Source organism: Amblyomma mixtum, chromosome 3 (assembly GCF_055824585.1).
Source record: "Amblyomma mixtum isolate Tamu chromosome 3, ASM5582458v1, whole genome shotgun sequence".
NCBI classification, from domain to species: domain Eukaryota; kingdom Metazoa; phylum Arthropoda; class Arachnida; order Ixodida; family Ixodidae; genus Amblyomma; species Amblyomma mixtum.
Genome location: NC_143014.1, coordinates 118,364,166 through 118,422,309, shown reverse-complemented (window position 1 = coordinate 118,422,309; position 58,144 = coordinate 118,364,166). Strand labels below are relative to the sequence as shown.

Here is a 58,144-nt window from a genome sequence, read left to right as displayed (position 1 = left end):
GTCGACGAATACGTGACCACCTTCCCACGGCTAGACCTGGTTCTTAGCGCTGCGGAAGCGAGGGTATCATATTGTTTGTGTTGGCATCGGCGGTGTTGTCCCTGAAACCAACTCCGCAGCTGGGGTTGACTCACTATCGAAAAGGTGAAACAGCTTATTTGCTGCGCTCAAATTTCGCATTAGGAAGTAACGTAATCGTCGGTAATTTTTTATTTAAAACAAACAAACAAGCAAAGAGCAAGCAAGCAAACAAATAAACAAATAAAATAACCAAGAAAGTCGGTAGAGTCTGGACTTCAATATTGGGATGACAGGATTGGGCGCTTTGTGTGTGGTTAGAAGCCTACTACAACCATCCAAGAATCCAAGACAAGTAAGGCTAATTGTACTCGACCAGAAGAAAGTGATTGTAAAAGTATATTGTTCCTCGAGCGTAAGAACAAAAGCAGTGGATAAAGAATGCTAGCTCGCAGAACCCGAATATGGCCAAAAAATTGAGGGCGGCGCTTTGTTGACCTAAAGTGCGGTGAGGCGAAAGCCTTAAGCGCGGCGTTGCTGCTTGTGTCACTGATGTGTTGTTAAGATGTTATGCTTCGCTTCTAAGAGTGAAACGCGACAGCGTCTTGCAGCGCTGCCAGGGAGTCCAGAGAACGCCATCGCCAGTTCGGTTCTACGCCTTGCTCGTCGGTAAATTGGTTTTTGAGGAAAGGAAATGTATTTGTCTCGCATACCTCGGTGGACATCTGAACCTCGGCGTAACGGTAAGGGAGGAATATGGGAGTGAACGAAGACACCGTATTCACTAGACGCGCCTTTGTTCATTCCAAACCATCGGCCTCTTACCGAGGTACTGCTCAGGCTTTTGCCGGCAGTAATGACCACCGTATCGTTCTGGCCCGACTTCCAACCGGTAAGCTGGTGACCGACTCCGTTTTCCTGCATGCAGACCTTGCCGGGCGCCCGTACAGGGCACAGGATTTCAGAGTCTCGCTGCGAAACGTCGTGGACCTCAAAGAAATGAGCTCTATCGGACAATTCCAGATGTCTCACGTCTGGATGGTTACTTGCAAATCGGCGCAATCAAAAGAAAAGCTCGTGTTGTGCGGCGGCCTCTTGGTGAAGAGCCGCCGCTGTGTTGTTGTTGACCCGGAACCGAAGGAGGTGAAGCTGAAGCTGTTGTGGCTTCCCGAGCGCTTGGAAGATTGCTTCATCCGTGAGGTACTCCAGGCGTACGGGAAGGTGACATCTATCTCGGCGGAAAATTGGAAAGTTCAGACATGGAGCAGATGAGAACTCTAAGCCGTGATGTCGTCCTATCTCTTGCTGATGGAGTCGGGGTTAGTGACGTTCCACATCAGCTGACTGTGTGCGGCATTCAGAGCCTTGTTCTGATTTTGGGCAGGCCACCTCTATGTCTACGTTGAAACCGCGTTGGAAACATTCGTCGGCACTGTCGTACACCGCGGTGTGACGACTGCCGGCGTTTCGGCCACACAACGGAGGAGTGCGTCGGGACGTATGCCGACAAGCGGCGGCATCGCGTGCGGCCCCCTGACGACGCTCTACGCGGGCACATCATGGACGCTACAGAAATACTTGACGCGACTGGGGGCTTGCCAGTCGCCGCTGTAGCTGAGCCTTCGAGTGTCAGTGCGCCGGTTGTTCCCCAAAGTGCTGCCGCGGAGTGTAAAGAACCGGCGGATGTCCATGGAGTGCTGCCTCTGTGTGAGGCGCCGAGTTCTGCTGCTGGTGGAGAACTAGTCGCCGTCCTTGAAGCCCATACGGATACCACGGCGGACACTTCGCCTCCTCCGGTCATTGCTGGCCAGCGGCTTCCGGATCAGGGCCTTCTTCCAGCGGATGATGAACCTGGTTCCGCAGACGAGCCGCTTCAGAAGCTCCGTGCATCCTGCGCTTCCGAAACGAGTGACGATGAGGACCCGGTGCGCAGCACGCATCGCCGTCGGCGTCGAGCGTCGAGGCACAAGGGGAAGTGCCGACGTTCGCGGTCCAGGAGACCTGGCGGTGGTTCTAAGGCGGCTACGCCGTCTACCGACAGGCACATGAAACTGTAGGCACAATTTGTTACAGTCATTATGGCTACTTCCGCACGGTTAGTATTCGCAACACTGAATGTACGTGGCCTTAGGTCTCGCCAGAGGCAGGTGCAACTCCACCGACTCTTCTGCAGTAGGCACCTTGGTGTTATCGCCGTCCAGGAGACGAAAATTGAAAGTGAGGAAGATACCGAGGTGGCCCTGCAGCCCTTTTTATCAGAGTATAATGTCCTCGTGACGCTTGCTGTGGGCTTGTCGGCGGGTTGCTCTTTGTTTCTGCGCAAGGCACTTCCCTGTTCGGGCTTGACCTATAATGTCAATAATGAGGGCAGGTTGATATGCTGCGATTTTCTGCTCTATGGAAAGCCATGACGACTAGTTAATGTCTATGCATTTAATACTGTACCACAGCGCATTAGTCTTTCTGAAGGCATAGCCAGCTTACTGGACTGTGACCGGTACGTTTTGCTAATGGGTGACTTTAATTGTGTGTGCGACTCAGTCGATCGTGCCGGTCCTGATACACCCAGGGATAGGAGCAGTGAATTTTTGTCGCTTGTTACGGAAGATGCAGGGCTCATTGATACCGGAAGTTCATGTCCTGGTTCCCGCTTATTCACACGCATTCAGGGCCATTCTCACGCTCGCCTAGATCGAAATTATGCATCTTTCAAATTTGTCTCCCGAGGATTGTTCTGTGACACTGTACCAGTTTCATTCTTTGATCACTGTATGGTGGTTGCTCGCCTCGGAGGTGGAGATTGTTCAAAATTTAGGCCGAAATGGGCGCTTTGGAAGCTAGACATCTCAGTAACTAATGATGAAGAATTTGTCATTCCTGTCCGCTCGCAACTGGAATCCTGTTTCTCGAGCAAGATGTCGTTGTTCGCCGCTTGGGAAATGTTTAAGCAGGACGGACGTGCGTGCTACAGCTATAGAAATTGGTTCCGTGAGGTCGTTTTACAGGAAACATCAGGAGCAGACACGCAGGAAAAATTTGTACAACCTGCATGAAATATAATGCGAAACACCTGGCTTATATACGGATTATTTTTCGCAGCGCAAGGGACAAAGGATGAGACAAGTTCACAGACACGGCGCTGTGAACGCCGTGTCTGTGAACTTGTCTCGTTCTTTGTCCCTTGCGCTGCGAAAAATAATGTCGCACCAACTTGTCCAAGCTTCTACAGCACCTTTATATACGGATGAATTTGCTAGTGTCAAAACTGAGTTACAAAGATTTGATGCAGAACGCTACAGGGGTGCCCGTGTTGGATCTCCTACCGAGCGTGATCTGCAATGCGAGCACCCGACACGACAGGCTTTGCTTGATGAGCGCCGTCATGCGACTGCGAAGTTTATTTCGGGGATGATGTCCAATGGCAAACTAGTGTCCAGTACAGTGGTGAGCAGCCTTGTCTAGAGCGCTTGAGCAGTGCGCACTTGGTAACAAAAACCGAAATTAGAGAGCAGCCCCTCATTACAGGGCAAAGTTTTCGTGCCTGCTTTGTTTACGAGGCTATCTGGCGCTACTTCTGTGCAAGCGTTGCAGCTGGACCCTAGAGGCTGCCACAAAATCTGGATTTGTTTGCAAGGAAGTGCACCGCCCGAGCGCTCTAGACAAGGCTGCTCACCACTGTACATATGAGGTGATGACCGCATTTGTGGATTATTACACAGGCTTGTTTAGTGCTTCACCTGATGCGCATAATTCGGAAATTTTGGCGCATTTCAGCACATTAGTGAGCCCTTTATCAGAAAACGATTGTTCTGTTATTAGCGGCTCTTTCACGCAGGAAGAGGTGGAACATGCAATTGATCAGTTACCTGTCTCAAAAACCCCTGGTCCTGACGGAATTTGAGGCGAATTTTACAAGGCTTTTAAATCTATTCTCACTCCTGTCCTGCTGCGGGTCTTCACGGTGGGCTCGATATAGGAGCCCTTCCTCAGTCTTTTACAAAAAGCCACACAGTGCTTATTCCGAAAACTACTCATGAAGGAAAACTGCGCTTCGTAGAAGGTTATAGGCCCATTACAATGGCAAATGTGGATTACAAAATTTTTGCTTAAGTCTTGTCAAATCGCCTGCAATTAGCAAGGTCGTTACTCATTGGATCTTACCAGACGTGCGGTTTGAGAGGCCGCTCCATTTAAAATAATGTTCACACTGCGCGTACAATTCTTGAATATTCCTCCAGCTGTCATGAGCAGCTTGCTCTGCTTCAGATCGACCTTGCGAAAGCATTTGACCGCGTTCGCCATATTTCTGTTTTCACTTTTAAGGGGGTGCAACTTTGCTACAGCAACTGTTCAACACAATTAATCATTAATGGCCAGCTCTCGAATCCTGTGCCAATCCGCCCTTCCGTGAAGCAAGGGTGTCTGATGTCTACTCTGCTTTTTGCTCTTTACCTGGAACCGCTTTGTTTGAGTGTTTCGCGTAACAGTAACATCCATGGGTTCCCTGCTTTGGGTAATGAAGTCATATTGCTAGCATACGCTGATGATCTTGCATTTTCTGCATTAACAAGCCCAACATTGATGATGTGTTGTCCACGATAGATCGATTTGGCATCGTTACTGGTGCTCAAATGAAATGCTGCAGAAGTTCTGGCCTATGGTTTGGTTCATGGGGCAGAACTCCGCCCCTGTACGCTGGAATAGAATGGTCTTGTGTGCCTCCTAAATATCTTGGTGTTCCACTTCATGCCTACAAATCTAGTGCCCATTACTGGAGAGAGCGAGTTCCGGCTGTTGAGCGTTATGCTCAGACGTTTGTACCGCATGGCCTCTCAATTTTTGGTCGAACCCAGGCTTGCAACACGTACTCCAGGTCCTTCACTGCGCCAGACATTACATACAGCGTTTCCATCGTATATTTGCGATGTTTATTTGGTCCTCCAAATTTGAGCCCATGCGGCGTGATAACCTTTTCAGGCCTGTTTGTGCAGGAAGACTTGGCCTAGAGCACCTGTATGTGAGACAGTTGGTTGCCCGTTTCTTCTTTTTTTGTGATTGTTCCCATCCTATTATTAGAGCATTTTTGCAGGTTAACTTGATGACTCTACTTCCGAACTTAGTCGTTTTTTCCAATTTTACTGAACACCCCCGTTTACTAGGCTTTATGCAGGAAGTTTATGCCTCCGTCCATTTTTTGACAGTTCGGTTTTCAAATGAGTACTTATATTCTGTTTCGCGCAAAAATCTGTACAGGGATTTGATGTAGACGCTCCTCCCGCCCCCACTGTATCGTTCTGTCTACTTTGGGCTCATGGGTCATGATGTTTTAAAGCGAGTGCGTAAAATGCCAATTTCTTCTTGCACCAAAACATTGTTCTACAAATTACTCAACGAAACTCTACCTGTAAACACGTGGCTCGATAGGAAAAAAACATTTTTGTGTTTTCTCTAAACTGTCGCTTGTGCAATGTGCCTAAAACAATTGAACATTGTTTTATAGACTGCAAAGACGCGATTTTGTTTTGGTATGTTTGCAGAGGACGCTACAGAAAGATTTTCTCCTAAATTCCTACAGTGTGCGATACCTTGTTGTTTCCCAACTTGTCTCTAAACCCTATGATATGATTCTTCTGATTGGACTTCATAGCCTTTGGAAAACGCGCATGCAAGACCGCAACGTTGAACCTGTTGTTTCCCCCAGAATTCATTTCAGCCCAATGTTGCTGCAGGTAACGGACATGTACAAAGAATTTGACCTTTTACCGGGTTGGTTTCCTCTCCTGATGCGCTGTATATCTTTACCGGACATTTAGTTGTAATATGTTTACTATCATGTCTGTGCCTAGTAGCGCCTACCTAGGTGCTCTGTAAATAGTTTGTGTGTGTGTGTGTGTGTGTGTGTGTGTGTGTGTGTGTGTGTGTGTGTGTGTGTGTGTGTGTGTGTGTGCACACACACTTATGTATATATATCCTTTTTGTACAAAAACATGTAAATAAATACCATGAAAGAAAGAAAAAAAAATTCCAAACCATCGAGCTGTGCTCGTCTCGCACTCCGGAGACCCTGGTTCGATTCCCCAAAGCGACCAATTTCCTACTTGGTTTTATTTATTTATTTTACTTAGAGCATCACTATACCATTCCTTTAATTGGTTGCATGGTTACTAGCCAAAGTACAATTGGCCCCGTTTGGAATTCGCGCACTGTGACGTGACGACCATTTCGACCAATTGAAAAGCGTGGCATTTTTGTCGACAACTCCTGCTTAAACGAAGAGGCATTCAAGGCTTCCGCCTTAAAAGCTTCGTCGGCAGAAAGCGTCAGTGTGCCACGATTTTCTCGGGCGTAACTGGCCCAGTGTCGGCGGCAACGGGACATCAGCTGTTGCCACGTTGGGGCTTCGGGCTCGTTTCAGCTCCAAGCAGAATCGGCATTCACGGATACACCATTTATTTTTGATCTGTGTGCTGTGCCATGTTAGTGCACGTTAATGCACCTCAGGTGGTCGAAATTTCCGGAGCCCTGCACTACAGCGTCCCTCATAGCCTGAGTTACTTCGGGACGTTAAACCCCAATAAAGCAATAAACCAACCATTTATTTTTAATGAACAGTGCTGCTTGTTGCCGTGCGACTTTCGTGGAATAACTAATATCAAATGCTGCTTTAGAATAGTTCCTTTGCGCTTTTTATCTAGTACTTATGCGGTAATTCACCGAGAGAAATGTTTTCAATGTGACCTTTTAAAGAAGCTCGTTGAGTCCTCGTATTGGTGACGCGGGTGCTAAGCAGAGCTGTGTTTTCGTCTGCTATCTGCTTCAAGGCTGCGGACGCTCGCCTCCAGTTTCCTTCGAGTCTGCATGTGGCGGCTGGGCCTTATCTGCTTTTTTTTTCCTGTCTGGAGAAGGCTGCTGGTCATGCTGTAGGTCAAAACAGTAAGCGAACTATGAACCATGCGGGATGGCGGAAATCATAAAAAGCACATGCTAGCTTTCTAATATAGCAGCAGTCCGCGGGGTCGTCACTCCACAATACAGCCTCCAACGAATCAAATGTTATAATGCGAGCGCATGGCGTTTCAGAAAATTACGCACCGCGTTGAAGAATTCATATTTCGGGACATTCTCAAGAAAGCTCGAGTCGAACATGCACTCTCGGAAGTTTTATTTCTTATCTTCTTTTCAGTGTTAATCCCGCCGTTAGGCATCACACTGCGTCTAATAACCTTAAGTCCGCACGACTGGATCAACCTGGTTGAATGGGCTTGGATGAGAAGTGTATAAACGCTCAACTCTTGATTTAAGACACGGCGCTTCCTTCATTTGTAACGATGTGAACGTTGACCTACCCGGACGGAAAGGCAGCAAACGCTTTTTTTTTGCAAATCTCCGTGATAAGGATAAAACATGTGTACTGATAAAAAATTGGCGATGACTTAGCTCGGTTATGCCAGGATATACGTAGCGAAAGCTAATGCATAGCTTGATTAGCCTTGGTTAATCTTGTCAGGCTTGCGATGCAGCTGGCGAAGCGAGCGGAGGCGAGCGCAACGACGAGGCAAGCGGTGTGACGTCATGCCAGATGGCGCGGCGGTTGCTAGGCAACGGTTCAAGGTCGGTCTCTGTGTCTCCTCGGAGCACCGCCACAGCGAGATTGCAAGTTCGTGGTGTAGCTTTCGCTACAAGAATGTATTGTGCGGTTGTGTCCATCACTATCATAGTATGCAGAAGTGAGCGGAACGGATTTGCTCAGGCGAATTATGATTCTTGGCGTGTCTTGGAAAGTTCTGCTTTGGACCAGTGCTCTTCTTTTGGGATGTTCTGCAAGAACGCCTGGTAACTAACGAAGCCATTGCAGATTTTTAGCTTCCCATGGCTACTGATCCAGCCCATGGGCTTTGTCCCGTGCAGCCGTGTACGCCAAGTTATGCCACACCTCTTTTTGGAAAATGCTGCTGTTCACGGAGAGATGTAAGCAATAGTTTTTACTTTAGGAGCACGTCGGTAGTAAAAGTCTAACACCAACGCACAGGCAAGCCATAGCCGCAGACACAAAATGTCGCCCTCCTATATAATAATTAACCTGAGCGTCGTAAGAGGTCGTTACTAGCATTGTGGTTGTAGTCTACGGCTGGAAATATAATGTAACGGCAGCGGCAATACGCTCTCGCTGAGGCAAAATCTTTATATCGTCTTTTCACCACCGACTATGTCACTTTTAAGTAGTATCCTCCCTTACTAGGGTCTAGCAATAAGAACAAAGAAGGGAGAGTTTTAAGCATTAAATGTCTTGAACGGCGGCATCCACGATTTTTTTTTGTCCCTGCTGCGCAAAATCTGTAGTCACATTTTGCACTAATACACGACCGAACCTAGACAGAAATAATGTCATTAAAAAGAATTAAACATCAGAAATCGATTGCAGTTGGTTTTATACTAACGGGGTGAAATGGAGCCATATGCAAACATTTTATGTACTACGTTGCAACAGCGCACGCTACAGCGGTGGCAGCTAACTGCCAGCAGCCTTAATGCAATAAATTTTCAGTAATTCGTACTCGAAGGAAATCGAAAATTTGTTTGCATTTTGTGGAGTTGAAGTTAAGGGAGTCTTTTTATTGAACTTGACGCTGGTAGGACGAAAGCCTCTGCCTGAATAAACCGAAAGTTGGAGTTCGAAAGTTCGAGGGGGTTAGAATAACTGAGGATCTATTGTAACATGGGCTAGTGTGTTATGCTGGCGCAATCTCATCCGCTGTGTGGTGCGGCGCCATGTATTATTCACGCAGTTTCAGCGAAGCCCGCCAGTAATTTTTAAAGAGCAGCTTATTGAGATGTAAGGACGGCTTTTGCTTCATATAATTTCAAGTGATGGTGGCCGTCAGAAAAACGGATGTCATGTAACTAGTAAGCTGGGTAAGTAAACTTTAATAGTTAACTTCTAAACATTGCAGTTCGGCGTCTACTTGAAGTTAGATATTGTAGCTGGCTATCAGTAACAGCCAGAAGCTGCTAACAGTAATAGCCATATCAATTTTCACAGTTTCGAAAAGGCGATTAACCTCGGTGCTGAGGCGCAACAGATTCTGGCCATTCCGCGCGTCATTCGAAAAGCGCGCAGCTGTGGAGCGCACACTGGCGTACGCTCCATCACGGAGCACGAATACAACGCGGAGCAGGATCACGTGACCTTCCCTGTACATCCTGAGCCGGGTGGCTTGAGCGGCGGCCCAGGAAGGACAGAGCACGAAAGAACGAATAGACGAAAGAAGGATGAATGCTTTGCCGGCGGCTGCCTGTTATTTTATGACAGCCAACGATACGACAGCCGTTAGCGAATCACGAATCTTATCCCCGTGGGGCTGCAGCCAGGGAAACGGCACCCTGCTCTGAAGCTCTGCGCATTGACAGCAGCACCATAACACAACCAACCCACCTCCCAGAGGAATCCGAAACACGACGTCATCTTCCCTGTCGTATTTCGACGCAGGTGCGCCCGCGCTCTAGCGAAGCCACACGTGGCGCGAGTCTCTGTAGCTGGCGGATGCTGTGCGAACCAAGATAACGAACTGCATGAATCAGGCGTGCGTCGCTCGTCCCATAGCATGTTGCCTCAGGAGTCATTAGAAAGGTTTCCAGAGTACCTCATTCCCATTCCACGTGCCGTCAGGAATGGAAGGTACTTACATGGCTGCCGCAGCCTAACACTCCCCGAACATCGGGACAAACTTTTGTAGATAATTTTTTAGCAGCGGCGTCATTCCAATGCTTTTGTGGTATCTGTTCGAACGTGCAGAAATCCTAAATTAAGTTTTTTTTTCGTTTATTCTGAGTGTTAGTATTTTCGAAGTTGGCTTTGCCAGCTACCTGAAGGTTTCAAGTTATCACTTACAATAACGACGCTGCGAAGGCAAATAACACAGGCCACATAAAGGTGGCTGTAGTGCTGGGAACGTTAGGCACGAGCAGTCTTTCCAAATCCGATGGCACGGAGAGGAAGAATGCGCTAGTGTAAAAAAAGCTTTCCGGTGACTCTAGTTGTCTCGTTTTGGTCGTGAGCTAAGCTGCTATCTGCCGCAGTTTTGAGAAGAGAATGCTTTCAAATGGAGTGTCACGCCGCGAAAGCAGAACAGGGTATAGGGGGGCATATTTGATTCTGCACCATTGCTTTCAGAGGCATGCTTGCAATGACGTACGGAAACTGAGATATAGCGTTGTTTACGATGATGCAGTTGTCCTTTTTTGCAACTTTTAATTTCAAGTGAAGTTTCTGGCTAACGCAGCTGTTGTGGTGTGTAAAGTATTGTTCTCAAAACTGTAGTGCTGTGTAGCGTATATGTCTACACCCGCACTTAGTTTTTAGATCTGTAATCACCTCCTAGCTGATCACGACGCTTAAGTAATGATCTCTGCTTCAACCACATGCATGGAAAAACTGAGTCATGAGCATCACCTAAAGCCATTAGGCCTTCGAATGATCTTTCTGACAGCATAATCTCTTTTTCTGATCCTGAAGAGTTTAAAAAGCACCTCTGTAGTCTTGCTCCAGAAACAAAAAAAAAATCACCTTCAGGATGAAGAAGAAATCCGAGGCCGATGGTCTCATGATGCGGTTGCCAAGAAGATGGATAATTCGTTGTCCGTTCCCCAATAAAGCCTGACCACTTCACTCAGTCTGGCTCGATGCTAGCGCGAGTGAAGGCCCGCGCATGCCGTACGGCCTTTTTCTTATTCAAAGCTCCTCCGGGCCCCCTCGCAACAGTCAAACATGGTCCAGGAGAAAACCGATTTATTCAAACTTTTTCAGCTTTCCAGAGCTTCCTCATCTCTAGCTTGCGCGCTCCTACCACTGGATTTACCCTTCAGTTTGACCAATGTTCGTGTGGATAGACAATTTAGGTTGTAAATGATGGGAATACGGAGTGGGACGGGGATAGTTCACAAAAAGCATAATGCAAGTAAAGCTAAAGAGGAGGTTAACTCAGGACTTGTTTACTACAGAGACACCGAAAAGATGAGGCAAAAATGTAGCTTGTCTGCCACATCGGGTAGCTCCAATAAAACTGTTCCCTCGGTGCCCAATGGGTTATGCGCTCTTTCTTTTTCTACTTCCTTGAAGCTTCGCACGCAAGGTACGTAAAACCACGAGATTCAGAAGTGCTGCCTTGGTGCTGGGATAGAGTGTTTTCGAAGACGTGGCGCCCGGCGTCAGTGCTTTCAGAAAAGTGATGAGGACAGCGACTGTCGATAACATAAGGGGCCCACAAGCCGCGCAGGGACACTCGTGTGCGCTCTGCGAGCCGAGAGTCGTTCCTTGAAGCCAGCCTGCTACTCGCTCCTTCTCCCGTGCGAGAGCCTGCGACACCAGCCATGAGCCCCCTGGGCGTAACCTTCCTTCTGGGACTGCTGGGGCTTTCCGCCGCCCAGTTCAGGTAAAACGGCCGCCCCTTCTCGACTTGAAACAGCAGCAGGAGATGTATGCAAATACACGAAGGCGGGTTCACTCTTTACTGTATAAAAGAGCCGATTCACATCGTTCGTGCCCTCAGTCATGCATACAACATCCGCCAAGCATCAGCACTTTCTGTACCAGGGGGAAAATGGGCACTTTGCGTGGGTTCTCTTTTATTAGTTTAGGATGACAAATTGATGTTAGTTGCATTACCATGCAGCACGTCAAAATGAAGCGAAATAAATTTACTATTTCACTGTATGCATTGCAAGTAGACATAATAAACAGGAGAAATGTGAAATTTTATTTGTTTAATGCAATGTTTGGTTTAAATTAAGGTAAATATTTATGACATTACGCTTATAAAACGTGAAAAAAATTGTTTCAGAAATTACAAAATATACGTCGTGTTGCTTGTTTTACTGCGAGCGCCTGGAAGTTGCAAAGCTTTGACTGAAAAATGCCTTGAGCGAAAAAAAATTGCTCGCTGTCTCAAAGAAAGTAGCTATTTTTTGAAGGCGTTACAAGAGCTACTTGTTCTCAAAATGACTGGATTAGAAAATGCAGAAAAGTACAAGAAAATCTAGAAACATTGATATTTTTCTCAATAGACATTAAAAGAGAAATGCCTAATTTTTGGACAGATAGTTCTTCTGGAAGCTGAATATTTTACACGCAGGTCTCTTGCTGTCTGAGTCATATTCTTTTAAGTACTTAATTTCTCAGTCATTCTTCGTCCGGCGTCTCCCTCCACTTCCCTACAAGTGGAGAGGTGTACATCACTAGAGGCCTTAGGGCACTGAAGGTGGCAGAAATAAATTCGGACCCTTCCACTGCGGCGTGCCTCACAGCGCAGAAAGCTGCCTTCTCCAGTAAATTTTCGTTAACTATTTATGGAACGGTTTCTATGTTAGCTAGACACGCTTCTACGCTGCCCATATTGAGGAAACACAGGAATAGGTTTCACATGGGAATTCGTACGAGATGAGAAAATTTGCTGCATCTAGAACGCAAGGGAAGTGGGAGGGGTGGAAGAGGACCAAAGCATGGAGAAGAGAAAGGGAAGAGAGCCCAATATCTTCTTGGTTGGCCAGCTCGATGGAGCCGTCGGCAACATACGGCCAATCCACACACGGTCAATAGCGTGGTTGGGTTCAGCATACATGTGCTTGGGTCTGTGCTGCTGCAAGGTGGGTACACCCGCAACCTGCAGCCAAAAAAGAGGCGAACAAAAAAAAATGGCAGATAAGCATCAGCCGAGCAAAGAATAAGAAATCTGAGTGCTTCGAAAACAAGACAAAGGAACACCTCCGAAAAGGTAGCCTTTTCGTGCTCTTGGTAGTCTTAGTAGGCCGTGGTTCAAGTCACGCTGCCTTGAACTCGGGAGCGCTGTCATTGCATTGCAGACTTTCTTCAACGCGGGAGAAGAGTGTGGTAGCAGCGTAATAACGCCAATGTCGGGCTAATGACGTGCTTAGGATAGCGCATATCTCCACATATTGCTTGAAAAATAAAATGGATCACTCATTGCGGGCGCATTGAAATGCACCTTTGGCTTCAGAGCGATCATTGACAAAGAGAAGCTTGTTTTAATGCGACCAACTACATCCGCCATAGTCAGAAATGCAGTGTGCTTATCAATTCATAAAACTTAGCATAAGGTCGAAGACATGTGTGTACTGTCCTAGCACACGATACTCGGGAAACTTAGCTCATGAGCACGCGCAAAACTATCGATTTAAAAAGAAAGCAGAAATGTGAGGCCCCCAAGCTTAGTTCGCAATTGTTTTGTGCGCTTGTGACATGCTATCAGTCCTTGGGCCTACTGATTTTTGACTCACGGACCCTCGTTATCTAGACGGCAAATTCACTTAGTGAAACAAAAGTGTACTTTACTGAGTAAAATAAATATGGCTCAAGCGGTTCCCAACAAAAGTAGCAGGCTTCATGTGCGCGCCAGCAACAGAAGAGACGAGTTGTTGGTTTCGCGCTCACAAAAAGTGGATATCCTTTGTTGCGGAAACTGTCTCATTCTGGTGACTAGGGCGGCTCAAACAGAGGGAAAACACCACACATCGAGATATCTTACTAATGCCTGATACCATGGAAGCAAACCTACCCCAGAAAGCTTCCAGCAATTAGTTTTGTGTGCACACCGTCGCTATCGATGAAATACGAGGCGACTCGGAGCGTGGTAGCAGCCAGCACCACTCAGCTGTCGCAGCGCTTTTTCGTTATCAGGCGCAAAGAGGAGGAAGATGAGTGCTCTCTTGCGATAGCATACTTTTGTGCCAAAAAAACAAAGTAGGCGCGAAATGTGTCTGAGTTCAGCTGCAAGTGGACACCGCTGTTTTGGCTCTTACGGGTATCGCTAGTAACCGTCTCCTTATCTACTGAACGCACTCTGTCGCGGTGACTAGGAATGGGGAGAGGTGCTCTGAGTGAAATGTGGTTGCAATGAAGTCAATCCAAGCGCCTTGTCAGCGCCCAAACCTTCATTTAACGACATGCATTGTAATGTGAAACGACCATGTGACACATGGTCGCGCTTAAGTAACATTTATGGTTTATGAGGGTTTAACGTCCCAAAGCGACCCAGGCTATGAGGGACGCCGTAGAGAAGGGCTCCGGGAATTTCGACCACCTGTGGTTCTTTAACGTGTATGGACATCGCACAACACACGGGCCTCTAGAATTTCTCCTCCAAAGAAATTTGACCACCACGGCCGAGATCGAACCCGCGTCATTCGGGTCAGCAGCCGAGCGCCATAACCACTGAGCAACCGCGGCGGCCTTAAATAAGTAAGCAAAAAGGTGGAGCCGTTTTGCCAATAGTGGGAAGTGTTATTGAGAAAAATGCATTCACTCCTTGCACAGATTTACATTGTCATTTTGTTAAGTTTATAGATGATAGATTCAAGATGGTTATAGCATTATATTAATTTATTTATAGATTATAGATAAACCTCACGTCGGTGCGGTCTGTGCAAGTGAATTGTACAGCAAGGCGGGCATGATGTGCGTGATGTGGATCATAATTAGGCGATTAATTAGCTGAAACTCACTAATCAGCCTTTTATTTTTCAATTTAGGAGGAAAGGTTACATAGGGAAGTTGAAGGCCGTCAACATCGAAAATGAGTCCTATTTTTAAATTTTCTTGATCATTAATGAGGTTAAATATATTGAAAGTAAAAATTGCGCATTTCAAAGCTCGCTGCGTTGGCTTTCCCGAGTTGCATATTTATAAAATCGCGTCGCGCGTGTTTCTTATACATGCAATACGGATGCCATTTGTGTATTCGATGCTCTAGAAGAAGTTAATATTTTGGCGAACCTACCATGCGCAGCGACGCGCTTTTATATATATGAATTGCGGGAAAGCTAACTCAACGAGTTTTCAGATGCGTATTTTTGACCAGCAATACTTTGATTTGAGAAAGCGTACTGGTACTAAAAGACGAAGAAAAAAGACACAACAACACAGGAATGGCGCCAACTTCCAACTGAGTTTATTCACGAAAAAAACCACTTAATAACCACATGGCATGCGAAAAGATAAAATCAAACCAGATACAGGGGGTGATTTAACAAAGACACACGTACCAAAAGGACCAAAGCAATGATTATAAAGCTACAACAACACTGGACTGGCGCCAACTTCCAACTGAGTTTATTCACGGAAAAAACCACTTAATAACCACACGGCATGCGAAAAGATAAAGGCAAACCAGATACAAGGGGTGATTTAACAAATACACACGTGCCAAAAGGACCAAAGCAATGATTATTAACAAAGACGCACGTGCCAAAAGGACCAAGGCAATGATTATTAACAAAGACACACGTGCCAAAAGAACCAAGGCAATGATTATTAAGACAGACGTGCCAAAAGGACCAAAGCAATGATTATAATCATTGCTTTGGTCCTTTTGGCACGTGTGTCTTTGTTAAATCACCTCTTGTATCTGGTACGCTTTTTGCGTAAACATGTCATGTATTTTTGACGTTCGATGTTTCGAACCACATTGCGATTAGGAAAATGCAAAAAAAGGCTCGACATGGATGATGACACCCTTCAATTTCGCAATATAACCTTGCCCCCTAAAATCAAAAGTAAAAATTTTGTTAGGTGATCTTCGTAAAGTTATCGACTAATAACTGATTAACATCAGGTACAGGCGCGGCCATAAGTAAACGGAGCACGCTATTTCGTTCGAAGTGCAATCACGCTTTCTCCATTGCTAATGAAGAAGCGTTGTTTGTCTACAAGAAAGGCCACCAACCACCTCTACCAGCATGCGCGTGCCACTCCTGGAAATTTCGATTACGTGACGCGTGAAAAATATTCGAAGACAATTGCGTGCTCCGTTTAATTTTGTCCGCGCGTGTACATAATGTCCATCTTGTTGCACAATTCACCTGCACCGAACGCACAAATGTATCTCTGAAAGTTTTTAAATTAACAGCCTGCAAACGTTAAAAAAGATCAATCTTCAGGTATATAAAGCTCCAATTGCAAAGCGACATTTTGCGCGAACAAATCATAGAACCAGTCCCTGACCAATTTCGGCTCTGTAACCAGGAATATCTGTTGGAAACTAAAAGACGAAGCACGGTGTCGTATTATTCTACCTTGTTACGCATGGGTGTGGTCTAAACATTTGAATGTTCTCTGTAGTTATAGTCACTGATAAATTTTAAGTGAGAATTTTCTTCCCTTAGCAGCGCGGTGGGCAAAAATGCGTAATATGGTGAAGAATAGCTTCTATGCGCCGCGTTGGTTCAGTGGTTACAGCGCTCGGCTGCTGACCCGAGAGACGCGGATTCGATCCTGGCCGCGGCGGCCGAATTTCGATAAAGGCGAAATTCTAGAGGCCCGTGTACTGTGCGATGTCAGTGCACGTTAAAGCGCCCAGGTGGTCGAAATTTTTGGAGCCCTTCACTACGGCGTCCCTCATAGCCTGAGTCGCTTTGGGGGGTTAAACCCTAATAAACCAAACCAATAAACCAAAGAATAGCTTCTGCAAGAAAAGAATTAGGCGTGTGTCCTTGAAATTGTTGAGGTTTTCTTTAAACGTAAAATGTTTTATCATTAAATGAAAACACGCAGTAAGGAAGCTGTATCACATCGCGGCAATTCCGTCCGCTTCGCAAATTCTACAACGAAAGCATTGAAAACTAGGACATATACCAGCTCTTGCTTATCAATGATCCGGGGTCGAAGGAATCCAGCCTTCCCACTGGAAAAGCCCTACATCGAAGAATCACATGGGAACTTATTTACGTTCGTTTCTGAAGGCTCTTTTGTTCGCGAGGCACAACTGGCGCTGCTCATCAAGCTACATAAATATGTCACGCATCATTTACAAAGGAAATACGGGACTACCGAAAGTGGCCTGTCCTCGGTACTTCTGCGAAATTCATAGAGGAATCGCGTGCTCAGGTTACCCGTTCACAAAAATTTAGTGGGAGGGAGCAAATGCATAAAAGAGCAAGTCGGGCCATTTCGTGTTTTTTTCAACGAGTTGAGACAAGCGTAAAAAATCAAAGGGCATGGAGAACAGAGGGCCTCACTCCAGCGTTGTGTAGAGTGATTGTTGTTCTAGTCTTAGGTCGTTTCGCGCTGTTTCTGACTCGGTCGTTGCAAGAACACTCGACTCCAATGTTCTTCTCTGTTCTTTGTCTTTATCGAAGCAGTGTCAAGTGAATGACATCAAATTGTATTTTTTATTTTGCATAAGGTTGGTGTCAGTCCCACTGCTTTATTATTAGTAAAGAAAAAAACGAACAAACGATGAAACGCTGACTGGAGAAGGGAAGTTAATTAGGCTTTAGGCCGGCTGTGCTAGCGGCTACCCCCCTAACGTGAGGTAATGTGGACCTCTGATGCCTCATTTGAGACCATGTGCGAAGCTTGAGACTTGCGTGTGAAAGATGAACAGTTGAATGCAGTTGAGAGCTGAATGCAGATGACCAGTATTTCGACGCGACTATAAGGGAGCAGTTCGAGACAGCTATGTTCAGGTTAGGAAGCCTAACGAGGACAAGTGTGTCAGAAGAAAAGACTGTCTCCTCTTTTTTTCTCTTCTACCTTCTGCTTTAGCATCTCTCTGTGGAGAAACCGGACGGACGTGGATCCAAGACAACGTTCACCGGTTGATGCAGCTTCGGTTCTTCCGGAAGAACTGGAAAACGAAAACAACGTGAGGACTCCACCCGGGAAATTATTTTGATGGGTGCAGAAAGAAAAGTGACTTGAAGAACGAAGTACATGGGTCGAGCAAATCAATGCAGCAATTTGAGTAAATAAGAGCTTTTGCACGACATTTTACAGCCTATTTCGGAAAATGAACGTGCACATTCTCACACTCTACCGGTGCAAATACTTCGCTTTGTTCTCGGGCAGCACACTACTGAGAAGGTAGGTCAATGACTACGTTCTAGATTTCCGGTTCAGCAATTACTAATTGAGATAAGTTCAGGATTTCCTAGGCTTTCGCTAGTCTGCTGCAGAATCAAAGTTGTTTTGTTCTTGTTTGTAACTGCCTCTATTGCCGTTTTCTGCAAACAAAATGTTGGTTCAAGTTTTCATGTGGTTCAACAGACTACTAATCGATAATTAAAGTTCTGCAAAAAAAGGCCATGTTTCGAGTCCAAACAGTAGGACTAAGAGTAACCGAACTGCACTATTGAGTTAGAATAAGGTCGAATTTTTTCACCGCGTGTAATTAACGCCAATAGTGAACATAGTTTTCTAAGATAAAGACCACCCCAGCAAAGCGCACCATGTGGACGCACTGTGCTGCATTATCGCAAAAGATAAAAGTTTGTTCTAAGTGACTTTTCATTCTTGAGTAGATAAAAATGCCTCTTATTTATAAGGCTAAGTTCATTTAGCTTAACCAAGTTGGTAATTGAGACGAAGACCCGTAATCTTTACCAAAAGTGTAAATTTTGAGTTGGTCCGGTAAAGAACAAACTTAAAGACCCCTTATTTCTCGCTATTTCGGCGCCAGTTCTACAGAATCGATGCAATAAACTGCACGAGGTGATATAAATACAGCGGACCCACCAAAAAGTCGTTGTAGGTTCCTTCCGGTTCCTCCCGAATTCTACGCGGTGTTTTCTAACCGCTTTGACTTCCCGCTGCCTCGACCCCTGGGTCTTCTTCACACCCTCTTGAGCACATGCCTCCCGGACTCAGCGCCGTCTCCCTCTACATTCTGTATTTCGACTCCAGCGATATTCCATAAAAGATGGGCTTCGGACAGTTCACCGTGGTCCCATCGCATATCTGGGCTTGTAACTGAGCAAACTCGGTCCCCAGATCGCAAATGCGCATTCGTGCACTCCTTCCGGTCACCATTTATTCGCCTTCTTCTTCCCTGCTTCGTGGCGGAACCGCCATGGCCCGCTGCTGTTCAGGAGTGTAGGCGATAAACAGCTATCGCTGCAAAAAGCAGACGTGAAGACCTGGAAGCAATGAAATAAGGGTGTTGGTTTAAGCGTAGAGCTTCAGTGAGACGCTGAGCAAACAAGAGGTCTAGAAGACGAGAGCGTGGGCATATTTTTGGTGTAATAATATATTTCTTATTAAATAGAGCCATTTTCACATTTCTGCCATGCACGGGCAAGTAACGGCTAAGTTTATGACTGAAGTTCATACCGACGCAAGCAGCGTGGACATAGGCGCCGTCATCTTTCAAAAAAGCGACGGACTGGAGAAAGCAATCGTGTACCTACTCGTCGTTCAGATGAGCTTAGGAGAAGAAGTTCTGCAGTCTTCGCACGACGAAACAACAGCTGGGCACCTCGGGTTCACCAGCCCAGTGCACTGCATTCAAGACAAATACTGCTGGCCGCGGCTGTCTGCGGTCGTCCCACGGTACGCCAAAAATGCCATGAGTGTCAACGTCGAATGGACCCCCGATCAAGTCAGCTGTACTATTGCATCCCATATCACCACCGAGCAATCCCTTTCAAAAGATTGGTATCGATCTCCTCGCTCCTTTCCCAACGTCAGCATCGGTCAACAGTGGATCATCGTGGCGGCCGACTACTTGACCCGCTACCTCGAAGCAAAAGCCCTGCCCAGTGGTAATGCGGCGGAAGTCGTGAAATTTTTCGTCGAGCAGGTCCTTTTGTGTCATGGCGCGCAGAAGTTCTCATCACGGATAGGGGAACAGCATTTACGGCCGAGCTTACCAAAGCCATTCTGAACTATAGCCAAACAAGCTACCCGTGAACTATTGCATAACATCCGTAGAGAAACGGACTTACGGAGCGTCAGAACAAACCATCTCTGAAATGCTCGCCGTGCATGTGGATGTATGTGGAACACAAAACCTGGGATGTCACCCTCCCTTACGTCGTCTTTGCGCACAACACCCCTGTGCGGGAGACCACCGAAATGACCCAGTTTAGGCTCGTCCACGGCAGGGCGGCAACTACCACCCTCGACACCATACTCCCAAACGTCACCTATGAAGACAACATCGACGTCGCCGCCTACCTTCAGCGCGCAAAAGCCCGACGACTTGCCCGGCTACGGATCAAGGATCAACAGCGTACCGACGCCCGAAGCTACAATCTACGCCGACGCCGCATGGCATAAAAGCTCAGAGAGCGCGTGTGTCTGTGGATGCCCAATCGCCACCGCAGAATCAGTGAAAAACTGTTGCGCCGCTACCTCGGCCCGTACAAGATTCCTCGTCGAATCGAAGAACTTGACAACGAGGTTGTCCCCGATGCAGTTACGGTATCTAAGCTGCGTCGTTCACGCCCATAAGTTGTGCATGTTGTGCGTTATAAACCTTATTACGGACGCTAAAGGACGCTTTGTGTTTGTATTTTCAGTGTTTATTTTTCTCTTCTTAATTTTTTTTTCTGCAATCCTTTCTTTTTACTCTATAGCATCGAGCAGCCGCCGCGGTGGCTCAGCGGTTATGGTGCTCGGCTGCTGACCCAAAAGACGCGGGTTCGATCCCGGCCGCGGCGGCTAGAATTTCTTTGGAGGAGAAATTCTAGAGGCCCGTGTACTGTGCGATGTGAGTGCACGTTAAAGAACCCCAGGTGGTCGAAATTTCCGGAGCCCTCCACTACGGCGTCTCTCATAGTCTTAGTCGCTTTGGGACGTTAAACCCCATAAACCAAACCAAACGAAACCATAGCATCCAGCAGATGCTTCTTCACGAAGGGTGTAATGCCACGAATCTTCGTACTGCCTGCTCGCGCTCAGAGCCGTCGGCACTCGGCTTTATCATTTTGTTTGTGACGCGAGATCCGACCAGAATTATTTTCGAATGATTGCAGCTACGCACAACTGCTTCCACATTGTTCGAGGTTGTTGTAGTTGCTTTGGCGTCATTTAGTTAGTTATATGGGGTTTTATGGCGCATAAGCAACTATGCCTATCATGCGCCAAACACAAGCTTTGGTGTCCTGTCTGGATGGTTACTTGCCAGCTTTAAACTGAGCGCGGCCATGACCGGGAGGCATTCTAGTCGACGACCACTGAGCAAGCTTGTTTCTATTCTTTGTGGGCGCAGGTCCGCCCAGTAAAGTTTCTTTTGGGAACCCTTTCGCTGTCTTCTTGACTGCCGGACTGCCGTCACCCCTACGTGACCGTATCAATATTCCTAGATATTTACAGGATCAAACAATGCCAAGGTCTTTTGACTTCGCTTGAGAGCTGTACAAGTACGATGGTAAAAGTTGCCATGTGCGTCATGAAGGGGTGTCGCAATAGAGTTGTATATGATTGCGGAATAATCGCAGAAAATTAAAAAAAAAACCTATGGAAGTTTTACCATAAAGACTATGCAGTGAAAAAGAAACAACACAGGTAGCGTAGGTAAAAATGACCGCAGGAACGCAGAGCAGTCGTAGAGTCACTGATAGTTCTTCTCGCGTTCCTGTTTGCGTCGAACAAAGCCCCCCCCCTCGCTCTTAAAAAAAGAAATCAGTGCATCACATTGCGCTCTCGAATCAGAAAAGGGACGTACACAACTAAGCTCATGCAAATTTCTCCTCTTTATAGTTGCATTACTACGGAGCCATCACTCTTGGCACGCCTGGGCAAACGTTCAAGGTCATCTTTGACACCGGTTCGGCGAACCTTTGGGTGCCATCGATACAGTGCCCCAATACGGAAGACGGCTGCAGTAAGCATGCTTTATACTTTCCAGTTTACGGTGTTCCCTCCTTTGGAGGACGTCACCTTTACACGCTACAGTTTATTCAGTCTGGAAATGTTCGGGAAACTAAGTGACGAATGTCGTGCACCAAACGGAACACGCTCTATCTCGTCATTAGAAGCTCACAGAAAGCAAACCAACTTTATAATGTACCTCATCATACACAAGACCTAGCATGTACGGCGTACTATCTTAACAAAGGCGTCGGTTCTGGCATTTTTTATATCACAGGTAGCATAAAAGAAGATTCTCGCACAACTTGCGCCCTCCGGTGGCTCGATCACGTTGCACGTATGGCTCGCGGTAATTGCAGGATGTATCCGCCGCTATGGACGAGGGTGACGATGGTGAACACTCTCAAGGCTAGGTTACGCGCAGCATATATGACATAAATACCTCCGAAAGCAGAAGATTGGTCGTTAGCCGCCATAACTAAGTTGGTAAAGCACTGGATTGGATATTCGGAGGTCTTGGGTTCGGATTCCACCGATGGCAAATGTTTATTTGAATTCAATAATATTTCACCTATAAAACAATTACACTATCAATTTCTCATTGATCAAAAAAAATTAAAATAAAAACATTCCCCAGTGCTTTCCTTGGTTTCGCTGACTGTTAGTTTCCTTGACTGATTATGTGCGAGCTACAGGACCTGAAAGCAAAGAAAACACGTACTGGCATCAACAATTCGTTCTCAAAATGTACAAAATCTTTTGCCGAAAACAAAACCTCTTCATATGACAGTGCGATAGAAGTGCGAGTGAGCCTATTCTTTTCTTTTATTATGAAATATGCTTTCATGACGACAGTTTTGTCTCTGTGCGCTTGTTAAAAATGACGGCGTCGTCAAGCTTGAATATGCTTGCAAATGAAGAGGGTGTTGCTGTTCAATTAACCTTGCTTAGAAGACGGCGCCTCTAGTTTTTATTTAATGCGCAAGTTAACAGATGCGGAATATCAATAATTAAAAAGAACCCATGTTTTAAGATCGCTTCAAATTAAAGCGATTTCCAGAAAATACGCCTTCTGAATGATGTCGAGGCAGTCCTAACAACGAAATAAAAAATTGTCTTGAGGGCGCAGTTTCTTTTTTCGACTGAGTTTTGCTGACAAATGAAAACCTCACTTTATGATGAAAGCTACGATGAGGTGTTTTGTTAAGATGTACTTACCATATTTACAAAAACTCGTTCAGTTTCACCCAACTGGCGTAATAATACACGGTAGAAGATCGGAACTCGAGACTTGCAAACACAAGTTTTTTCGAACACCACAGAGGACAAAAAGAAGTACGACAGCTCGAAGTCGAGCACCTACAAGAAGGACGGCCGCACATTCAAGATTGAGTACGGAAGCGGTGTCGTCCAGGGCTTCTACAGCACAGACGTTCTGGGTGTGGGAGGAGGCACTGTGCCATCGCAGACGTTCGCCGAGGCTACCAAGGCTCAGGGCGCCATTTTTCAGAAAGCCAAGTTCGATGGTCTCCTGGGTCTCGGCTACCCGGCATTGGCAGAGGACAAAGTTGTTCCGGTGTTCGACAACATGATCAAGCAGAACCTGCTGCCCAAGCCTGTCTTCTCTGTCTACCTCAACCGGGATCCCAAAGCGACTCCTGGGGGAGAGATCTACTTCGGTGGTATCAACAGCAAACACTACACGGGAGACATCACTTACACGCCTGTCACCAAGAAGAGCTACTGGCAGTTCAGAATGCAAGGGTACGTACTCCTATTGCATGGCATCGGCACCTCGTTGAGGCACACAAATATATTTGAGTTCCGCAACAAGTGCCATAAGTAGGTAGCCCCGAAGGAACAGTGGGTGCTTCTCTTCGCTGCCGTGAGAAAGTTTCGTTTCGGCATCATTCGTGGTAGGATCCTTGTTTCTCGAATGATGATAAAGGTCCTTGAATGAGGCTTTCTGTCTACTGCGCTCAGACGCGCCAGAGAGCAGCCGCGATGAAAGTACGGCCGTCTTTGCGCGGTTCATTCATGATACGCGAAACTTATTTCTAGTTGCAGTGTTACATCTAAGCCGAAACATGTCACGCGATGAAATTTTTGCACGCCAAGAGATCGGGTGGGCTTTGGCACCAGACGTTCTATGTGCGATTGCATGGTGATGTAAGCTTTTTCTTATTACGAAAACACAATTACTGCGACGACTGTGAGCTTGCTTTAGAAGTTTTCTGCGGAAATGAGTGAATCAATTCTATTAATAAAGAGTAGCAAGTGGATCTGAAAGCCGTAATTTGAGCTGGTTGCGTGCTGCTGCACCAGATCTGAAGCAAGTTACGTTCTTCTGACAAGATATAATAAAACACGGCCGTGCACAATGAGAGCTTGCATTCCACTGCGCTTGGTTACTTTTCTTCCCCAGTATGCAAGTGAAGAAGGACAAGAACTTCTGTGCCGGAGGCTGCGACGCTGTGATTGACACCGGAAGCTCTTTTGTTGAAGGCCCCAGGGATGAGATCGAGCGGCTGAACGCATACCTGAGAGCCACAGAAACGCCAGCTGGAGAGGTGGGCATAACTTTTACTGGAATATCTTCGCGCAAAGATGAAAGCACGTTGGATAGAACAAACTCGCATTCTCCGAAAAATAGCGGCTGGCATGAGTGAAGCATGAATTCGAATATCAGTTAAGTCCATTTGCTGCTAATTCAGCTGGTCGTATTGATCAACAAACAATCTCAAGTTTACTGCGAAGCACTATGCGGCTAAACAGAACGAAGTAGACTGTTTTTCTTGTTCTCTTAACCGAATCTCTCATATTTAGCAACGTTACCTTCAGCTGGAACTGCAATTTTCGAGAACCAGACGATAAAGCCCAGCGTGGTGGCCCGGCCAGTGCTACTTGTTGTTGTTGTTGTCCTCTAGATAATGGCGCGTACCCACTGCGGGGGATTGGCCAAGACACAGGCGGCAACTGATAGGTGCACAAAATGTTAAACAAGAAAATAATGATGGGGAAAAATAAAATAATAATGTTAATAATAGCAATTAGGAAATAAATGAAAGAAACTGAGATGTGTAATTGAAATAAGCTAAACAAATACTGTGAGATCGGTGACTGAAATAGAGAACGGGGCTAAATATTCCATGTTTCGGAAAGCTTTCGTTAATATCTTCGTTTTTGTTTGGCACAACACTTCCGAGCTGCAGCTTTCGCTACTTCGATGGTAATTTATCCCAGACAACTGTGCATGTTGAGGCGAAAGCGGTAACAGTATTTTACACAGGCGCACATGCACTACAGTAGATGTAAATCTACAAAAACATTCTCCTGGCTCAGGCAGTGCGCCTGGATTTCCAATTTCCAAATAAAGATACAAACAATTAACAAGGCCATAACAAAAGATCTTCCCATTTCCTTGCATGAAGTCATCATAAATTATTTGTCCAGACTCGAATGTTCGTCACTGCAATACATGCGGTCTGTTTTTCACGTTGTTAAAAGGCAGTTGCTTAGTGTTGTAGCGATGGTCATATTAGTCAATGACAAAAATAATTAATTGTTTGCGAAGTTGAAGAACAAAAGTAATTTCATTGTTTTTTTCCTCTCCCAAATGCAGTTTAGGGTTAAGTGCTCCTACATCCCCAAGTTTCCCATGATCTCGTTCACTATTGGTGGAAAACAATTCACAATGACTCCGGATCAGTACATTATCAAGGTGAGATATCAAAATCTTTTCTTTAACTTTTTATTCGCATGATAGGGCATTTCGATACCGGGGGTAGTGATTCTCAACTTCTTTCTTTGATTTCTCGGAAATATCATGTATAAGCGTCGGTTGCTGTCACACTGTTTTTAATTGCACGAAGTTATATTCCGGATAGATGAAGCAGGCTTGCAGATAAACAAAAGAGGCAATTTTTTGTGATATTTGTTTTAGCTCATAGATGCACCTCGTGCGATCAAACCTACTAGACTGTATTGTACCCGCAGAGAATCACAACAATGAATAATCTGTAGAAAATTTCTGACTCCGGTAGTTTATGCCCGATACAAAATTAAATGGAGGCATTAAAACGCCTGAACTAAAAACATTGACTTTGTTATTTATTCATAAAATATACCCATATCCAAAAAGCTATATTTCCTGAATATCATATTCAAATCATACCTCGGCACAGCTCTAATCATCCGGATAAATTAGTTTAAATTTTCGTACCTAAAACAACTATTGAGTTCGAACAGTGTACACAGAGAAAACAGTCGCGCAGGGCGTATCTGCATGGAAGTGCGAATAACAATAACTTAACACGTGGCCCAGTAGTGACATCTGGGCGAACGAGCGGCCTTAAGAAAAATAACATTGCTGCTGTCTTTTCTTCATCTAGATGGAAACTTCGACTAAAGTCAAGTGCTTCAGCGCATTTGCTGTCTCTGACACGCCCACCAAGAAGTTCTGGATTCTTGGCCAGGTGTTCATCGGCAGTTTCTACACCATTTTCGACAGGGGCAGCGACCGCCTGGGATTCGCTGTAGCCGCCTAAAGGGCTTTTATCTCTTTCTATGAATGGCTCACCACTGGTGGAAGCAGCATACTGGACGCATGTACGCCGGGTAGTTCTCACCAAAAGTCGCCATAATTAAAAGAATGCCCTCATGAGCGATTATTGCGAGAAATATGTTGTCTTGCGTGAGGTATGTTGCCGGGCTGGTTGGTTTTACGTTTTTGGAAAAGGCATTGCGCTACAAATCCACGCACAAAAGGACGAGGAGACGAAGGACTTCGGCTCCTCGCCTTTTTGTGCGTGTACTTATAACGCCATGTATTTTTCAAAAATATTGTCTTGCCTGCCTGAGAACTCGGTTGTGTTGCTCGTCCGCAATGGCAATCTTAATTTGCTTTGAAACAACTGTGAAATGATAGAGGCGCTGGCATGCGAAGTCTGCTGTGCTCTTCCCGTCGAGGCAATCATTGGAGGGGAAGGAAGGGGGGGAGGGGGAGGGTAGCGCAGTGTTGGCACTAACTTAGTCCCTTGTTAGAAAATAGATTTGAAGTTAGCCAGCCGAGAACTTGATACAGTTCTGCCGGAGGAGGTATAAGCCCTCACCGCCCCGCCGCGGTGGCTCAGTGGTTACGGCGCTCGGCTGCTGACCCGAAATTCTACAGGCCCGTGTACTGTGGGATGTCAGTGCACGTTAAAGAACCCCAGGTGGTCGAAATTTCCGGAGCCCTTCACTACGGCGTCTCTCATAGCCTCAGTCGCTTTGGGAGGTTAAACCCCAAGAAACCAAACCAAACCAAACCATAAGCCTTCACCTTGGGGACTCGGTATTGGCTTCCACCTCGCAGTTTGCACAAAGCTTGAGTATGAAAATCAATTTGCCGCCAAGACCTGTGGTTATTTACGAAATTTTCATACACTCAGAAGCAATTTATTAACCTCCTGAAACAAAAAAAAAAGCATTGTCTTTCTTATATTGTTTATTCCTAAGTCCCTGTAAATGCAGAATTTCTTCACGCGGTAGAAAGTGACCACTGAGTATTGAAATAAAAATTTTCACGCAAGTTGTTTTCCGATTAGTTGCGGCAACTTGTTAAAAAAGTAAATAATGTCTCTGGCGCTTTGAAGGGTGGCAAAAGAGACGGCTAACCCGGCAAAGTAGCAGTCGTCCCATTTTCGACTGATAACCGGCACCAGGTTTGCTGAAAGCGGTGCAGGCATGCAGGCTCCAGGACCCAGGCAGTGCAGCGCGAAACAGGCAACTGTTTGTTCACCTTAACGGGGGGGGGGGGGGGGGGGGGGGGGATAAAGAACGTAAAAGACGACTGTACTACATGGCACTGCTCTCGCAAAACAAGAAACACCTGGGACAACTGATCGCCCCACAAATCCTTCCTAAGAGTTGCGCCTGGACACAAGAGGGGCTGTAACCCGCACCGACGCTGCAGATTGCACGCAGCACTGTTACCTTCAATATTCGTCAAGCGGACCCGTTCAGACGGCTTTGTATTTTCTTTTTCACGAATAGAGCCGAGAAGAAATCTTTTTTATAGAGCTTTACAGCTGCGCCGTCGTGTGTTTTTGAACAGGCAGTCTGCACTGAACGCGCAACGACCAATGTAGACTAAATTGGCCCATTTGGGGATTTGGCCCATTTGTAAAACTAGCGCAGTCAGGGATTGGCAAATATGGCAAAATGTCATATTTGGCTGTTTGATAAATTAATGTATTTGGCGAATTAGCGCACACTGTTAAATTGGCCCATTTTGACAGTTGTAAGCCCCTTCAGCTGGCGCCGTAATCGGGTCTGCTCTTAGAACAGAAATCCAGACAGGTTGCATTTCGTTTAGAACTACGCTACTGCCACGAAGAGGAGACGCAATTCTGTTGCCGGTATTGGCGCCATAGCCGCGGATGTCACTTTGAGAGGAAGGGGTTTGCCATGTTTCAGGAGAGATAACTACGGCGTAAATCCGGCGGACGTTTGCACATATCCCTCCTCTCGGCAACGTAACCAACAAATTTTCTTTTTCATGGCAGCCAGTGCCTTCGGTTACTAACCGCGTGCGCTTGATGGCGGTGGTGAGAGACAACGACGACCACCACGCAACCGGCACCTGAACAGGGATGAAGCCGTCCGGTGGTGGCAACTGCAAACAAGTTCTTTTTCATGCCTCTTCCTAAAACACACCTTCAACCCGACCCTATACCCTTGCTATACTTTCCTCTTGTGGGAAATTGTTTTTATTTAGCCCAATCTAACCTCTGTGGTGCCAAACCAACCCTGTATCACTGCTCCTGGGAGTGCCGCACCCCCTCCAATCAATCTCCCTTCCCCGTAACTACGCCTTCATTCTGGGAAGCTGCTCTGACCAGCACCAGTCCGCGAGGACAGCAGTGGCTGGTGAAGCAGGACTGCAGGATCGCGACGGCAAATGGGGCCCTGGACTGAGGGCTCCACTCAGGGACGCCAGCACTTCATTTTAAATAAACGTTTTTTTTTCGTCTTCCTCCTGTGACGAGAAAAAACCAGCTCCGACAGAGTTTGGTTTCGAACTATTCTTTTTATTGCACTGCACGCGGTGCGAGGCCTGATGTGAACTTATTCATTGACGGGCACCGCACATGGAGTGAGTTGTTCCCTGCTGCCAGAGCGCGACCCGAGGGGAGCTGCGAGTTTAATCTCCTGAATACTTCATGTTTAGTGGCTGTAAACAATCCAGTCACTTAGAAGAATACACCAGGCGCCTGAAAACCCTCGTGCTATTGTCAGCAAATGATATTCGTCAGTGCGTGTGTGCACGCCACTGTCACAAGATAAAATCTGATGTAATTTGCGAATGACGGGAGTGCTGGTGGGAAAAATAAAATTCCAGGACATATTTCAATGCTCACATTAAAAGACATAGAAAATAACAAGAGGAAACGATAACGAGAAAAGCTATCGAGTGCTGAAACAAGAAGAAGTCGATGAGAATCCGAGGTGAAAAGACTCGTGAAAGCGCGACGGATGGTGTAGCCAGCGTTGTTGCGACCCGGGTAGCATGGCCGGTGACCAGTGATTTGACGAGGAGTATGGGAGACTGGGTTTAGAGAGGAAATGTAACGAAAAACTTTATACACTTATTTAAATTATTTACATAGAGCGGGACTGAGAATGGCTCTCAGTGGAAGGGGAACGTCTTCGTCAACCGTAGTCGACTGGAGCTAGCAGGCTTCTCTCGGCCACACTCACGGCCGAGTTAAATATCGTTCGGATTCCCCAGATCCCTGGCTGGGGAATAATGTTCGACGAGCACTGTCCAATCGGATGGACCGAAGGGGATGTTCGTGTTACCACCCACGGCACGGCAGGTGCGGGCTGTTCCCCTCTCTCGCAGCTGGGTCGATGGGAAAGGGGAGATGCTGACTCATCCAGCCCGGTTGGAAAGGAATCCCCCGAAGTCTTCCAGCAGGTGAATGAACTTGCTTCCCCGCCGATTGTCCAGAACGCGAGTCGGGGACATAGAAGTCTTCAATTAACCGCCAGCGTGACTGGCGCCGGCACGTCGCCTCTGCTGTGGTTGCTCGGACAATACCTCCGGCGCGTCTCCGGCCTTCGCCGCTACTGCCGTGGTCACCTCCGCTCAAGGAATTTCGCTGGGGTTACTGCTGACAATGGCCCTTGACATTCCTGCTGCTGACATTCCAAGCACCCCACTTCACCACCGCCGTCGCGAGGTTGTCGGCCTCGTCGTTTGTTCACGGTAGCTGCTTGATCGGGCCCACGTGGTCAGAAGTACGGTCACAACAGCGTGCACTAAACTTTACAGGTCGCCTATATCGACTACTCATGGCTTAAAGTCAGGGGGTGTCTAACTGATGTTATACGACGATGACCAGCAAAACGTTGCTGACGTCATCCAAGGGTCACGGGATAAGTGTCACGTGAGAACAATGACTTGCAAAAAAAGTTGCCGACGTCTTCCAAGGGTCACATGATAAGTGTCACGTGACAACGAAGATTTGCAAAAAAAAGTTGATAATGTTCAAACGCAAATGCTTCTCATTTGTCCAATGCAGCAGACTGCAGTGCTCTCCAGTTCTTTATTCTTGTGAGTGGTGGTCAGAACATTCCTTCTCTATCGTTTCGAAAATTTCGCTGTGATATTTAGTAAGAATTATAAACATGTTTTCTTAAAAGACGAGACAGAAAAAAATAAAAAGTCAGCAGAAGTTTACAACTACTGGAAGAAAAACAGAATCCCATATTCGCACGCCAAGAGCCAGCCCAGAGCTGGCCACTCAGCTCTGAGGCTGCACAGCAGCGCTCAACAACCACGAGCCCAAAAGCAGAGCGTGGGAGTCGCTTGTTTCAGGTATTCGCTTGTGTTTGCGTTCTTGTCGTCTCGTCCTTGTTACTGCTGCGCTGCAATTTTCCAGTTTCAGTTTCAGGTATATGTTTCATAAACTGAGAAAACAGCGCCCTTTAAAAACCTTTTCTCCTCTTTGTATGACACAATGAGTAAAACAGGTCGCCAGCCGTTTTTTCTCTCTCCCTTTTTACTGCCCGTCTCAACCAGTCCTCGAATCACTAGAGACCCCATTTCGATGAAGCCAGATATAAGCATAGCGAGTACTAGAAGTAAGCAGTTTGTAACAAAACGTGTTTTGTGAGGGAAAAAAAAGGCTGACCTCCAGCAATATTCTTTATTTACGCCAAAGAAGGAATGAGCGCATGCACTCGCAGCGAAAAGAAGTTGCGAGCCGCGGCGACATTACGTCAGGGCAGGGCCATGCTGCTAAATGTGGTCCGGGCCAGGCATATGGAGCAAAGATTGAGAGCTGGTATTGTAGAAAGTCATTCGAGCATGACAAAGTCAGCCTACGAAAAACTGCGAAAAGCAAGATATTCGCTTCCTTGTGATCGCAAATCTGAGGAAAAATAGGAGTGCTTTTCACTGTTGGAGGAAGATCCTGAACATTCCTTTGCTAGTTCGAAATCGAAGCGAGGCGGATGCGGTCACTTCCGCTCTGTGCAGCGCACCTCGGCTGACTCCTACAGTTGACACTTTAGTAGAGTGAATAATGCCCTTCCAGCTGCCCAACTTCCAGTGCTTCCAAGCGTGTTTGGTCGAAATCGCTCGACTGTTCGATCCTTCATCTTTTCATCGTCGTGTCATATATAGTGAGGTTCGTTAGGCTGCAGCACGAGGATATTCGACCGGGAACTGGCGAGACGGCCTCGTTTGCTACAAAAACTAGTGCAGATGAGAATAGGATGTTGGCAGTGTTGCGCATCTTTGGAATACTTTCAATTTTACGCTAAGAAATGAATTAACCGTCTTCACCCAAAAGTAAGTGCGCGTATTTAAACCTTCTTGCAACATTTTTTCTTTCTCAGACTTGCTCTAACCCCTTCTCGTTCATATCCTAGCGTCGTTCTCGTGGACATAGTCCAGTAGAATGGAAAAAAAAGTTTGGCACATGGGAGAAAACTATTTTATCTTTGGTTAATAGCAATAATTTTCTCTCCGCCTGCCTCCATTTGCGTCCGGTATTCGGCGCAGGTTTTATAAATAGAATAATGACATTATTCGTCATTTCTGTCCGTCCAGCAGAGACTAGTTTTGTCCAATAGTTTACTACGTGCTTTATATCTGGCGCAGTCATTGCTTTCAGGATAGCTAAGAGAGAGAGAGGTAAACTTTATTAAAGAAGAGGACTTAGGCGCGGATTGGGGTCATGTTCCCCTCCCCGCGGAGGGCTCCTCTTCTAGGCCGGACGCCAGGTGGCCGACCGACGATGTCGTTCGGCGACCTCTTCGGCTCGCTCTGTGGCTCGAAGTTGAACCTCCGGGTCCGAGCTGAGCAGCGCGGCCTCCCACTGAGATTGGGTAGAGAGCTGCAGACTGTGCGATGGCTTGTCTTGAGTACATGAGTATAGGATGTGCGGTGTGTCTGCCTTTTGGTGCCCACAGAGAGAACAGACGGGGCTGTACTGCTCCGGGAGCCATATGGAGTACATGTATGGATTAAAGAAAGTGTCTGTTTGGAGCTGCCGCCAACTGACTTATTGTGTTTTACTGAGGGATTTATGTGGTTCTGGGAAGATCTGTCTTTCTTTCTTGAAGTGGGTAGTAATTTCTTTGTAGGTTGTCATTCGCTCCTTGGCCGACCTGAGCTCGGGGTAGCGCACCTCCCGGTTAACCACGAATCCTCGGGCAAATTGGTGCGCCGCCTCGTTTCCAGGGTGGTCCGAATGGGCGGGGACCCAGATCAATGTTATCTGGCGGGTATTGGAGATTTTTGTAAGATTTTTATGGCTGCTAAGTGGGCCCTTCCTTTTGCAAAATTTCGAATTGCTGTTTTGGAGTCACTTATGATGTATTTGGCAGTGGTGGAGGTAATCGCTAAAGCTATGGCAGCTTCTTCGGCCTCCTCCGGAAATTTTGTTTTATCTATTGTCGCCGATGCAAGGGGAGAACCTCGATGATCGACAACTGCCAGAAAAAAGGCGTCTCTGTCCGCATGTTCTGCCACGTCCACGTGCGCCGTGTCTTTCTGAACTGAAAATCTTTCGTGAAGTTTTTGTGCCCTAGCCTTTCTTCTGTCCGTATCGTAGTGTGGATGCATGGTTTTGGGCAGAAGAGGGACTGTTAAGTGTTCGTGCACGTGTCTTGGAATTGGCAAGGTGTGTGTACGGATTCCTTCATATTGTATTCCTGCTTTCTTTAGGATGAAACGTCCCGTTTCAGTGCCTGATAGTCTTTCATATTGTGCAATGAGGCGTGCTTCTATCATTTCCGCTAAGGTGTTATGAATTCCTAACTGTAATAGTTTTTCATTTGGAGTATGACGTGGGAGGTTGAGCGCAATTTTGTAGGACTGTCTAATTAGAGAATCCAGGTCGTCTCTTTCTCTTACTGTGAGGGTGACGTATGGTGTAGTGTAGTTGACTCTGCTAAGAACGAAGGCTTGTATTAGTCTCCTGGTCTCGGCTTCTTTAACTCCTCCTGGCCTATTCGCGATGCGTCTGATGAGGAAGGAGATTTGGTTGACAGTGTTTCTCAGTTTCTTAATTAACGTGTCGTTTTTTTGGTTTGACTGTATCAGCATTCCTAAGATTCTTAGTGTTTCCACTTCTGGGATGGCTGCCCCTTCCGCGTAGATTTTGATCTCAGGCGCTTTATTTTTCCTTTGACGCTTTGGGTGTTGGATGAGGACTTCAGATTTTTGGGGGGAACACGCGAGTCCCGCGGCTTGTGCCTCCTCTACTACTACATCTGCCGCTTGTTGTAGTGTATCTTGTATTGTGGCGATACTCCCCTTGGTGGTCCAAAGGGTGATATCGTCCGCGTACAAAGAGTGTTCTAGGTCTGGGATTTTTGCGAGTGCGTGTGCCATTTTGATGAGGGTTATATTGAATAAGAAGGGGGAGAGGACCGATCCTTGCGGCGTTCCTCTGTCTCCTAAGCTGAAGGTGTCGGATTTAATTGCGCCAATTTGAATTTTAGCCGTTCTATCGGAGAGAAAGTCCTTGATGTAGTTAAACGCTCTTTCGCCCACATTCAACGGTGAAAGAGATTCTAGGATTGCTTTGTGTTTGACGTTATCAAAAGCTTTGTTCGAAGAATGATCTTCAAATTTGAATCGACCTCCCCTCGGTTGCCGCTTAGAACGCGCTTTGTTCTGACGCCATCTGTTGACAGCAAATGCAGTTTGGCGGCCGTGGGCAATGAATAACAGATGGCGCCACGAGGACTGAACGTTGATGTTCAGTGCCCGGCGGGAAAATGAAAGCGCCTAGCATGTTGTGGATGTTCTGGAGTATGTTAATGCTGTGTCTGGATGTTGCTTGCAGTGGGCGAATTTAAGGGGGAGAGAGAGAAATTTGACACGGGGAGAGAACGTTGCCCTCGATTTTTCCTAAGGAGCAAGTTGAAGAAATACATTGTGCGAATATGCCTCGCCCGCTCCAATAAATCCGCTGGTCACCGTGGCATTTTTTCTTTTTGTTGCGAAAGGAACTCTACGCTAGTCGCCGAGCCATTTCGCAGAGCCGAGGAAAGGCCATACTGCGCATGCGCGAGGAGCAGGGACGTCACATGGCACACAGCTGGCGCGCCGCCGCCGTCGGTGCGCGGGTGACTCAGAGGTGCCACCGCCGCGCTCGCCAGTTGCGCATGCGCATAACGGCGCATAGCTAGCGTGCCGGGGCCGCCGCCGCTGCCGCGCGCTCACCATCGCCTCTCTCTCTCTCCTCTCCAATGAGCAGTAGCTGCGCACAGCTAGAGTGCCGGGGCCGCCGGCACACCAGCTGTGTGTAGTGACGTCACTTACTCCTCGCGCATGCGTGGTATGGTCGTGCAAGAGCACGCGAAACGGCGAGACTGTGGGCAATGTAGCTCATGCAACAATATTTAGCTACGCGCAGATGTTGCTTTCGCAGTCCTCCAGGTTTAACCAGAGCTAAACCACAGCCATTTTTTTTGCAGGTTTGTCCTCATCATCCGCGCTTGAACTCAGGACTGAGTTGTCGCGTACATCTTCTTCATTAACCTAAGGCAAGAATGTCGCACATTGTGATTGCTGACGCTGTCTCTTTATATGGTGAATGCTTCAAGCAGCTCTTCAACGCTGCCGTAGATGCATCTCGTGGGGTTTGTTAGGTCGCTGCACCTGAATAGATCTAAGTGTTGAGGCATTCCTCCAGGTAGCATGCCTCGAGATCTTGCCCAGTAACAGACGCACGCGTGTCTACTGTAGTCCAGTGGAGAATGGAGAATTTCTGAGGTGAAAGCAGATTTCAGCTACTGAATTAATGCAAATAACCGCCCAAACAAGGCCACACGACTACAAAGAAAGACTACATATCTCTTTAAATAGGTCAAAACTTGTCCGGATTCCAGGCTAGACCGAAATGCTGTTCGAATCCGAACTCTGCGCTGGTGATGCCTACGCGGTGGTGATAACCAGCCACAAAACGTTGCGCTTTTGTCCGAGTGACATTTAACCGTTTCTGATAAGCGAGCATGTTCCCTCTGGCATTTGCGTCCTTTCTTATGAAGTCGAAGAAAACGCTTTCGTCTTGTTCTGATTTCCATTCGACGGTCTTTATGCACCTGAGTACGTACTGAGCCTTCTTGACCCCTGCATGTTGAGGTATCGCCATGAATGTTGATTGGCGGTTTGATTTTAATGGTGAAAGGGCGTCTTGACCAAAGACTGTCATGGCTAGCATGTTTGGTCACCTCGAAGTGGGGTTAAAGACCCAAGTGCCGGGGAAAGCTTGTATCCATTAGAAAACTGAAGAGTACCGGGCAGCATATGAGATATCAAGTCCCCCACCTTCCGCATACGAGGCGGATGTTTAACCACGTCGCCAAAACTGCGCTTCCCCATAAGTTTTGAACCGAAATGAACTTAGCTTCCGCAATGAAAATCCATATCCTCGGCGAAGAAGCTATCACGAACTGAAGGTCTCAACACAATTGGAGCGGAAAATTTCTGGCCACAGCTCTCACAGTAGAAAGAGTCTCTCATCCCGTTGAAACTGACGACTGGAATGACAAGGAAGCGAAAAACCCGCAAAGAACCGAATTACAAGACAGTTCCACCATTGCAGTACCCATTAAGAGTGAACAGAAAACTTGCTCCTACCTTGTGCAGAGAATATGTTCTTCACAATGCCGCAGTTTTAGGCAAAAAAAAAAAAACCTGGCTTTCGCAAAACCACCAAGTCCAACCTGTGCGCCTGCGCAGCTCTGAAAAGGCTGCCACGATGCAACTACTACGGCATCAATCAGCTATATGCTAGGAGTGGCCTGACGGCGTTTTTCCTCAAGGTTTACTTGAGGCGTCACGCGAAATAGAGTAGCCGCGAATTTAATGAATCGCAGTCGACAGAGAACCAGGAATAGAGAAAGCAGGTCATGGCTGTTGAAGGACTGGACACGAGGAATCTGATGAGAATAGACTCCATCTTTGCAGAGGCACTGAGGAGGGTGTAGTTTCCGAGCGTGTGCTAGAGAACAAAGAGAGGTGGATTCTTCTGGTCGGCACAGGCTTCTTCACGAAAAGAAATAGTCGCCCGATGGCAGAGGCAGTGAGGTTGTTGGGGCGGCCGTTTTTCGCGCCAAGAGGAAACTCTTGACACAGTGAGGCGCTAAAGAGGATTTGGCGCGCCCAGCGTGCTGCTGCTCAATTGATAAGCCATCAGTGTGCGGAGTAGTGTGCGCTGATCGTTACGACAGCGACTTAGAGACGGCGACCGACTTGGCAGTCAGTTCCCGTGGCTCGATCAGCTCCAAGGCACCCATCATTACGTTGCGTAAGGGGGGTCAAGGCTGCAAGGAGAGATTGCAGCTGGCCAAAGAAACCGAAAAAAACTGCATAGGTGGACATTGGTCGCGAGAATGATAACTTCTCTTATCCGCTTGCTCATCAACTATTTCTTTTCTTCTTGGCCCAACTGAAAGGTTCTTAAACTGCGCTTTTGTTACTTTTTAGGGTTGATGAATAAAAAGCAGCTTTTGTTTGACAGCCGCGTCTCTGTGGGTGCTGGAACAAATGCTTTGACAATGGGAGGCCCGAGAATTGACAGGTCAGGAAAAGTGCAGCTTTTTAGAACATAGAGCTGCACTAAAATCAGAGCCAACTCTAAGGCTTCTGAATGCAAGGCCGCACGAGGAGACATTGGCGTCCCGTTAACGTTTCTGAAATGTTTATTTTAATGGTAAAGTTTCCCCGCCGCGGTGGCTCTGTGGTTACGGCGCTCAGCTGCCGACCCGAAAGACGCGGGTTCGATCCCGGCCGCGGTAGCCGAATTTCGATGGAGGCGAAATTCTAGAGACCCGTGTGCTGTGCGATGTCCGTGCACGTTAAAGAACCCCAGGTGGTCGTAATTTCCGGAGCCCTCCACTACGGCGTCCCTCATAGCCTGAGCTGCTTTGGAACGTTAGCACCTAATAAACCAAACAGCTGAAGTTTCACTGTGTTCTCAATAGTGGTTACCATATTTTTTTGCCTCTTTTTTTTTGGCTGAAAGTAACAAAAGCACCCCTAGGGCACAGCGGTTGCTGTGTCAGTGGATAAAATATCCGGGTGCAGCTCTTTATGACATGTGAGCGCGCAGCGCATGATCCGCTTATCAGATGCTGTATATCAACTGCATCGAAGCTAGGGGCAAGTAGCACTTCCTCGTATACAGAGACGCATTAGTAATGCGAAAGCATTATCTGGCTCCTCGGCAACGAAACCCGATGTCCAGAAAAAGTGGCGTCCCAAAACCCACGTGTCTTGGCAAAGAAAAACAAAATTTCTTGCCAAGTACTTCCAGATTGCGAGGCGAGCACGCACGCAACCATAGTCTTCAAAACCGCGTTGATTTCTGGCGAACAAAGGAGAAGCTAGTACATGCGTTGCCTTACGACTGTACGCTAATAACTAGGTGTGTCATTAGAGAAAAACGAAAACAAAACAATGTTTTTCGCACTTAAAGCTTGTAAGAAGTCTTAAGTGGTCTCCGTGATTTTTTGCATTAAACGTAAGCAAACAGTTTGTCTTGAGTGATTACTTTCCAGAAGACACCTCGCTGCGTCACAGGTGAGCATAGACTCGTGAGTTCAGCGGGAGTGCCTGAAGTTCGTATCCAAATTCAACGTCGCAGCACACGCAGTTCGCAAAAGGACCACTACCGCCGCCCTGGGCCCTTCGGCGCCAAGAAGCTCGCGCCTGTTGCCTGCTCGCTGTGGTTCTAGACTGAAAGAGGAGTGGGAAGAAAAAGATATTATTTTTAGTCTTGTATTATTCGGAGTTATCAAGGTTGATGATGTTTTAGGGGGGCTTAATGTCCCAAAGCGACTCAAGCTATGAGGGATGCTGTAGTGAAGGGTTCCGGAAATTTCGACTACCTGGGGTTCTTTAACGCGCACTGACGTCGCACAGTACACGGGCCTCTAGAATTTCGCCTCCATCGAAATTCGACCGCCGCGGCCGGGATCGAACCCGCGTCTTTCGGGACAGCAGCCGAACGCCACCACTGGGTCACTGCGGCGGCATCAAGGTTGATGAGTAGATCGTCTTTTCGGACGTCACTTTAGGGCACCACGTCCATTGTGCTCACCGACGATAGGGTCCCTGGAACCATCGTCGCCGTGTTTCTCAGCGCGAAGTCTGGCCGATTCGAAAGAGACGGACAGAGAGGTCAAGGGGGACAGCATGAAGTATCCCGCTTGTTAGTCACGACTAGCTTTCCATGTTTTTGTTTGCTACAACACTAAAGGCGTTTTTGTTTAACTTAACACTAAAGGTCGCTTTAAGACGACACTCTGTGAGCCTCTGCGTAAGGTCATCAGAAGTATGGGTAACACCGTACATGGGCGTTTCATTGAAGTAACTCTCTTTTCGGCTGCTTGGTTGGCACATATAGATTGGATGATGTGGTTGCGCAAACGAAACAAAGACACAGGAGAAGAAACGAGAGAAACATGCGCAAAACATGACCATGCACTTTTTTTTTATTCCGTGTGCCCATCTGGTTTGCCAGGTCACACCGCATTCCACCATTTCATGTGCACAACATGCATGGCATGCACCCAAAATAAGGGGCGGGGGACACAGATAGTGCATTGGCTGGGTAAGCGGCGCTGAGAGAAAAGAAAAAAAAAATGACTCGTGATGGATACTTTAGGGAAAAGGTTGGATGCTGCAAGGCACATAGACAAACGCAATCAAATCCAAGACATGATAAGTTAGGCCTCAGTAAAGACTGCAGTCAATCAATCCGAGCCCGCCTCTCCATCGTCACTTGAGTTGAAGTATCCCATGCGGCGCATGGGAACATCAAGCGGTAAGATATTCATGCCAAATTTGATTTCTCTCTCTACTAGTCAGTACCACTACTGCGGTATTATTACCAGTAGCGACTGCAAACGTAAGCACTCTCTTTCGCATCTTTTATGAGGTTCCGCTTGAAAGATTACCTGCATTTATATATTTCGCATTTCCTCTGGTTACAGACGCTCAGCGACCCGCAGTAGGTCAACGCGAGCGTCTGAATATTATGCTGCCCGTTGTATATATTTAATGGCCGCTCGGAAGATAGCCACCACGGAAGGAAAACGACATAGGGAGGGGCAGTTTAGAAGCTAGGGGAAACTAATGATGCCAATTTTGTTCCTGACTGGGCCCTAGTCTGTGCCCTAATGACGCTCTTCTTTATAATATATGAAGGTTTTTCATATGCGGCCCAGCGCGGAGTAGAAATGCTGGTGGCAGGTCACATTTTAAAGCGGTTTACGCGTAAACGCTAGTTTCTGAAGCTGTAGCTCTCTTGGTAACCGTAACAATGTTTGCTTGTCAGAGAACGTACGGTATTGCATGGCCTGCTGGGCGAAACAGCCACAAAACATGAAGTTTTGCACGGGCACGAGTTCTGCTTCTTATCTACCGAGACTGATCGAGGTCCGATGCTTGCGCCGCTCAGTATGCCGAGGATTGATCAACAATCCGAAGCTATAGACGTCGGGAATCGGAAGACAAACTATAAAAGAAATGCATAGGAATATACTTAGGGGGGTGGACATTCAATAAGCTTTCAGTCGGGTCTAGAGAGCAGTTCCCAAGTAGCAGCTAAGCGCTGGATGAAGATGTCGGACCACTCCCTGAGTGAGATTGTTGCCTACCGCCTGGCCGATTATATATAACATACACAGATACCTTAGAATACAGGGACGTTTCGCGTTGCTCTCTTGTCGACGAGGGGACACTACAAATTGATACGAAACGTTTAAAAATAGACATAATCCAGTAAACTCCTACAAAAAACAAACAAATGAACTAGCTAGGCAGAAAGGAAACAAATGAACAAACGGATTAGATGAAAATGTTTTCAGACTACACCCCTAATTCCCAGCGCTAGAACCCTGAATACGGGTACCACAGTGTTAGTCAACATTTGCAGTTACCTCATCATCAGACTGCATTAACCTTTTTTTTTAATCCTAATAGTTCCTGCTTGTAAGCAATGCTGGCGCGAGGGCACCGACGGGGCTGAAACCCTGGTTGCCCCGATCCACGAGGACTGGTCCCCCAGTCATCATTGCCTTTAATGAAATAAATGTTTTTGACCACCGCCACCCACCATCTAGTAATAATTATGCAGCGCAGCCTTTTGCCGCAGCACGTAACTGCGAAATGCAGTGGAAGAAGAAAACGACCTTTTACCGCACATTTTTGCATTGGTGAGCAATTGAGGCCGTCGACACCCGGTCCTCAAAACACCAAATTAAACAAAAATAAAAGGAGAAGAAATAGCTGGACGCGATCCTGGAAAGCGTGAGTGCTCGCACGTCTTCGCCGTATCGTGCGTACGCAATTATTTCTTCCCAGGACGTTCCCAAATGTTTCCGTAAACTGCAATTTCCTGATTGCCCCTATGCGTCGGGACAGAGGCAAGAGCGGTCCACCCATAATGCGTGGCGCCAGAGCGAAGGGAGTCTGGTTTCCTTCTCCCTGTTCGCCGTGGAGAGCAGGTGGTGACACACTGCCGGACGTTGTTGGCTGAAGGCGGGAGCGGTATGCGACAATTACGGAAATGACTTATGACTGTCGCGTAAACAAAACGCCGTCCAGCGAGCGCCCTTAAGCTGTTTCTCATGACTCAGAAACACACTCGGCGTTAATTCGCAACCTGCTCTAACTCGCGAGGCCGGTGGGCTTCGCGGCGAGGCTGGGGAAAGGGAGAAGTGCGGCCGGGCCGCAGCGGGGTTAGAGCGCTGTCGCATGCATTCTCGATGGCAAATGGAAAGAGTGATGGCAGTGCCTTGTGGATAGTTTATAAGCTGCGCTGCCGGGGCCAGGCTTGGTTTATTATGCGGCACAACGTTCTCGAGCGCCATATCTTTGGCGCCGCATTAAAGCCCACGCACGCTAGGCGTTTCTCCTGCGAGCCCGCTTTTGCGGCCTCTGGAGCTGTTGCTGGTCGCCGTTTGTTGCCTTCTTTCTTCTTTTTTTTTTGTGACAATGCAAACACGAAAGTTATATCTATTTCAAATGGAGTTTAGCTCTTACACATGACAAAATAAAAACGATTCCAAGGTGGTTAAAAGAAGTTTCTTCGTTAAAATGTTTGCTTCACATCCGACCCAGTTATCGATTCGCCGTAGGGGCAGCATTGATCGGTAGGAGCACTGCATGAGAAATAAAGGTGAGAATGTCAGCGCGAGACAAGAGCTGGAGGCGGCGTAATTGTGTTGACACTTCGGCAGCCACGCATTCCGGTCTGTGCCGCCTGTGGCTGTTTTGTTTTACAAGTCTAACCTGTTCTGTAGAGTATGGTTTTCGCGTAGTCATTATTAGTGCAAAAGCACCATTCCGATGGGTAAACCCCTAGCAATATCTTGCGATGTTTGTGGGTTTGTGCCAAGTGAAATAAAAAAAGTGAAAGAAATATCCGTATGTGGGATACAAACGTGTGGCGGCGCGAACAGATCAGCTTTGCTGGCCACTGCACGAAATCATTATAGGGTATCAGCGCAGCCGATCAGGCCTCGTGTTAAACTGCAACACACTCTCTCGCTGTGCACTGCCCATCGTCGTGTTCATCAACTAATGCTACTATCCAAATAATATTCGGGCTTTCAGCTATGTTGCGGAAGTGACAGAGATACGTTTTCTGCATGCGTTGGCGTTGACAACACTGCTGCAGAAACGCGGCTCTGGAGCGTAGGCTGCCGGCGCACATTGGGTAAACTGGCACTGGCGATGAAAAAGTTGAAGACGCGCATAACTGGATCCCTGGCTCAGTGGACACCTCAATCGCGCTTTCAGGTACGGGGCGGTGGTGTCCACCTGCTAAAAACTGTTCTTTCGCACAGTATTTTGTGCTTAGCAATGCTAAACCGCCAGCCATTTTTGTTTTAGGGGCGACAACCATTTATAGTGACTTAGGTTAGTGCAGAAAGGTCGGCCGTCGTCCAAAGCCTCGAAAGAATACATGGACTTCGATCGGAGAGGATAGGCGCGCTGACTTACTTTGAGGAGGCTATAAGCAATGGACTGGTTCTGTAAACCACTGCAGAATGAGTAAGATAGTTCTCCTCACTGCATATAGCTTTGGAACTCTACGGACGCCACACGAGTCCGGCAAGACAATCTGGATCAAGCCTCGAGGTCGCGCGCATAGTGGCTTGTGTAGTTTTGACAAAGTGTGTTCATATTCGACATCAGATAATCTCAAGAGAGACCGTTACCGCTCAACGTTAGTATCATTTCGGCATCTCCTTGTGTTCGGGTAATTTTTTGTTGAAAGTGTTCAGACTTACGAAGATCACATGGTGCACCGACTCCATTGTTTTATGCATACCACAGACCTGCATAGCCGAAAAAGGTTCTAAGCGCTACAGAAATGACCTACACTGGGCGGAGTGGTATATGCTTTCAGTCCTTGACTTTTCCTCTTCGTCCAACCTGGTCATGAATTTTTAGTTGTATCTTTTAAAAACAGAAAATAATGGTCCATCCAGAACTTATGGTGTTTCATTTTACACGGCACTGAATATAAATCATTTGCTGCGTTTCTTTTAGGAGAGCAGAACCTATATTACTAGATTTAACAATCCAGTAATGGAGTAAGCCGCTGGAACATAATGAAAATACGTATAAAAATAGGTTGAAGTTTTACATTTCAGTAAACTTCTCCTATGAAAATACTCAAAATTTGCTGCAAATTTAATGCAAACTAAGAGACTATCAAGCAATGTGCACAACAACAAAAATGATGGGCCTTATGTTTCCAAACTCAAAATTTATAATCTTGCTCTCGCTGTCCGCAATAAAATTCCGACAGGACACTGGCCTTTGTTTCAACAGAGCTTCAAACTACTTTTTTTTTTCACAAATCGAAAGGAACGTAAAAATAAATGGCTCGTATGGGCGATTTAGCGACCAACGAGGTCCGCAGGGCTTTGCGGTCAATGGCCGAATACAGCGGCAATACGCTGCAGCTGCGACTCAATACATGGCCGCATTTGACAATTACGAAACCTCAACGGGATCACGGAATATAGCCGTCTTTTGAAAGGCGCCAGTCCCCTCTCGGTCCTGCTGGCGGGCGCAATGGCAGACGTCTGGCCATAACGATACACGAGTAGGATGTGACGCAAGGCATTGTGAAATGCGCCCAGGAGGCTTACACGCAGGCTGCCTTCCGTGAACGGAGGAGCACTTCGAGCCACCCGGCGTTAGATGCTCAGGGCCGAGCGGGAAGGTACTCGGAGCTTTTCGGATTACCTGAACACGCGAATGTTCGTTTTTGGTTTTGGTTTTTTTTTGTTATCTCTCTCAGCACAATTATTTTTTAGTACGTTCGCGTGGTGTCCGGGTTGGCAAAAAACCAGTCGTTCAGCAGACGCTATTGGCAGAAATTGCGCTCACATAAAGGTTTCACCTATAGAGAACAAGCCACAAGACAACGCATCGTTCTTGAGAACAGATTGCGTAAAGGGTTAGAGGAAAATGAGGGGGGCGTTGCTGTTATGCGGTGCCTGAAGAAAAGGGCTTTCGTTGAAAAAAGCAACGGAACAGCACAATCACAGAGGCGTGCAGCGACAAAGCGGAAGCCATCGTAGCAAGGGCACACTTCACGTGCGCCTTTTCAAAGGACTTCCGTCTTCCGCCTGTCTTTGTGTTCAGCTTTCAGATTTTTGCCAGTGGTGAAGCCCAAATTTGGCTTCTAGAGTTTTTTTTTTTTAAAGAAATCCGAACACAATTACTTTTCATGAATTTTCGACTTCAGCTTACTGTACTTTGTTTTCATTGGGCGCCGACAAGACATGATTGTCGTACTCTTGTCGCAGGCCTGAGTGAAGTTCACAGCCATGAAATAGCGCAAAATGTACGTAGGCCTTCATTAGGGCTTGGGATTCCCTGGTGCATTTTCCCTAGAAACCCTTTCCAAACCGGGAAATAATAGCAACCGAAGTGAATAAAATGCCCCTGATAATTTGCGATCCTAACAGTTAACGATCGACACTGTAATCTCACGTTCCTCGGCTTCGTAGTCACGCACGAGAAAGCCTTGAACAACCACTCACTTAGTAGAAAGCACCAAGCACTTTCCAGAGGACATCACTCATCACGGCTGCGATCGGGCCTTGTCCCACAGCTGCATCTAATCAACATATGCTGTTACATACTCATGGTTGATGGGACAATAAATATCATGAACTAAGACCAAGAGACAAATTGTACATATCTGTAGCGCAACCAGGACAGAAACACAAAGAAAGAAAGACAAACACGAACGCTAATGTAACGAGCGCTAATGTAGCGCTCGTGTTTGTCTTTCTTTCTTTGTGTTTCTGTCCTGGTTGCCCTACAGATATGTATAATTTGTCACAAATCCAACTAGCCCAATATCTAACTCTTTTAAGACCAAGAGAGAGGATGTATGCAAAGAGAGAGATATTTAGCCGACACAAGACACTGAAGGGCGCTTTGTTTTCAGCATCGTACGACCTGTTGATGTGAATGACCACTAGGTCTTAAAAAGTGTATCGAAAATCTTCCGCTATGAACCACGCTATGTGATGCGTACAGTCGGTCTGAATTTCACCTTTTTCGCTTCAGCAACGGAAGTCGCCAACTCTTGCCAATGATGAAATCATTGAATTTTAGACGCAACCGAGCTGCACTTCCGATGTAGCAATCAGTGTAATTCGACCGAGTGCTTATAAAGAGATTCAAGAAGCCTAATGCAGCATGCGCACGATGCAAACTAAAAAAATGACGACGGTTCCAGGACGGGAAGAAGTCTGTCTCGTATATGCTTTACAAGAGCGAGTTGACGGGCTAGTTGGTTGTTCAGCGTCCGTGTGTGCCTTTTACGGCTTATTTCTCTTGTTTTTGCCTTGCGTTCAATTTGCACCCCCTGTCAAGGAAGTGTTCATGTTTTGTTGGCAGCAGAAATGGAAAGGGGCATGAAACGGTTAAGTCTACTTTGTTGAAAGTTGCAGTCGGGCCAGCTTCGCTCGCATCAAGAGTTGCCATCAGAATGTCGTAGGCATGGAGTTAACGTTTCTTATGCTGCTGCCAGCTGTGCGCTGCTCGTGATTCTCAGAGTTAGGTTGCCTCTGTAGAACTTTTATCCGCTTTCTCGGAAAAGGTATTTACATAGCCGGAACGCGCATTGCGGCCGTCCTAATACATTTCCTTTGCATTTGTGTGAGCAGAGTAAGACCTTCAAAGAATGCGCTTCGCCTCCGCAGTCGGATGGCGTGGCCCGCTGAGAAAACCTTTGGCAGGAATTTCGCTGAAAGGTGCAGTGTAAAAATCAAACATATTGGCGAACACATCACCAACAATAAAATCTTTCCGAGGTTTCCTGAGCCAAGGTGTCTTGGTGGAGGACACATAAAAAACAGTGCCTCAAGACGACGACGACACCAGGCAGTCAGAAACAGTGCGCCAGCATGCGAGCGCAAGGCTCGTATGCATATGCGCACTTGAATACGAAGCAGCGCAAACGTCATTGCATTGCATTGTCGCAACACGAAGTAGCACTAAGCGGATGGATTCTCGGTAAGCGATACGACCATAACTTGTATACGAAAACATTGCGCAATCAGAACAAAATTGTCCTTCTTTGCACTATTGCAAAATGCACACCCTTGACAAAAAAAGCAAAAAAAAAAAGATAACAGCTGTCGAGTATCCATCAGTGTTTCAACAGCCTGGTACGATGCGGCAGGGCAAAGCAATCAAGTGGGAAAAAAAACAAAAAGAGCACACAATTCCTTGATTTGTGACAATGAAATATACAACGTTCATCGCTCCGTGTATGTGTGTGTGTTTTTGTGTGCTGGGTGCGAAAGGCCAGCTTAACAGTACGCATTTCTTTTTAACTTCGACTGGACTTGGCTGCGGCAACATGATACAGGACTACTCGATATGCCAGTCGAGCAGTGCGGTGCCTGTCGGAGAAAGACAAAGGGCAGACTCAGCACGTCACGTCTAACTGGCCAGGGTCCTTTGGGGACATCTGGTAAAGCGGACTTCTCTGGGGTGAGCCTTTTTTTTTTGGTTCAAGTCCCAAAGCAAGGACTTACTTTTTCTCTCTCTGAAAAGAAGCGCAGTCTGAAAGAAGTTCGTTGTATATTCGACGGCAATGCAGAGAAAGAGGGGGGGGGGGGGGGGGGGGGAGCCTTCGTTTCATTGCGTCTGGCTTTGGTGACGCATGCGAATCGATGCACGTTATAGACGTAGTTGGGAGGTGCCTTTTCTGTTAGAAAGCCTTTTGTTGACTGCGCAGTGGCTGTAGCAACGAGGAGTGGTCTGCTACCGACTGCCTCGCAAAAGTTCTCTGGGAGAAATTATCCAAGTATACTGGATCGGCCTGGTTCTACTAACACTGAATTTTTTTTTTATAATGCCTTGGATGAAATGATAGGTCCAGGGAAAAAAAACTGGCAATTATTATTACTAAGGAAGGTGTACATTGATTAGAAAATTTTAGCGCTCTCGCCGTGGCGCTTGACCGTTGAAAAAGCTTGCAGGCAAGGAGGACTATCACTGAGTCTCTAGTGTTACATTTGGCACGACAACTGGAAATTACCAGATGGCTAGGCCTAACTTCTCGGCACTGTAATCAGCTTTGATCTAGTGCTTCCTTGCACGCCAAGAGCCCTGTTTTCAGATTAAGCGGCATGAACCCCAGAAAAAGAAAATAAAATGCATGAAACGTTAGAATATCCGAGAAAATTAATATAATCTTGCTGCCCTTCACAACGTTACGCTAAGCTGCTCACTTTTAAATATTTGCACTGAGCAATGCCATTCAAACATGTGCTTGAGGTACAACTTATTTCACTTGATTTCGTATGCGCACTTCAATAGCCAACACAAGGCTATATGTAGAATCACGCCTGGCATCCGAGCAGCTCAGTGGAAATTATATTACTCACGGTGAAGCTAAGTAAGTCACATCGGTCTAGATATGCTGCATGTATTTCTTCTCTCCTGCGATAGTCCTTACGGAGAGGAGCTAATTTGGTTTTGGCAGTATTCTCTGGCTGTCATTGCTCGCGACACTAACGCACATTTGAGGTCCTAAGATATCTTTCTCAGCTACATAGGCAAGTACGAACCAATCGCATCGTGCATCTCGCCTGATGACTGAGGCAAAGAGAATAACAGTTATTATACTTGATCTGAACCCCTGCTGCAGCACTGATTCACGGGTAGAAAGCAGTCACTGAAGGGCACTTACATTGCGCTTTGCAAGCTCCCGTTTTGAAGCCATGAACAGACGGACATGGCTGGGCCGGACATTTGTCGACGATGTCTGCAAGGGGTCGAAACAAAATGACCGTTTTATGCGCGAAATGTTTACAGAGGGAACAAACCAAGTTTGACACCAAGCTCTCTCCGTATCGGCACCATATCTCGCCGAAATGTTGCCCGAAAAATGATTTGTCTGTGCAAATAAATTTCCAGCGTGAAATATACGCTTTTAGTACTTAAAACGGCACGATCCTCAGCGGACGGCTTTTAGATGGACTGAACTAAGAATCGACAAAGTGCCACCCAGAACTTAAAGAGAATTTATGTTCAAAACACCGTCATGGTCTTTGGAATATCAACGTGTAGTCAGGTACCGAATGGCACTTCATGCTGAGCCAGACTCAAGCGTCGAATGTGCTGTAAAATATTTTTAACTTTAGTGTCCAACTGTGAATAAGACGTTAAGCTTTGGTTGAAAGTTTTTTTTTAGAAGAGGTGCCTTTTTCCTCAGTAACGGTGACTGCTCTCAAAACAGCAACCTCCACAGTGACGCAAATACTCGTGAACCTTGAAAGCCTCCATTATGAGTATGCCAAAGCGGATTTTATATGGACATTACTTTATGCTATGTTACGAATACGTTAATAGATTTTTGTCGAGAATAGACAAAGATTTCACAAAGCCACTGCAGCGTGATCAAATATTCCTGCGACGGATGTAAATGCAGGCCACTATCGAGCTCGTCTTATGCTCTGCTCATTATTTTCGCGAGAGAAAATAAATAAGCCAGACTTCTGACAGAATGTTCTGCATTTCCCCAAAGGTCGCTATAAACATTAGGAGGACCGTGGCAGGGAAACGCCTGAAGAGGAAACGTTCCGCCTATTTTTCAACTCGTGACAGATGACGACAGTTTGATTAGTTGGTGTTGATCCCTCGGCGGTCGTCGCAAACGTGATTTATAGCACAGCTTCGAGGCTTGCGTGGTTGTTCTAAATACGCCAAGGCTCGGAGGACGGGCCTCTATAATATATGGACGGCGGGTTTTCCTCAGAGCATCACGGACACGTTGTCAATCAGCAGCAAGCTCCTACACATTGAGCAAGGTAGCTATTTCACTAAAACGATGGGCAGCCTCTTCGTTCTACTCGAAAAGATAATCGAGAAGAAAGAGAAAACGAAACAGTCGTTCAAATTATCGATGAGGAGGATGCAGGCGCCGAAGACCCCCTTTTATTTCCATAATAAATGAACACCAGAGGCGCGGGAACGGAGACCTCCTTAGCTTTTGGGAAATGTGCCAGCTGCTCCGCACTACTGTGCCCAGGGCCCACCACGCGGCCAGTAATTGCCGCCGGGTCGCGTGCAAGCTGCTCATGTCACGCGCATCGGCCGTTCGGTTTCTCGGCTGCATGAGGGCTGCGTGCCCGTCCGAAAGGCGACCGCAGAACGCGCACGTCTGCACCCACAGCCTCTTAGAATCGTATACCGTAGTTAGACCGCGCGTTACGAGGGATGAGCCGTGGCTGTCGCCCATTTGACTAGGACACCAGTCAGACTGTTCTGATTGGGTCAGCTCCAGGAGCAGTCGTAGCTTTGCTTATGAAAAGTAAAGCTTGAGTTGCGCCCGCCCTCCCTCACGTAAGCAATCTTTAGTTTTGGTGCTCTCGCTCTTTGCAGCCTGCCTACACGGAATTCCGTCAGTTCGAGATTTAGGTCCACCCGTTCCTGCATTAAAATAGAGGCCATTATTTTGGTCTTCAGGCGCGGCTGCCTCGCGCCTTCGAGTCATGTTAGTGCAGTTGTCGCGTAATATGCGGTATCGTGCAGGGGATACAAAGGGAGGCTGACAAGCCACTCCACTTAGCTATTCCGTTCCAAAAACATGCCCTTAATTCACAGAGCACAAGTTTGCTGTGACTGAATGAAACAAATTCGAACAAATAATAACATGACTTCATAAAAACGACGCCTTACGCCACCGAGACGGGCGCATCGAGTAACAAGAAAAAAAAAAAGACAGAAACAGCGTCTTCACGTCGCAAGCTGCAACCCTTTGCGTGCGACGCCACAGTCAATTGCACATGCGGCTGCGCTCTTAATCTGGTTACAATTAAGTTGTAGCTAAACTGAGCAGAACACGTATTTTTATTTCAGAAACGGCGATTTTAGCCGGATCATTCAATCATAAAAGGAACACAGGATATTTATATTTGTGTTTTATATTTTTATGTGGAACGTGGGACCATTTACGTTGTCGATGCGAGCTCTAAACCCTAGGGCCTCCGGAAGAGTGACTGTGCCTGCATCGACATCCGGATGGATACTATCACATTTGATTATGAGGTGTTCAGTTGTTTCTACAGATCTATCAAACACAGCACATGTGTCATCATCTTCGTTAAATTTCTTTTTGTAGCTGCGCGTTTTAAGACACCCTGACCTAGCTTCAAAGAGTATCGATATAGTTCTACTGTGCTTCTTTCCACTGAATTAATCCAATTTTTACCTTCCGCGTTTTTAACCTTTCGTTTAATGCTCTTTCTTTCTTTCTCCGTCCTCGTGTTCGGCATACTACTTACTCGTTAGTTTCCTATTTGTTTTCCATCATTGTGGGTCAACGCTCTTTCCGTGTAAGTATTTAAATACCTTAGCTGCCCAACTATTATCGTCCAATTTCCTCAGGCGCTCTTCATATATTACTTTACTCTGAGCTTCCCGTGCTTCGAACGATGGCCAGCCAATATCCCCCTGTACTGCCTCGTATGTGGTTTTGCCGTGGGCACCAAGTGCTAATCTTCCAACGGATCTCTCATTTACTACCCAGCAAACTACAAACCTCTTATAGACGTCTAGCTGGTTGTCTCTGAGAGGTTTGTGGTTTGCTGGGTTCTAATCTCGACCGAACTTCTGCCCTTAAACATAGAACCGCTTTCCCGAAAGTGAGCCCCGGCACTATTATTCCTTTAAATATACCTCTCAGTACTTCATATTTGTTTTTGAAAGGCTGTGCGCTAAAAAGACGTTCACAGGAAAAGGATAGAGACGACAGGAAAGAAGTGCTTCTTTCCTGTCGTCTCTATCCTTTTCCTGTGAACGTCTTTTTAGCTCACAGCCTTTCAAATATGAATATGTACCAACTAGCCCGTCAAAAAGCCTTACTAATGCTCATATTTATTGTACCCTCATAATGGCCTATGTTTAATTATCCCGGCGTCTCCTCTTCCTTTTGCCCTAAGAGCCTGTTCGTGCTTTTCCGTGTATATCTGCCCTTCGTTTAGCCATATCCCGAGGTATTTGTATTCGGCCACTTTAGGTATTTCGTGGCCTTGTATTGTAAGCACCTGATCAGTTGTATCGTTGAAAATCACCACACTTGACTTAGCTGTGCTAAAACTGAAACCTAGAGCGTCTCCTCACGAGCCCACGTCACACCCACGAGCCCACGCCACCTGGTGGCGCACATGTCACGTGACCTTCTCTGTCTTAGCCGAGCCTCTGCTTTCTGCTCCAGCCCTTTAGCTTGGGTGGGGCAGAGAAAACGAGAAACACGTACGCCGCCGTGTGTAGCTTCGTGCTGTTCTCGCATCCGAGGTTTCGGTTTGACACGCCAAGATGGCCAGAATTCATTGAGCTGCGGTGCCGAGCACAACCACGTTTTTTAAATGCTAAAAACTGACACGGCTATGGTTAACGGCCATTTATAAAGCTATATTTACAACGACGTGCCCAACTGTAACGGTTCAAAATTAACTATTCAAATTAGTCAACCAACAGAACAGTTAACACGATTGACTTGCTTTCGACGTACGTGATCCAGAACACTTCTATAGGCTTCAGGGAGCGTATTTAAGTATCCCTGAAAGTCTCAGGTAATACCGCGGCACATGATGACCAGAACAGAGTTTCAAATCTAAAAATAAGTAACCATAGCCCAGATTAGCTACACGGGGAGCCGGCAGCGGAGAAACGAAACAGTTGGGAAAGAAACACTGCTATTTCGCAGTGAAGCTCGAGAAGACAGAGAAAAAAAATTCAACCACAAATGGCCGGGCATGCGGGTAGCACTGCTTGCCTTGCGATCAGTGGAAGTCCCGGTGGCACTGCTTATCTTTTGTGCAGTAATGTATTTTTTTAAATGAAATACTTGGTAAGGAGGTTAGCACCTCCCGGAGAAACCTGCTAGAGCTCTTGTCTGTGTGCGCAGAGACAATTGCCCCAACCCAATGGCGGACGTGCCCAGCAACTCAAGAGGGAACGAATCCTGAGAGAGCAAGCTAATGCCACGAAAGTTCACTGGCCACGAGTCCAAATTGTCAGACATGTTATGCGGCTTCCTGCTCATTTCCTGCGCATCTTAGGCACAGCCTTCTGCGATCTTAATGTAAGCCCACAGGAATATTTATTTCAACTGAATAAATATGTTTGAAGCAAGCAATGACGTTGGCAACTTGGTTCTCGAGCGCAACGGTCGTAGGAGCTGTGATGATTTTCGGAGTAGAAGGAAAACCTTTGTGTGATTAAGGATCATTCGTACTGGCGGCGACAGAGCCTGTGCTCTTGAATATGGCGGCAGTGATTCTCGTGTTTTAACACGAGATGTGTTATTAGGTTCTCAGCACCTAGCCGCTAAATCATAAATTCAACCTATAGGCAGCACGATTCTACCGTAACTGTCCCCAGTCCTATGCTTTCAGAAATGCCAGCTGTAATTAACGAAGAATGCCTAAGCACGTAACATAACATTCGAAAATCTTAATATTTAGTACGCATAAAGAAAGCATATCAATAAACCAGCGACTCTAAACTGATGCTACCTGATTGCAGCCACGAAGTGAAAACAGAAACAAGTTAACTGCTCAAATGCAGAACATTTTTGAAGTTATGAGCCTGGATGTTTTCATTTAGCGGAGAGGCTGCCTTGCCGAGAATATTAGTACGAACTTGTGCTGAGATGGGAAGAGCACTTTTCCTTCCACGTTTAACGGTGGCTACAGTGGACGGTTGGTTCCGAGTTAACTTTTCTGTTCGGATTTTCACTACGCTCTGAGTAGTTTGGGCAGATAAAATAGAAATAAAAATAATACTGCCCAGCCCGCAACACTCTTCGTGCAGGTTGATGTAGGTTAGATGGTTTGGTTTGGTTTATGGGGTTTAACGTCCCAAAGCGACTAAGGCTATGAGAGACGCCGTAGTGGAGGGCTCCGGAAATTTCGACCACCTGGGGTTCTTTAACGTGCACTGACATCGCACAGCACACGGGCCTCTAGAATTTCTCCTCCAAAGAAATTCTAGCCGCCGCGGCCGGGATCGAACCCGCGTCTTTTGGGTCAGCAGCCGAGCACCATAACCGCTGAGCCACCGCGGCGGCGATGTAGGTTAGAATATGCTGCCGCATTTTCGAGTTATCCTTCGTTTCACTCGCAACCTTTAGTCTCCCTTCTGCTGAATCGCCATCCTTTTAAGAGCGGGAAACTCAAGAACGGGACAAAAGAACAAGCGACACGAGGTCTTCTCCGGTTTGGTCTGCTGGAGGGTCTAACCGGGGGAGGTCGATTACCGCAAAGCTCGCCCGCGCAGCAGTCATATACAGGCACTATGCAAGTCATCAAATGAATCTTTGCAGTGGCTAAGTGGTTATGGCACTAATGGAATCATATTGTCTTGTAAACGTTGTGGCATTGCCTACACGCATAACACCCACTACAGCAACACTTCTTGATTTGCTGATTACAAATAACGCAACAAATGTGCTCTCAACCGGGGTTATTAATTATGCTATTAGTGACCACCTGCCTGTTTACATCGTATGTAATAGTGTGCCTGTATTAAAATCAAACTGTAAACAAACAAATTTAAAAATACAGCAGATCACCTCAACTACGTTAGAAACATTTCGACGCAAAATAATGAACGTCAATTGGGAACCAGTTTTTGCTGCATTGACTGCTGACATAGCGTTTAGTTGTTTTCTGAAGATATTCGCTTCTATATATCGTAACAGTTTTCCGTCCAAAGATGTAAAGAAACCAAAACGAGCTCGTAAACCCTGGATTACCTCGCATATTCTTCGAATGATTGCCAGGAAAAATTCCCTCTATCAGAAGTTCTTACAAAGTCGCAGTCCAGAATCGTGGGCAACATTCAAGAGGTACCGAAACAACCTGAACTTAACTTTAAGAAAAGCGAGGAATGCATATCACCTTAACATGTTCGCTGGCTTGACCGATCAAAAGAAAGTTTGGAATAGGTTAAATCGAGTCTTGAGCCCTAACTTTACAAATACAATTGAAAGTATTACAGTGGAAGGCATTAGTTATAGCGGACTCGCACTCGCAAACAAGTTTAATAGCTATTTCAGTGGACTTGTTGATAGTGAACACAATAATATGGCATTGGATTACATTACGAATCATACAAGCAACAGTATTTTTATAACATGTTGTGACGAAAATGAGGTGCTTAATATATATAAAGGCATGAACAATACAAACAGTGAAGATGCTTTTGGACTGAAAATGAAACCTGTTATGTACGTCTTGGACATTATCTGCCCAATTTTAACTTATATTTATAACTTGTCTTTGACTACCGGCATTTTCCCTTCGGACATGAAAATAGCAAAAGTAGTTGTTCTTTATAAATGTGGTTCGAAAAACGATCTTGGTAATTATAGACCAGTGTCTATATTGCCTATTTTTTCTAAGGGCTTGGAAAAAACAATACATTTACGACTTTCCAATTTTCTTGAAAAATACAACGTGATAACTCCAAGACAGTTTGGATTTAGACCTAAGTCCTCTACTGAAATGGCTCTCCTGAAGCAAAAAGAAATAATCTTAAATAACATTGAATGTAAAAAAATAACCCTTGGAATATACATAGACTTCTCCAAAGCCTTCGATAGGATTCATCACGAAACTCTTCTTAAACTTTCTGCATACGGTGTCCGGAACAAGGCACTATCTCTTATCACCAGCTATTTAACTGACCGATATCAGTACGTTTCTATAGATAATCATCGCTCTACTTATAATAAAATAAAGCATGGTGTACCTCAAGGAAGTATCCTTGGTCCCTTATTATTTAATGTATATATTAATGACTTAGTACAGATCGACCCCGAAACAGAATACGTAATTTACGCTGACGACACTACTTTATTTCTGTCTGGCACCAACGCGAATGATATAGTAGAAAAGGCTAACAGCGTGTTGGACAAACTTAACTCATGGTCTGAAAAAAATTCCCTACTAATAAACACACGGAAAACAAAGGCGATATTTTTTAGAGCTAAAAATGTCAAATGGGCTGTACATACAGATTTAGTATTGGGTGGTAATATGATAGAAATAACTAATGTTGTAAAAACACTTGGCGTTCACTTCAATGAATTTATGCTATGGGACTACCACATCGAGCAAATGGAGAGTAAGCTAGCTCGCGTTGTCGGCATACTCAGAAGGTTAAAGTGCATGATACCTACTAGGACAAAACTTGTTATTTACCATGCCCTCTTTGACTCTCATGTTAAATATTGCCACTTGGTCTGGGGTACAACGACGCAAACTAATATTCAGAAGGTTTTGACATTACAAAAAAATGCAGTCAGAGCAATTGCGGGTGCCACATACTTAGCACATACGAGTGCTCTGTTTGCAAAATACCGCATTATGGATGCAAGGGTTATTCATCAGTACCGTGTAATTCAGCAGTACAAATCTCAGGTACATAGTGACACCACATTTTTTGCTGACCTTGCGAATCTACGGGAAAATACCGCTGTTCACAACACAAGACACTACGAATATTGGTATGTACCTTGTCCACGCACAAATTACGGTTTTCAAACTCTCAGGTATGTGTTGCCATCTTTCCTTAATAGTAACGCTTTCACTAATCAATCCATTCTTTCCGTTTCATATAACGCTGTCAGAAATATGTTCTTACAAAAGAATGAATCATATCCAACTGTAAAATAAACAAAGTGTCCATGTGCTGTGATTAAACTATCATTTGCGTGTGTGTAACAGTACCGAGACTATTCTGGTGATCTGTTATGAAGATATTGTACATATTTGTTATTTCATGCATTCTCTTGTTATTGTTTTACTGCTGTCTGTCATCGCCGTGCCAAGCCGCTACGGGAGATGGGAGCTTTGTCAAGCCGCGTGCGCGGCTTTTTTTCCTTTCTCCTCAGCCATTGTACATGACTGAAATAAATGCACTGAACTGACTGCTTACCTGAAAGACGTGGGTTCGATCCCGGCTGCTGCGGTCGCATTTCGATGTAGGCGTAATGCTGGAGGCTTGTGTACTGTGCGATGTCAGTGCACGTTAAAGGAAGACTGAGGACAACTCAGTAATTTTTTTTCCTGTTAGCAAAATCAGATAGCTCGGCATTCCAGTGCTTTGTTGGCGCTTGTTCGGCGGCGAAAAATACATTTATTACTAAGAGATTTGGATTCGAAGTTTAAAAACTTTTTCCCGCCGCTCTGATTCACACTCGGGACTCTCTGATGACGAAATTGCCTAAAAGTGACGTAAACTGATTAAACGTAGACTCCGTGACTGTTGGTGCCGGTGGTGCCGCTTAGAAATAGCCGAAATGAAAACTACCGCCAGCCGAACGTTGATGGCCTCATGATCTGTCGCTACCGTCACTTCGTTTACGTTTTCACCAGCGTTACGGTGGACCGCGCTCCCCATCCCGACGACGAAATTCTCGCGAAAAACTGCGGCCTGCACTTTTGCCGAACTGAACTCCACGCAGGGTGCGATACTTTTGAGGACTGAGGCGGCGGGTCTGGCAGGACAGTCCGAGCGCCGAGGAATCGGCAGCGTCGGCAACGAGCCAAGCTACTGGCGCGGCAGCTGTCACCGCCGAGCCACTGTCATGACCGATGTGTAGAGGCTGGTACGTACGGGCATACTTAAAGTCTAATAATAGTCCTCGTAGCGCTTGCCATGCAGCTCAGCGTCATGGTACGTTGATGAAGCGAACATGCCGAGCGGTGCGGCTAATGCTAAAGTGGAGGCTCGTGCACCATTAGCTAGCCGCAGGTGTTTTCCTTGTCGCAGGCTGCATACCGCTGCATGAGCTTCGTCCCAGGAGCGCTTAGAGGGGCACTTGGAACTCCTCTGCTGCTTCGTACCTGTAAATCGAGGCGCGTCAAGAACCAAACCACGCGGGCACGCAAAGCACATAACCGCGAAGCACCGAAACGTACAGAAACTCCGCTAGCTGCTTATTGCGCCCTCAAGTATACGCTTTTTTTTGGCTTACAACACTCAGCCTGTATTTTTTCCTTCTTTCTCACGTGAAAAAAGCACACTAGCGGTTTCAAAAGAGGACCTATATACTTCAATATCAAAGCGTAACCTTCATGCAGATTTGTCAGCCACAGAGATTCGTGATTTTCCGGAGACTTCCAATACGGAGTACCTCAGAGCCTGAGTTGCTGTGGGGCATTGAACGCCATAAACCAAACCAAACAAGTCATAAAGAGCTGATGCTTTCTGCCACTGATAAAGCGGGAGAAATGTACGTCGGAAACGCATCAGTCATGCTTTGGGCAAAAGAGATGGTGTGTTTGTATTAGCCTGCACGGACCGATAACTCTTCCAACTATTCTGGAATGCGCAAACCGCCCTCTATCTTTGTGGATCTGCAATGAATTTAGCGGCTTCAAGAAAGCAAGCTGAACTGAAAGTGACTCGTGTCATGTAGTCTCTCCTCTCGTCCTTACGTTTCACTCTGTAGAAAAGATAAACGCCAAGTGCGCTTCCCAGTTTACTGCTGTGCTGCAAAATTTCATCGATTCGAACACGTGTCCGCGGGCACGGGCTCGTGTTTCATCCCATACAACCACAGCGCCTTGCACTGGGCAATCTCAATGAAAGCTGATCCGGCTCAGAAATCATGGACGAAAAGTGGAATATCGCGGAAGAATCACACGACCTCGCCGGGCAGGCCTGAATGTCAAACGGGCCGCAGAGCTGGTGACGAATGGCCGCCGAAGGAAGACAAATGGCGGGCTCTTCCTTGACAAATAGCGGACACCAGACGCCAGATCACATACGAAACTGGCCGCCGCAATGGTGCCCACCGCGCCTCCTCAGCCTCTGTGTACACGAATACATACAGACAGTCGGGCTCCGGCGAGGGGCACCATAGCGGCGCCGAGAGGCAGGCAAAAGGAAGGAAAGCACGGATCCGCACGGGGTCTGAGAATTTGGAAGAAGGAGAGCAAAGAGGGAGTCTGGCGTGGCCGTATGAAGAGAGAAAGAAGCGAATGAAATGGGAGCGGGTGGATGCAGGCGTACATATAGACCCGGTGGAGACGATTAATATCCAAGTGCGTCGCACTTAATGACACTCTCGGCCGTCCTAGAGTGGCATTATTCTGGCGTCTCGTCGCGGAACAGTAAGCACCAGAATGGTAGAAAGGATGCAGTCCCTCACTTCCTTCTAGCTCATATACCGGAGTGCTGTGTGGAGGGAGCGGAAAAAAAAATAATAGCACCAAAGCTCGTCTGGTCTTACTGCTAAGAAATGCGTGCTGGTTGACCTCACCGCATGGATAGTGCAGTCGTTATTTTTTGTTTGTTTTAAAGAATAAAAATTGTTTATTTTTCGTTTGTGCGCGTGACATCCTTAAGTCTCAAAAAGAGTAACTCCGAAGAGAATAAGAAGCTGCAAAAGGAGCCGGGGCTCCATCATCTGAAAGTAAAAATGCCACCCAACTTTTGGCGTT

The 58,144-nt window shown here is 46.5% G+C and overlaps 1 protein-coding gene and 1 long non-coding RNA gene across 2 annotated transcripts; one reads left to right on the top strand and one right to left on the bottom strand.

Moving 5' to 3' along the window:
- The first annotated feature begins 11,194 nt into the window (after positions 1-11,194).
- LOC149351546 (lysosomal aspartic protease-like) lies at positions 11,195-26,417 on the top strand. Its single transcript, XM_089577048.1, has 7 exons — positions 11,195-11,447; positions 17,573-17,672; positions 21,509-21,632; positions 22,942-23,383; positions 24,045-24,189; positions 25,242-25,340; positions 26,011-26,417. The coding sequence occupies exons 1-7, from the start codon at positions 11,386-11,388 to the stop codon at positions 26,164-26,166; spliced, it is 1,128 nt and encodes a 375-aa protein (XP_089433174.1). The 5' UTR covers positions 11,195-11,385; the 3' UTR covers positions 26,167-26,417.
- LOC149351545 (uncharacterized) lies at positions 12,624-55,672 on the bottom strand. Its single transcript, XR_016289499.1, has 3 exons — positions 55,632-55,672; positions 47,374-47,448; positions 12,624-12,674 (listed from the first exon to the last, which is right to left on the bottom strand). It is a non-coding gene; the product is annotated as an uncharacterized LOC149351545 (long non-coding RNA).
- Between the last annotated feature and the right edge of the window lie 2,472 nt (positions 55,673-58,144).

Excerpts from the sequence above, each read along its gene's own strand:
- LOC149351546 (XM_089577048.1), top strand. The coding sequence starts at position 11,386 with ATGAGCCCCCTGGGCGTAACCTTCCTTCTGGGACTGCTGGGGCTTTCC. Across the intron at positions 17,673-21,508 it reads AACTGGAAAACGAAAACAAC|TTGCATTACTACGGAGCCAT; the intron begins GTGAGGACTCCA and ends TCCTCTTTATAG. Across the intron at positions 23,384-24,044 it reads TGGCAGTTCAGAATGCAAGG|TATGCAAGTGAAGAAGGACA; the intron begins GTACGTACTCCT and ends TTTCTTCCCCAG.